The 72,089-nt window shown below is 42.2% G+C and overlaps 2 protein-coding genes across 2 annotated transcripts; both read right to left on the bottom strand.

Annotated features, from left to right (window-relative positions):
* Positions 1-8,972: 8,972 nt before the first annotated feature.
* Positions 8,973-9,602, bottom strand: LOC128715234 (uncharacterized). Its single transcript, XM_053810114.1, has 2 exons — positions 9,189-9,602; positions 8,973-9,125 (listed from the first exon to the last, which is right to left on the bottom strand). The coding sequence occupies exons 1-2, from the start codon at positions 9,600-9,602 to the stop codon at positions 8,973-8,975; spliced, it is 567 nt and encodes a 188-aa protein (XP_053666089.1).
* A 6,579-nt stretch (positions 9,603-16,181) lies between these two features.
* On the bottom strand, positions 16,182-40,975 carry LOC128711596 (serine-rich adhesin for platelets). The gene is made up of 6 exons (XM_053806478.1): positions 40,865-40,975; positions 26,453-28,553; positions 17,555-20,505; positions 17,097-17,492; positions 16,438-16,665; positions 16,182-16,313 (listed from the first exon to the last, which is right to left on the bottom strand). Exons 1-6 carry the CDS (start codon positions 40,973-40,975, stop codon positions 16,182-16,184), a joined length of 5,919 nt encoding a protein of 1,972 aa, XP_053662453.1.
* Between the last annotated feature and the right edge of the window lie 31,114 nt (positions 40,976-72,089).

Here is a 72,089-nt window from a genome sequence, read left to right on the forward strand (position 1 = left end):
ATTATTAGATGCTTAAGCATGCCTACGCTTGTGAGCTTAAAAGATGCATTGGGAATTGTAAAAAAGAAAAATAGTCATTCCAACCTTTGCAACGATCCGTTTAGTACATTCTCTGCAACAAGTTTTCATTTGAACATCCTGCCTGCCAAAGGCAACCCAACCCACACGTAGCTACCAAAGTCCAACTGGCCTACACAATACACAATTTGTTTCCTTTGTCCACCGTCTCATTGTTTTCTCAACAGAGCAAAACAATTGAATCTCGACAATTGCACCATAATTGACCGTTCCACGAACTCATTACCGTGCCCACTGACCCTGCAACGGAAGTTCAAACAAAACCAAAAAAAGTGTCCAACGCAACTCACGCTAAAAATCAATTTCAAATTTCGTCAAACACCTTTGCACTGTGAAATAAAATGCCGGCTGTGGACAATGACAAAAGGCAAATTATGAGACAAACTTTTATGTAAATACGATTAAATTGTTGTCCAACCTTCCAATCGTCTAACCGGCCCGAACCATCCCTGCCCTTTGTAATGTTTGATGCCGTCGTCTATGGGACAGGCACAAACACAGGCACAACACTGACGGGGAAAAAAGTTTCCCGCAGTTCACGTGGTCCTGGTCGGCGTGAAAAATATGCCAAAAAAAAATAACAATAAATTCAACAACGCAACAATATCGTCCACGCAGCATCATTATTCTCGCATCCCTGCAACTCACTATGGGACAGAGATGGCGTAAAGTGTAGCCATTGACTGGTAAAGATTATCATAAAATGCTTGTGTTAGCTCATCATCAAAACCAAATTTACAAAATAAAATGTTGTATGATATTCAAGTATTTTAAGCGTTGTAGCATAAGTTAAACCATCATTCAGCAAAGCTGGAGGCGCCCAGTACTTTACTCAAGCGGGCAACACTGCGTTTTCTAGCTAATGTGGGGAAGCAGCAACTGTTTCCAGAATCCAAAACACAAAGTTGAACTGGATTATTTAAAAGTAAATGTAGAACCCTTCTAATTATTTTTAATTATTTTTCAAAATTGCATTCAAATTCAAATTTTCAAATTCAATTTCAATTCAAATTTCAAATTTTCAAAATAAAAAAAAATGATTATGCGTGAGTATCGTCGATAAGCTTAAACACTTGTGTTTGAGCTGTGAAACGTTTTAATAAAATCAATTTCATTCAATTTTTCGCAAAAGTCCCAGAAATTGAATCCACCTCGAAGCATTGTAGAGTTCAATTCAAAACAAACTCAAAAATTATTCTAACTTTGCCACTTTGTACTCGGAAATACTGTAAAACCTAGTGAAAAACGAAAAAAATCTGAATAATAATTTGGCTTTTAAGTAATGCTATAGGTGATTCAGTAGCAATCTCCTGTAACAAACAAGTCTTAAAATATTTAAAAAAAAGGTATGAAATATTAATAAACAGTATGAGTACAAGTAGTATAATGGTTAAAACATTTGCTTTCCGAATTATAATATTGAATTTAACAAAATGTCATCTACTTGACATAGTTTTTCAATTTTTAAAGTATAAGACCTAGCACAAAATATTTTCAACAAATGAAACAAACAGCAACAACCAGTTGCTTCATTGAGTTACATAAATAAATAATAAAAATTACTGGAATTTTTGGAGGCGCCCAGTACTTGACAGAAACCGATAATACAAGGTTCCCAACTTCAAGTGATAACTTTGGAATCGATTCGAAATTTTCTTGGTCTCCGTTGTGAAGAAGCAGAGGAACGTTTCATAATGTTTCCAATGATCTCGTTTTCCAAATGCACTCAATAGATCTAATTACTAAGCATAAAGATATTTCTAACCTCGATGTTTCTCCCAGAATCTCCCCATAGTGAAGCTGCGGTGCGTCAATATTCGTCATTTTACGTCTTCCAGCTCCGCCCTGTCCACTCCGCCTAGTCAACACGCAGTGTCATGAGTATCATTTGACTTCTTCACGCACTTGTCCCGTCTTCAAATAAATTAAGAGATCTAGTCATCCCCGCCTAAGAACCGCTCAGGGAAAGTGAATCGTCGAAACATGCGACAAAGAAATAAAACGAAGCAAACTAAACGGAAAAGGACCTTAAAAGGCACAACAACCACCTCCCTTGTCGGCAGCAGCAAAAGGACAATAAATTTGTGCAGCATAAATTAGTACGGACGAAAAACCCGTATCTCACCAACAATAGCGGGAGGTGTCCCCATCGTTCGGCTTCTTTATGATGTCACCTTCAGGTGGTTCCTTTATCATGCGGGTGGGGTGCCTGGCCATGATTTCAAAGCTCGCAAATACCGATGGACCCTTATCCGCTTAGGAAAAAAAACCCGACAACAACCGTCGGACATCGGAAGGCAAACGGAGCGACGTTACGACCTCCGCAGTGTGTTGCTGCGTTACTGTTAATTGGAAATTTTATTTATTGGCGCTCAGCTGCGTATAAATTACTAATCCTGCTGACTCCCGGCTGTCCGTGTGCTATCGGTTATACATTCCAGCCTCCAGCGGCTGTGTGGTGTTTCTTAAACAGTTCCCAATTAAAGACAACGCAAGGTTATGTCAGCGGTTCCAAACTTTCCCCAAAATCACCCGCAAGTTATTGAAATACCAAAAATGTACGCAAAGCCACTCGGCCCGAGTCCTCTCGGATTACGCTCCCTAAAGTCCGCTCAAAGTTTGGCAAAGAAACATAAATTTTGGTGGCTTTAGCAAAATTAAAACACTTCACACAACTGCAATCCCCGAACCGAGCGGACACTTTATCTCGCGCGACACCAACCGGAAAAGCTTCACGGTTTGATGCGTAACGCCAGGTCAAAAACAATATACAACTGCCCGGACCCAGAAAGCCGAACATAATTCCCCATCCTTGCTAAGCTTCACTTTTAATGAATAATTTAACAAGAAAATTAACAACGGAAACATCCGGTCAGTACAATCGACACACAACGATGGCAGCATTAAACAGCAATCACGCCCAGGTGGTCGTTGCAAATCCGGGCCCAAACTTTACATTACAATTTAAGTGAGAAAATAGAATTTTCTCTAGCACGAGAGCCTAGCCGTACAAATTTCATTTGAGCTTTGCATAATTGTCTCGTGTCCAGTCGGAGGTTTCCTGTTATGTTTGCTGCTTTCTTGTGCGTGTGTGTGTCTTTTTCTGCGCATCGGTAATACAAATTTCCACGAAGCTTCCAGGAAGTTGAGATGAACTTTCTCCACTCTCATATCTAGGAATTGCAGTGTGCGAAGCAAGTGTCTTGATGGGATTTTCATTCCAGGACTTTTTCTGCGTGGGTTCTGTGTGTATGTGTTCACCCACAGGATGAGTGAGTTGGTAAACGCTTTTTCCATCCCTTTGCCGGAACAATTGTAAAAGCTAAACTGAACTGGGTCAGATCTTCCGGAAGACAAACTTTCAATCTTTCTTAAGTTGACTTCAGTGCTTTGTATGATGTGTTTTTCTTTTCGCTTTTTTTCTCTCTCTCTCTCTCTCTCTTTGCTCATCAACTTCAAGCATCAGTGCTGGTTGTCCTTCTGCTGTATCGTAACGTTATTTTGATTTTTTTGTTCCACGTTTTTTCCTTAAGTCATCTCGCACCAAATCTTTCCCACCGCTTACCGCCCATTCCTTGAGCGAAGCATTTCTTACGGCCTGTGGTTGGAAACCATTATCCCGGAAGTTTAATGTCGAGAGGAAGAGAGAAAGAGTGAGTCTGTGAACCGGGAAACTGCGGCAATCCTTACCGCTAACCGTGGGATCTAACCGATGACACCCCGAAGGCACCACGAGCCAGTGTCAAAGTTTAATCACGATGGCTTTTGCTCGTTTTCGCGATGCTCCCTACACCGTTATTAATGTGGCCGCTTCGCGCGTATGCTGATGCTGCGAGCTGGAATTTGTCAGTATCGCTCACTAAACTTCCCGTTTTCCCGGACAAAGATTATCCTCAGCCCGGTGTCGCGAGTGTCCGTCTCATAATAGTACAGCCACAGGCCCAAAGCATGGCCGGCGGAGGGCAAACTTCTTGTCCGTCGTAACAGTGCAAAACTGCACAAAAGTTTACTTCGTTTCTCTTGTTTGTAGTTCTATTTTTTCCCTACGTCGAGCTGGCTGCAATCTTGTGCGATAAATTTCAACTTTCCTACAGTCGGCTTCTGCAGTGCTCGGATGCTCGGGAAATAAATAGTTTTACATAATCTTATCCTCAACGTTAACGAGGCTTCCTGCACTGCTTTGGGATGCATCCAGATGGATGGAAGCCAGATTTTGGTGCCCGAAACAACACTGCACACAGATGTACGTAAACTTAGACGAGTGGCGCGAATTTTACCCCCGGAACTGTTATTGCCTTCTCGTCACAACCCTCAATACTCTCGATTGACTTCTTGAGTTGGCCATTGAAATTGTATTAATTTGTCAAGCGTTGACTTTCTCACTTCGGTACCACCACGGTCACGCCGCAGAACAAGTTCTTCGATTCCGGTGCTCGGTCAAGAAAAGGTTTACTCAGCCGATCCTCCAACAGTATGGGGCGCATCCTGTAGTGCCGTGTTTGCCGGTTGTCTGTTCTCAGCAATTCCGGTGCTTCCCGGAAATCATCTACGGCAAAAGCACAAAACCGGGAAACGAGCTTAAATTCATTTCGGAAAATGGATGTTGATTAAATTGAACTTGTCAGAAAGAAGTACGGTCGACCCGTGCACGAGGGACACCCTTACCTTGAGGCGGATGGCCATCTGGCTCGTCGGCGTTGTGCGCTGTTGGGCGACGTGAAGCTTGCAGCAATGGGAAGAAAGGGTCACCGCCTAACCTAACCTCATGGCAGAACACAGCAAATCATCAACCGAACACGTGATGATAAACTTCAAAACCGTATCAAAGCCAACCTCCGGACCGGACACCGGTCAAAACTCTTCGAACGGTTCGGGGCGCAAAAAAAAGCCGGGGTTTACCGAGAAAAGTAGCGAGTTGATAAGCTCTGGTTATGGTTTGAGGGAAACAGTCGGAACTGTCCCGAACCACCAGATTGACGACGTGCCAGAATGGGACATACTTTTGCAATTATGCACAGTTAGTTTTCCGAACCGTCAGACCAGTTCAAGGGATCGAGCTTGAGGAACTTTGGAAACGAAACACGGCAAAGTCCACAAGTACACAGCGCAATGCAACAGCACCGCAACAGCTGTGATCTGATGGAACTGCACTTCCATTTTTACACACACACAGACACGTACGAAACCCCTTCTAAACCTATCAAAACTGACTTTTCCAACTGTTTCCTGATTCTGTTTTGTTGCACAAAGCGACTGCCGGATTAGTTTATATTTACGACGTACTCACGAGGATTGGTGTCCACTCCACCGGACCGGAACTCGGAATCGGCAGCTCACCACGTGTTACACGGCGGGACCCAGCAATGGACGCAATTTTTCATCGCCACTGCAAAACGCTTCCGGGCAAAGTTTGCTCACGCCAAAGGTACTTTGTACGCGATGGGATGAAGTTGTTTTGCACACTCGGAGTACACAAACCGGCCAAACATGAAGGTGGGTGAATGGAAACAACCCGTGCAACCATGTGTTGCAGTGCCGGGGTACGCTTCGGCCATGTTTGTTGCAAGCGTTACCCATGTACGACGAGATTTCCGCGCGCACGAGCTTAATTAACGAGCATCATAAGCCAATGTCACCCAGCCATGGGTACACATGTGCGCGAGATGCCAAACTGCTGATACTGCTGCTGATCGTGGGTTCGTGTCAAAATAACGATCAAAAGAAAAACGTTAGCTGCATAAAAAGTAATTTGTTCCATGGTTTACGATTGGTGACGGTATTTTTTTACTTACTTTAAATATAAACTTGTGTTGTGTTTGAGTTTCAGTACGGACACGCTGTGAGAAGGGAAGACGAAGATATTAGAGATAGTAACACAGCAAAATATCTTCCATCAGTTACTTGCAGCGCTTAATACGGCTACCTTCGAACTCATATGGTGTACTCCTTATATCTTTACGAAAGTACTGCTGCGTCAACTATACTACAGTGGTGGATAAAAGATGAAGAGTTTTTTTCTGATTTCTGGTTGATCTATTCACACTTGATCTTGTATTAATTACGGTATGGACAGCTCTTTCTCTCAGAACGAGTAAGTATACTAAAATATCATTGATAATTTCGTTACATACTTCAAAGGCACTGCTGGTGATGGGGATTTTTTCTGCTGCATGATTTCTCTGAATCGCTCAGGACCGAACACAGTCGCCAGTCAATCCTAGGCTTTCTGCTGGAAACCTTAAAGCCATCCTCATATGGGTCTACTACGCCTCGTCTATCCACATGGAAGAACGACGAATTTTGGCTTGCCAAATTCATTGTGCGAAAGTGAGATTATCATACAACTCATAGAGCTCACACTTGTAGCGACTCCTCTAAGGTCCTTGCATGCATACGGAGCCAAAAAGCTTTTCGATCATTTTTGCCAACAATGTGGAAAATTCGATAACCAGTTTTTCCTACTATACAGCTTTTCTCGGGGGCCCCCACACGACGAGGGCCTAGGTGGCCGCCTACTCCGCCCACCGTTAGATCCACCACTGCTTACAGCAGTGGTATATATGTATCATCCTTACTGTACTAGAAAGTACAACGAAGCACAAGACAATGGAACATTTTGCGCCTATAGTTAATCCTATATTTTTTAACGTTGCGCCATGATTACTGCTCATCATCTCGGAACATTCGGATTGTTTTTAGACAATCATTAAATACAGCCAAATATTGCTATTGATCAAACATCGCTAATATCTAAAAATTTATGTTTTTCTCATTTTTTGAGCAACGAATCATGAATTTTATACTGAAGTGTCTTTATTTATTTCCATCCATTTTCATCCAATCATGAATTTTATGTTGAAGTATCATTAAATAAACTATATTTTTTTCCATCACTGTATCCAAGGAAAGCATACACCCAAAAAGTTTACAAACTGACCTTTTTCGTGCTTAAAAAACAAACACTAAACATCCGGTAAAGCATTTGGAGCGTAATTCCAACGCAATGGTTCGACTACCGCAGCACAGTAGGTGTTTTGTTGGCTTACCCGTACCGGACACATCCGCTCCAGTTTTCCATTCCCCACTACCTCAAGTACTCGTACCTCAAGTGTCGTCGTCGATTCCGATGTGCGGTACCGCCTTCCGAGCATACAATTATTGTTGAAATTATTGGCTCTTTAGTATTCATGTACAGTACCGGCCGGGCTTAAAGTACAGGACGACCCGCAGCCAACGGAACAGAAGCCAAGCCAAACCATTAATCCTCTTACCGGTTTACTTGTCCGCTTTTTCTATTCCTTGCTACTGCCCTTGGCTTTTCTTCCTTTTCAAGGAACATTTTACCACTCACCGTAGAAAGGTAAGAAAAAATATATACGAACCTCGCAAAAGGAAGCACCCGTGAAACGGTAATTACAACTGCGACTGGCGATCAAAATGTAACCAGGTAGACGAACCGTCAAAATGTTCCCCACCAAGTATTGGTACATTTTCGTCTGCTGCTGGCAGATGGTAGTGGACATTTCTGCAAGAGGAGCAATAAAAAACCAACAACCCTTCCGTTTTGTACACTGCATTAGTGTGGTCGTGAAGCTTACACTTAAAGCTCGCTCGAGAGTATAATGCTCCTTTGCTTGCGGTGACGTAAGGGAAGGGCAGCGTGAGTGAGGTAATAACTTCCATGTGCCGAACACTTTTAAACTTCACCCGAAAATGGAAGCTGTTTACCGTTCAATCTTGGGCAGATCGTCAAACCTCAAACATCATCCATCCAGCGTGGTAAAGTGGGTTGTCGCAGTAATCGGATAAATTCTTTTATTTCCACGTAAGTACATTCTTGTTCTTTTATCTTTACGGAAAATCCCCTGCCTTCCAGTTGAGGTTTAATGTTTGCGACTGTATTATGTACAGCCAGTGATGAAAGGATATGGACTTATCTTGTACGCTGACATTCGTTATCATTAAGCTGTCAATGGCTGGCGTTCGATAATCTTCACCATATCCCGAGGTCGGTTTAGTTATTTTAATGTCCTTATTGACACCATGGCACGAAAGCTTTTTTCCCCCCGAGGGGCACAACATAAACGATATCATAATCGTTTGCACGATAAAATCTTCTGCAAAACCCCATCGAAGCGCCAACACACATTCACCCCTGCGCAGCGATGAAACCAGCTGGCCGTACTAAAATCAATAGCAGAAAAAAGCGGTAGCCAACACATTTTAATGGCGGTTTCGGGTTTTATCGTACTAACAGCGTGTTATCCGACGATGTGTCCCCCTATCTCACGAAAAGGATATTACGTTAGGCTTCATATTCTCTAATGCGGTCATCCCGACGCACGTATAACGAGGTCAAATTTGGCGCACTTGCAAACATAAATATGCAATACAGATACTCGTTCCAGTGGACAGCGGATAAGTCGATGTGTGATACCTTTTATCGCTCTGCCGGTACGATACGGTACGGCAGCCTATCAATCGTGTCACTGGTTTGGCTGGCCCTGCCGGAGGTCATGTACTGGGCAAATGTATCATCCCAACCGTTTGCGACGTATAGGTAATGTAATAAAATTACTACTGCCTCCCTACGCGGTGACTAATTGCAGGGAACATTAATCAATGCATTCCGAGAGTGCACTTCGGAGTTGACGCGGGCGCAGCCAGCAACTAATCAATAACGTTGTAATTAATGCGCACGCCGGACAATCGTCGCAATTGTTTTCCACCAAAAAGCTTCCGAAGGTGGTGGTAACATGATCTTTAATGGTGGTAAACATGATATATAGTGCATCCTAATGACAAATGCTGCTACTCCGGCACGAGAGAATTCTAATATGGATTAAGATTGTTATGTTTATTGAGTATTGATAGGAAAACGAAAATACTCAGCATTAATCTTCTAATGGTGGTAAGTATGTTGAGTTTATAAACTCAAAGCACGGCTTGTATCGCTGCAAGTACATCTGTCGATGATGAATCCAATCCTTACGCACCGTTTTCCAGTGTGCCTTATGATGTTTCAGCAGACATTTTGGGTCATTTATCTACAATGTGTTTTAATTAGTTTTCAGTGCAACGATACACACCCCTTCATACGGGATACTTACAACAGCCGCAGGTAATGTTGCACTCCCTTTCAATGGCACCGCAGTTGGATACGGCGTTACATTCGTCGCTAGCGGTCGGGGTAACTTCTGGAAGATGCACGAATCATCTCCGAGTGGAACATCATGTTCTTGGTGGGTTTGGCGTGATGTAGATGGTGAAGCAACGGAGCTCATACGAGGCACTGCGGTATCTTTACTGCCTTCAGGGATTGCATGCCGGAACCAAAATCGAAGTTTTTGATAGAACGAAACCTGCTGGTCATGTTCGTCAATGATGATACTTTTCCCAAATAGAACTAACTTCTTTGCTTCTGGTTTGTTTGGTTGTTGCCGCTGATTTTGATCTACCAGGACGCTGTTACACGATCGCTGGATATGGGCCGTTTTCTGTTTTTTACGTGAAGGTCTCGGCATTTTGGAACCGTTTTTCCTTTTCAACGATACACTCCGTAGACAAATTCCAGCTTGCTGGGGAATTCACTGAATTTATTCTATTGGATAGTTTGACAGCTGATGCGGAGAGCATTTATGCAGGTGGATCGGAAACTCAAACACTTGCGTTGCGCCAAGAAACATACTTTTTCCGCAATGCACTCTTTTTCAAAACAAAATTACTAGCATGTTTGCCAAATTCTGGAATTTACACTCAAAATATGTCTGTGATTGCCTATGGATACACTTGGTATATAATATGTTTCATTCTGCATGAAATGATCAAATAATTATTGCATCATTTGAAAAATATATGATGCGTTTTCCTATTCAACAATATTGCAAATTAAACCTGTTTTCAATTTCCATTAAAAAATCAATCCAAACTTCATTTTACATACATTCAATATTCAAAGTAAGCTCCCCGCAGCGCAATCCACAACCATTTCGGCAACAGTTCCACATTTGAGACGCGGAAATAGAATCATTACCGCAAATTCGATTCGGAAAAACACAACCCTTCGTTCATTTTCTTTTCAATTTCATTGTCAGCATGTCATTAGCAGGTTTTGCTTTTCCTTCGTTTCCATGTTATTTTTTCTGTCCTCCCACCAAACGCCCTAAGCCTTCCAAACATCACGAGCGTGAAGGATATTCCCTGTGGTTTTCAAGCTCCAAGTAAAACGGGTTTCCATGCCCAATTTTTTGCACTCAAGCCAGGTAGGCTCTCCGGTTTCTGGGGTTGGGAAGACAAATCGGTCCCAAAATCAGTGCGAAACGCAACGCCGGCGAGGGAAGGCATATCGGGGAACCGTATGTATGTTACTTCGCCGGTAATAAATCAATATAAACGAGCTATTTTTCACTCTAGACTGCCTTTTCCGCAACCCAGACACAATCCGTCAACATTGCCGGCTCGGGCTTAGAAGTCAGTACGGTCGCGTACTGTGTTTTTGTTTGCGACAAAGAAAACCTTGGAAGTTTGTGGTTGATGGGACTCTGCTGTGTTAAAAAGCTTTCCACGCCATCTACTCATCGGAAACTGGCGGTGCACCGAGTCTAGGTCAGTTGTTCGATTTTACTACAAACACTTTGTGTGCTGTGTGAATGGACGGATTTGGGTTTGGATTTTCCCTCCAGATGGCGCACGCCGTCAGCGTGCTGCAGAGGAAATCTGGAATACGCGCAAGCGCCATTTTAGAAACAGTTCATTTTCCCTTCGGCATGAACTTCCGGCAAACGAACGGAATTTGGTGGCTCGGGTTTAAAATTGTCCAACATGAGAAACACGAATTTCTCCTCTCCGATCTTTTCACGACAGTTTTGCGTAACTTTTCATACACGCGAACAGCATCAGTCTTTTGCCGCGCTTCTACGTAGAAGCACGAACGGAAGCTCAGCGGAGTTACTGACAAATATAGAAAGCGTGGACGGAAGCGTTTCGTTCGCGGAGATCAAAGCAAAATGGTATATGGCACCTGTACACAACCTACGGTACTGTTTCCCTGGTAACCCAGTCGCAAAGCATGCTCCGGAAAGCAATACCATCAGGGTATGGTTTTTTTTTTTTGTTGCTCCTTCCAAAGTGCTACGCTCTCTCTGAAGAGCTTTTCGTGCAGAGATGCAAGGAAACGAAAAAAAGCTTCCAGCCTGCGACCGTTATTGGCGACATTTCCACCATTGGAGGGATGTTTTTTTCTTGACTCAAATATAGCTCCACTATTGAAACGGATTTTCTGGACTTTATTGCACTCTTCAAGAGCGTCAGCGTGTCATTTGAACGTGTCGCTGTAGTACCGAGCACGTAGTCACCGTACAACGAAAACAAGAGGCACTAGGAATTTGGAAAAAAGCTCTTGATACAACACGTATGTTTGAGCAACACGTTGACGGTCTGTTGTACTAAAACTAAAAAAGTGTTCTTTAAACTAAAAAAAAAAAACAAACATGGACTACTCTTTCTCTAGAAACAAATTTTCAACCTCGTTGAAAGTGGACAGTGCCTCGGAACCGCTTATAAAAGAAATTACAAACTATGAAATGCTTCTGCAAGCAAATTTGAAACAAGCACACAAAGTTGGAAACTTTCCTGTTCAAACAAGTTGAGCCGACTGCCACAAACACGAAAACCCGAAACGTGATTAATGGGTTATGCAAAAGGAAGATTAGCAAACTGGAATCATTCAATATTGCCGTTTGGGGTTTCTTTCCTTTACTTCACGCTTTCGATAGATGGACGAAAGTCAACTAATACAGCTGATCATCCTTTGTGCGTTTCGTCTATGCTATGAAGAAAAGCAAATCGGTAAGTGGTAAAACTTAAAAGAAAGAATTTGATCTGCAAGCAAATTGGGCTTTGAAGAAATTAATAGTATGATTATTTAGTACAGAATTTAAGCTTCATATGTTAAACGGTCTTTAAAATACGAAATTGATTCGTTTATTCCATTCTTCTTGTAGATGAGATTAAAAAAAAATAATTTCTTTTTTTCCAATTTAATAATTATCTCTAATTACATAAGATCATTAAATGTTAAAATGAAAAAACTCACATTTTAATAACAATATAATATGATTTAAACGCCGTTCTTTGTCATAAACAATGTACAAAAATGTTTTACTTAGAATGTGATTGTGAAGATTTGATCTTCAGTTCCTGTGCCAACCAAATCGACCCATAAGTCGAAGCCTTGTGCTCCATCGCAGCTACGCGTCGTATGTATCAAATTGCTAAAAGGGATTTCAACACCACTCCTCCGGCGAATACTGGCCAACCTGTAGATCTGTTGCAGGAGGGACTTTTTTTGACACCCTATTGTTCTTCCATGCAACAAGATCAATTCCCCAGGCCCAAATGCGACACGGAGCTTTGCGTTAGTTTCAACACAGTGCGGAGAAATAAAATAAGGGTCATTCCGTTTGGTTGCGTTCGAAACAAAAACAGTCCCGGGCGTTTAGACATAGACATTTCCGATGCGTCCTCAGTCTCGTGGTCCAGACCCATCAGAAATACAAACATTTGCATTAGTTTCGCCCCATAAAACACACCGTCGAGGTGTTTTGTTTTGTGTTTTTTTTTTGTTCCGGAACCCGCTTTTGCTTGCTACTCCGAATGTTGGTTTTGGCTTATTTTTCAAACTACCGTTTTTCGTACATGCGTATTGTGTGTTCGATTGGTGCTGCGAGCCATTTCCGGCTGGTTCAGGATGAAAGAAAATATTGAACAGCAGCAAAACCCCATTTCAGCATTCCTGGAAAGCTTTTCTAAAACACACGAACCTGTTGAAAAACGTGTCATGGAGCGTTTATTGTTTGCGAGATAAAAATATTTCCACCTGGGAACATTCAAGGCTTTTTTCTCGGAACACGATACTAATGATAAAGAGAAAGGGTGATATTTGATTGAAGCCAAATGTTTGATATTTGAATCCGTCCAAGTTTATGAGAAATGTTCCATTTTCTGGAAATTAAACAATGTTGAATTCGTATTTAGTCTTTTATGTTTAATAACGAAATCAGCTCGACAACGAACGTTCAACGATAGTATTGAAGTTATAGGGTGTTCCACATCAAATTACATAAAAATCAAATAAAAAATTAACCATCAGTAGAATTCCCTTAAAATTTTGAGTAGTATTAGACTGCATAGACTAGAAATAAAGTGTATTGTTTTCAATTTTTTAAAGATTGATATCAATTTTCTGAGATTTACAACAAAAAAATGGCATCACAAAAACAAACAAAGCCATAACAAGATTTTTTGTAAACACGTGGAAAATCACCTCAGCGCCAGATACTGACGATGCCTCATTGTATCGTCATGGTTCCGGGGCTATTTTGTTTCACCGCCAGGGAAAAATGTCATGTTCAGGTGAAAGTAAGATAGCAGAATCGTTCAAAGTTTGCCAAGAAATATATGATTTGGCAAGCGATCTGCTCATATACTCAAACGTTCGTTAGTTCTGCCTCTGTTCAGATGCGTCTGTTTTCTCTTAGAAGCAACACGAGGGCCCTACGATCTTCTGGCCTGCTATAATCATTTTTTATCCTAGAGTACTCAAACACTTGACCACTACAAACAACTACAACTATGACCTAACTAGGTCAATCTAGAAGGTTAAATCTTATGCAGACATGAAGACAATGGCTTATATTTTATTGTCTGGAAGTTTGAAAAGGATCGGATCACTAGATAATTTCTCCACTAAACATCGTTTCTCTGTGAAGCAATTTGATGTGGGACACCCTTTTGAATTATGCGTGATGATGAACGAAAATGTTATTCAACATTGAACACAGTATTCCGGAAAGGAATTCTAAGAAGAGAAGATACACAACATTTCTTTTCCGGTTGCAGGTTTCATTAATAGAAAGAAATCAAAATAATTAATCAAAATCGAACCAACGTGCAGAATCGCAAAACAGAACCATACGATGGTAACGATGATTTCATATGCAATGTATGCATCGCATATTAATAAACAATATTAAATTTGAAATTTATTCTTGGAAAGAAAACGAATCCGTCCTCAGCACAGTACCTTTCGCGGCGAAAAATTAGCATGGCCACGTAAGCTCACCGCACAAAACCATTTACTTCATCATCCGAAAGAACTCCTCTCGTATTTACAATGCAAAAGCTCTCCACCGAAGACTTCTTCTCGATCCCCGTTCGGGCAGACCAGCACAGGCAAGGGATGATTTTGTAATCTTTTCACTATTCATCTAACCCTCGCCGAACATCCATCCATCTCAGCATGGTTCGCTCGAGTCAAAAGGTAATACCCTCCCACGATGCCCGAATGGCGCACACCCACACCCACTCACGGCACAATACTTACATTCACTGGAACGCATCCCCGGATAACAGAAAAGGGGAACGTTGGCACAGACAACACGTTGGCTAATTGTTATTCTACGGTGCACGTGCCAAACTCCCGGGTCCCAAAACCCCCGATCCTTATGGCGCTGGGCTGACGGAGTACGAATTTGAATACAAACCAACCATCTCACTCCGGTACGGTACCGCTAGTTCACTCTAGGATGCCTGCTCGTCTAGGATAATGTACGATCCACGGTGGTCATCATGTCGGGGGAGTTGATGGCAAAAAGGTGGGATCAGCATGAAGCGGGTGGGTTAGACAAATGAAAAAATCATAAGCCATCAAACCGTCCGAGCCGGAATGGGCATGAATATGAATGATGTCCTACGTGGGTATCAGATCCATGAGGAGGGTCAGCTTCGCACCAGTACAAACACAAAACCACTTCCACTTTTTTTTAAAGATCTCTTTATTTATTTGTTTGCAGTTTTTCTATCGCGACTTGCAATTTTTCTGTGTGCTCCAACAAAGCAACTAACTCTAGCTCGCCAAACAAAATGGAACGAAACGCCGTCGGTTTTCGTCACCGTACTGCACACTTCCGATACTTTGCTCTTCTTTACAGCGTTCTATCGCTATTAATTTCTCGAGTTCTGCCAGTGTTGTTAAATGTAAGCTCGTCGCATTACTTTCTTCGTTTCTACCGTGTTCTTTCGTTTATCGTTTCGTTTGTATTTCTTTTTTATCTTCTAAAGGGGTTATCTTTCTGTTTTGTTTTTGTTTCGCGACTCGTTTGTTTGTTTTTCTTTCCATTTTTTTCTTTTATTTATCGTAAGGGCGGCGAAGCATTCATCAAGCGGGTGATCTATTTGCCCTTTCCACTCGCAACATGCTACCTTTCACACTAAGCAAGATAAATTAGTTATTTGCATATTTCGTTCACATTGTGTTTATTCCCTTTATTCCCCTGTTCATTTCTAGCTGCTTGTGTTGTTTTACTGTTTACAAACTGCCTATATATTTGTTTCGTTTACTTAATGTTTATGCTAGTGCGTTTTGTGTGTTTTGCCTTCTGCTACTTACAATCGTTCTACAGTGCATCATCATCTACTTTATGTTCTAGCAAGACGAGGAATGAATGAAACAAAACAAAAACAAAAAAACACAAACAGACTTGCTGTATTTATATAAAAGTAAAACCATTCAAGCTTTGTAAACGATAGGGTAGAGGAACGTTTCCCCAAAAACCACTTCCGCTCGTACTGCGAAGGATAAGCTCCTGCAGTAGGAAGATAAATGGAAACCGAAAGAAGGTAAAATGGAAGTGTACCACAAGTCAAGACGCGACAAGTTGGGTGACGCTTGTTTAGAGAAAATAGAGCACTTGTTTGCAAACGTTAATCGAATAAATAGCTCGTCGATCGGACGGGGGACAAACAATTCTACGTACGTCGCGAACCGTTTGTCGGCGATGGTTTTTGCCGCTTGCTGGCCCAAAATGTCTGTACAAATTCCTTTCTACCATTCTACCAAAAAAAAAAAAAACATTCACACGCTGTCGCACTATCTTGCCCTCGCATACATAACACAAATCGCGCAATTACATACTCACACATACACGAACACTCACACACACACACATACATAAACAGATCCTAGTATTGGGGTTGGCACGGGTTAGTGGGTGGGAGGCGGGTTTGTAGCCGGGAAGTCGGAGAGGAGTCATCGTTTCCGCTTCTTACGTTCGTGTCATCATGCCATTAATCATGATGTTGGCGAGCGCATTTCGACGCTTACGCCAGGTGCCCATACCCTGCGAATGGTACTGCAGCTGGGCGTACCACTGCTTCGTTTTCGTACCGTCCTCAGCCTGTTTCCGGAAAGCGGGTTGGAAGAGAGAAAGAGAATGAGAAAAATAGTTTCAGTATGTGACACCAGCTTCGTGCAGCGATATTGATTGATGCGACCAGCGGCCCGCGGAACCCACTGCATACCTTGAATATGAAGGACTCCTTCGAGAGGATCTCCTGCACCTCGAAATAGTCCTCCCAGTCGTGCTCGGAGCAGACGATGCACCGGTCAAGGAACAGTGGCTCACGTAACAGCGTATATCGGCCACCCTTTTCGCGCACCAGCAGCAACGATGCCTCGCGAATGCCCGTGTGCCGGGGAAAGCTGAGCGTTTCCGACAGGGCCCGGTCCGCCTTGTAGCTGGTCGTGGGCTGTAAAAGAAATGGATGTAAATTCGCGTAAGGGATACGAGCAGTGAAGGGAACGCAAACATCTCAAGGACCGAAATGGTCCTTTTTATGCATTTCATCATGATTTGTGGCCAACCACTTTTGGGACAACCGTGAAGTGAGAATGAAAATTTAAGATTCCTGGGTTGTGGCACCTGCTCTGCATGACATGGCGACAAATCTTCGTTAGGGACAACCTTAATTTTAAGGAGCTCGGAAAAAATGCTAAACCTTTTCGTTTTCAGACAAGCTATAATTATTCATTACCTAAACCGTTTTTAAGGAGTTGATTGTGGTGATTAACCTCAATTTTGAATGTTCAAGCCATCTTCAAAAAAAATCAGTAGCAGTTCAACTAAACTTTTTCAAACAAACGGTAACCATTATTGATTAATTGTTCAACATCTTCCTACCTTGCCATTAGTGACCAGAAGGGCATTGATTGAGGTCAGCTTGATCGTGCGGCTCTTCTTCCAGTTACCATCGTTCGGCTGCGTAAAGAGCAACCGGCCCTCAATAGCGAACCGGACCTCTTCGTGATTCCACTCCAGCACGTCCACTGCCATCTTGCGCAGCTTGATGTTAATCATGTCCAGCTCGCAGGACAACCGACGACCCGGACTGGAGGAGGAGATGCGTCGCCACAGCTTCGTCGGCACATCTTTCGCCTCCCGGTTCATGTGGTTCAGATGCAGTTCAATCTTTTCCTGCGATTGTTTCAGCAGCTCTTTACCCTCCAGATGAGCCGGAGTTACCTTGTAGAGGCGGGCCAACAGCAACGGATACTTGGTGACGCGTTGCACCGGGACCTGAAAACAAATACAGCACGTAAAACATTCGTCCGATCACACACACTATCTTCAAAGCTCACCATAAGGAACGAGTTGAGATTCATTCGCCGCAGTACGGCATTTTCCATCTGGGAGACGCGCAGGAATATTCGCAACAGCTCTTTCTCCTTCTCGAGGTTTGCTAGCAGCAAGCTGGCCGCTCCCTGCCGCACGCAGTAGCTCTCGAATGCGTGCAGCATCGGGGCTGCCTCCAGGAAGATCTTGCCGATGTTTACCGTCAGCAGGTCATCGTCGCCCTGCTCGTTGGCAATGTCGAGCGCATCGCGCATCCGCTCGGCCAAGAACTGATTGTTCTCCAGCAGTTCTTCCACGTTCAAAAAGATTGCAGAGAGCTGATCCTGGTTGAGCAGCCCGGCCACCAGCATCGGCTGGTAGAACTCCTCGAGAATGATCTGCAGATCCCGTCCGTACTTTTCCTCCGTTTCGACGATCTCGGTGATGATCTCCTTCCGTTCGGCACGCTTCTTGCCACACTTGCGACACACGAGCGGTGCGTACATGACACCGGACTCGGTCACTTGCGTCTCAACCGGACCGTCACAGTCTTCGCACAGATGAATCGGTGTGATCTTGGTGAGCAGCGAGGCGGAGGCTGGATTTTGCCACCGACTGCGGGACGTTTTGCTCGTCTCCGATCCAACGCCCGAGTCGTTGCGTTCGATCTCGGCGGACGCTTTACTGCTTCGCCCATTGCTGATCGTAGCTGCCGAGAGGGACGTATCCTCACTGGAATCACTAATGCCCGAAAGGTGACTCAGCCGGCTGCTGATGTCCGATATCTGCCGCTGATGGTGGCGCAGCTCGGTGATGGGTTCGGATTCTTCCTCCTCCAGAATGATATCACCAGCGTTCCCGAACTGGAACCCATACGTACCATCCTCCTGCACAATGCCACGCTCTTTCGCGTCGACCAGATACGACAGGATGTCGTACTTTGAGGCACCTTCGAAGATGGACCGTGCGTTACGTTGCTTCTCCAGATCCACATCATCGATCGGTGGTGCTGTCAGGGGCAAGGGTGGCGGTATATCATTGATCTCCTCGTAGATCGGATCACCATTCAACCGGATCGACTCATAGTGGTGATCGTCATCATCGTTCGTAGTGTTGATCTCGATCTCCGACAGGGTCGCATCCACCAGCATCTGGTAAAACTTGCTGCGGGACGAGTTCGCGTCGTCATCCACCGTCAGATCACTGCTGCAGCTTTGATAGCAATCACTCAAATCACCCAGCTGATCGAACTCCATCAACTCATACGCAGCTGCCGAACCGTAACTGTTGCCCGAGCTAACACTACTCCGCTTGCTTCCGTTCTGCATCTCCGGCAATTTCACCGACGAAGGTAAGTTCAGCGTCGTACCGGCGGAGATGGTGCTAGTGGCCAGCTTGCTGCGCTCCTCCTGTATCTTTAGCAGCGATTGTTCGATCATCTTCGACACGTCGTCTTCGTCTTTGGTACCGCTCATGTCCAGTCCGTTGCGTGATTCCTTCAAACGGAGCAGAGAGTTTTCGATCAGTTTTGCGATCAGATCGTAATCCAATCCTTCGGACAGCTGGCTAAGGGAGGGATCCTCCAGCAGCTTGGCGATAAAGCTGTTGCGGCAAACCTTCGCTTGCAAGCTTCCGGATGCCGGTTCCGAGCTTGGTTTTATAGAACGCCGCAGTACAACCGGTGTCGGTGTGAGCTCCACCAAGCATTGTTTGACTACCACCTGCTGCTGTTGTTCCTCGTGATCTTCATGAACTTTCGGTGGATCTTTGGAGTCATTGCTTTCACTAGGAACTTGTGCGATCGGTGTGACATTCTCGAGAGTTGTGGTTGACTGCAAAGAGGGATTGCCATCTGCAGCTAAGGGAACCACCGTCCTGCTCTGCTCGCTAAAGTCCAGATTGATCAAGGTACGACCATTGCTACCAGTGACACTACTTCCCCCGATAGGAATGATGGACGTTCCGGTCGTGACAGTCGTGACATCTTCACCTCTCCCCATCGAAACTATCGTTCCATTCGTAACCTGGTCACGGGGCTTCTCATTGTTCTTCCCCGTCATCTCATCCACCTTTGCAGAGCTGTCTAATTTAAGTGATTCCGAACGACTCGACGATTTGCTTCCCCGACTTTCCAAAGTAGACGTCGGTGAACTCACGCTAATGGTGATCGTATTGGATGCCGTCTGGCGTATCTCGTTCGCCGGTGAGGACAGCATGCTCCCATCGTTTACCACCACCGAGGACTGATAGATCGGCGTATCACTAGCGCCATCGACGTTCACTGTCGAGTAGCAATCGTCACCCGTTATCATGATGGACGTTTTCTTCTGGTAATGCTCCTCTTCCGGCTCGGGATCATGGCGGATCTCGAGCCGATGGATGGCTGCGCTCGACGAAATCGGTGACGACGACGATGACGAGCTGGCCAGCACCTGCACAACCGTGCGGGAAGAGGTCGAGGTAGAGCTGCTCCGATCGCTACTCGAACGCCTGACGCCCGCCATCAGGCCGAAGCAAAAATCCTCGTACACGTTGCTGGTGTTGCATGCGGTGTGAGTGCGTACTCCGTTTGCGAGTGGCGGTGAAACGCTCGCTGGTGATGTGGGTGTTTTGCCACCGCCGGCGGTGGATAGTGGCGGTGGTGGAGGTGGTGGCTGTCTCGGTCGTGTTTTACCACCCTGCCCTACAGCCATTAGCAATGAGGCAACGGAACCGATGGAAGATTCCGACGACGAGGACGACGACGTTGAGGAAGCGGTTTCATCTTCAAACGCGGTACGGGAATCAGCTCTCAGTGGTCTCACACGCAACGCCATCGTATCGTTGAACTGATCATCTCGTGCTCCGGTTCCGTTTGATACGCGCCCGTCATACCCATTCGTCTTGGTGGGTGATGATCGGTCACTAAAGCTTCGCCGAACGGGACCGGATCGTCGTTGGAACACGGTAGCAACCGCGCTCGGTTTCTCGGTACGTTCTGAAACGACAGAAAAGGAAACCATTAGACACCAGGCATTATTTCAATTTTAACTCTACCCGAGTCCTTTTGCCCCCACGTAAACAGCTTCCTGATACGGTTCCAATCGAACGTCGCACTCGGTATGGTAAAATCAGTAACATTAATTAGACCACACCAATATCGACACAGCTCTGCATCCCGTGTACGTTCCGGGTCAGCACCGATTGCTGCAAACTACTTCTGGCGACCGATGTTTGCTGCTGATTTGTACCCCGCCCGGACTTATTGGAGCGAAACGACATTTACTGCACCGGCACCCTAACATGGCTGCAGGATATTGTGATTGACCTCCCAGGCACACAGGTAGGGTTGTGCGGTGGCCGTGTCACATAACCGTCCCTGCTCGCTTTGCACATTTTGCGGAAGCACGAGAACGTATTCCAATATCCGGTTCGCAAATGGTGAGTTATTTGTGTACGGTTTTTGCCTACTACTACTGCTACTGCTGGCTTGGCCATACCCGCGGTGAACAAATTTGATGAATGAATAATGAGCACGTGCTGTGCGATTGGGTTCGATTGCGACAGTAATGAGCAGGTCGCAGGTGTTGCTGGTGCTGTGCACGAAAAACCATTGCTGAAATACGGCGGGGGTTTTATTTTGCGTGCACTACCAAACTTTACCACTGCTTTGCCGCCAGGTTTTGGTATGGAAAAGGGACGTGTTGTGGGATTGTTGTGTGATAAATTTTGCAAGCAGATGGAAGGCTAATGGCTGCTCACATTAAACACTCGCAGTGTATTGAGCAACTTTAATGTTTATATTTTCGAAACGAATTCCATGTTTTTTTTTTTTGTTCATGTTAATACTTTTCTTATTCATGTTTAACATGTTGCATTATTGGAGTTCTTTTATTTGCTTGCTTTGCTGTATTTGTTTATTAGGTTTAATTCATGTTTTCAATTACAATTCTTAATGTGATGGTAGTTTATTTATTCTTGTTTGCATTTTTTATCGGTTTTATATGTTTAAATTTCTTAATTTAAGTTTTTATTTTTTTGCACAAAATGCTTTAAAATATAATAATTTCTAATTTGAGGCAAACGGCGCAATAAAAAAATATTATACTATTCAAGTGTGAAAAGGATTAAACAAAAGGTAGTATTTAATACTAACGTCATAACTTGTCAATAATAATCAGTTCTACCATCAATAAAGATGTGCTTGAAATCTGCCGACATCTTACGCTGCTTCTGTTCCGTTAGCATTTCCTCAAACATATCGCAAAGCACAAACGCCTGTACAGATTTGCATTGTGATAAAGTGTAAATCGTGCCCTGGTTTTCCACCTCAGTTGGTCGCGCTATTTTCATTGCAAGATTGTTCCACCTGTCACGGATTGTGTGTCGCGGCAAAACCCCCAGCTGCGGCAAAAACTTTTTCCTCTCTCTCTCTGCTCGCCTGTTTCCACCAAAAGAGCCTGCCGAGTGAAGCTGTGAAAACAATCCGTCGAGCGTAAGCAATGATGAAAAGCACGAGCCAAGCTTTTCCGGCTTGCAACGACCATGAGGTGCACCTTCGCGTGGGTACGGCCCGGCCCGGTATCACGTGCATGTGCTGGCTTCCGTTGTCCTTTTGTGACAGCGCGAATAGTAATCGGGACCACCGTTCACTAAGGTCGTTCCGAAGACAAACGTTTGTTTGTCGAATTTCTTATCGGTATCTTCTCGCTACACTGCCGGGAGTTCAAAAGCGGCAGGGATCTTCGCATTCGTTACCGCTCGTTGTGAGATTATCTCCGCAAGGAATCGTCCCTGTTGGGTGTGCTTCCGTGTGTACCGCAGGCAACTTCGACGTTTGTATCGTCTTTGGGTTCGTTGCATGTGTGTTGCGTTGCTCCCTAAGGGGGACGAATCGTAATCAAAGCTCATATGTAAATACTCGCACCGAGCAGCACTTCCGATCACTCCAATCCTGTACGGGGTTCGCATAAATCAGAACCCCTTTACGATAGTTCCCGTATACACCCTCCGGAACTTCTCTCCTGACCTCACCCCGCCAACAAAGACAACATACGGGACAACGGGGGTGATGTTTTATCGTAAGTTGTTTCATAGTTGCAGGGGATTTGCTCGAGACCCAAATCGCACCAATTCGATCTATCGAACACATTTGGCATTACACAATCGTTTCAGGCGGAAAAACGGATCCCAAGAAACGAGCGTACACAACGTACGCTCCATGTACGTTTCGCTTTCGCTTCGTGTAACTTTTCCAACTACAATGTCACACAAGATAACCGGGTGCGGAACGCCATGTAGGTGGAAGTGAGCGGAAACGGGCACAGCAACACGGGGACGGAAACGTTCGGATCTGTCCCAATCATGTTATTTTATTTCCTTTGCCTTCCGTGATTTATGCGAATGCTTCAAAAACCTGGCAAAAATCTCGTTTTACCAAACCCCCGTCCCGGCGCCGGCAAGCAACGTACTCCCCTGGGCTTTGCCATCAGGTGAGGATCGTTGGCGTTGGGAAATTCAAGACAGGATGGGATGTAAAATATTTGCCATAATTTCACTTTTCCCAAGTTTCACATCGGAAAGCCTGCTCGGTGTTGTTGTGAAAAAGTGAGAACTGGCAACAAAAAAAAATCTGGATCTAAAAATCCCGGGACACTCTTTACCCGGCATCAAACAACCAACCGACGGCAAGGGATTCTTGAAGCAGCCCGGGTTTGTTCCGTCGGCGTATGTTGCGGTGCAAATAATTTCAACAAATTTTTCATCCCTCTCTTCCGAGCTCGTTTCGGCGACTCCTATCCCTACAGGGTGGTGTGATAGGCAAATTTTCCAATCTTTTTTCCCCCAAACCACTAAACTCCCGCGTGGAACAATCCCACGATTGGACGAGTCGAGACCGATACTGAGGAAAGCAGATTTTCCCCATCCTGTGCGGTGTCCCGCCCGTCGAGGTTAAGGTTCGTTCCGGAAGATTTTACTTCGGAATGATTTCTGACCTCTTTCAGTGCCGTCCAAAGGGAGGTTTTGCCTTTTTTGAATGGCTTTCCGTTTGGACACTGGTTGGTGTGCCGGCCCGAAAAGGTCAAGGATTTATCGTAACAAGGATCAATGGCTTATCGGGCTGGTGCTGTCAGTTGTGCTTTTGTTTCTGGGGTGTAGCGTAGCTGCTTCCGGGGGATTTTTGTTTCGGGCCCTGTGGAAAACCATTTTGGGTTTATGTTTTTAAGGTGAAGTCGGAGAAAAAGATTACCGCTTCTTTTTTTCTTCGCGTTTCAATTGTTTTCTTTTCCTTTTTCGGAATAACAACAAATAGCATATGAGCAATTGTATAATCCGAGAAAAATATTCGGCAAGAAATCAAGCTTACGATACATGTGTTTCAGTTGGAATCGGAACACAACATAAGATATGTTAGAAAATGTGGTTTGTCCAAAGAGACCCCTCGAATGAATTGTGGAATGTGAATAAAAACAGAGTTAGAAACAATGCCACATGTGCATTCTTATTGAAAGTGACTAGCTCAGAAGTCAAACGTTTAGTGATAGCTACCTCAGTTATCGAGAGTTATCTTGTAGTGTCAAAAACATAATTAAATTTAGAAATGGCTGCGTGTGTTGAAATCTTAATTGGAAGAATTTTTCCAAACAATTATTATTCAAATTTCATGCACATAATTCCCCGTAGTTAAGTATTCAATTTCATGCCCGAAAAAAAAAAAACACTCACCCAAACACGCCACGGCATGGGTTTTCGTTTTCGCGAAACGATCCGGATCGCTTAAGCACATGCACACCATCGACCAAAAATCGATCGAGTGCATCGATTTGGCACGGAATGTACCAAAACCACTGCAGCGATTAATCGCACCATCTTGTACAAGCGCTTTCGGGGCGATATGCCTGTGGCCATCGTCCCTGCTACCTGCACGTCATGTACCACACACTCTTTCTACCGCACACCTGTGCCATAACAAACGCTTCCCGGTGTGCCGAATAATGGGAACGCCCGAAGCGGATCCATGTCGGCGCTGGATTAGCATAAACTCTAATTCTATATAATTAGCGGCCATCAAGTTCAGCGGACTATAACATCAATCGTTCGGGTGAGGTCAGTTTCCCCGAGTCCAACAGCCGTTGGTGGTCCCGGTGGGCCCGGACTCATTTTGTCGCGTTGAAGAACCGCACCGTTTGCGAGCGCATTCCATCGACCGACCGACCCACGCCACACATCCCGCGCTCAAACAATGCAAATATTTTGCCTACAGAACATGTGCGCGAAAAATGACAAGCATAATGGGACGGCATTTATTTTATGTCGAATCAATTTTGAACCAGTGCGCTGGTAAAGTCGTGCTGGCGCTGGTCGTGAACGGCACAACCGCGGCCGATGGACATCCTTGGCCATCGGACCGGGAACCACCAGTAGTCGAGCAGGAATTAATGAATTTGTGAACCGAACGTTCCGATTCGACGGACTTTCACTGGTACACTGGGACAAAGCCAAAATTCTCCATCCGGATGGAACCGGTACGGGTGTTGGTGGATGATGCTGGTCGTTAATGTTACGGTGTTCGGGAAACACCGATAGACATGACGCTTTTCTACGCCGTTTGCTTAGAAATGAATTAGTTTAAACACGAGGGAAGCTTTTGAATATATAAAAGCTTTTCAGTATTCAATGGGCGACCATTGCTATAATTATCTGCATGTATTGCATCAATTTTAGAATATTATGCATTAGAAGAGTTCGTTACAAGAGAAGAGAGGTGTTGAATAGCTACGAATTTAACATTTGCTGGAATAACAAAACAAACTTCCAGACATTTTTTTTCAATTAAAAAGATGTATGCTATCAGCAATGCAACGGTATTAATCTATCAAAATTAAGGCTCTTTACGATATATCACTATCTACTAAGGCTTAGAAATAGGAAATAAGAGAAATTAGAAGAAAAAGAAAATTAGAAGAGAAATGCTTTGAAAGTCAAGGTTGAATGTTATGAGGAGAACATCGTAATTATATAACATATTCTCAACTCTTATGGAGGTGACAAACCCAATCAAAACCAATACAATTCGAAATCCGGTATCCAACACATCTCTCATTAAAAACAGTGCGAATAAAAGCATCAGCATCGACAACAACCGGGAAAAGTCGATTGAAATACAAAATTCTGACATTCAGCACTACTCCAACAGACACTAATTACCAATCATTCAATCAACCTCAGAACCAAACCGACATTGATGCTACGAAAGAGAACAAGCATCCACCTCCACACTTAAAACGGTCATAGGTGTAAATTATCCAATTAGTCATAGTTCTGCCGGCATACGGAAAGAACCCACTCTCGGGTTTCCTGACGGTTAGCTCATTCGATCTCTTTGGCCTAAATTTCATATCACGGCAAGAATATTGAATCCCGTAGCCTCGAAGGAATGGGGCAGGTTCAACAACCAAACCATGCGTGTGTTTGCTATCGTTAGAATTAATCGATAAGCTGGCTCCCTAGCTGACGGGATTGGAAACTTCCTGGAATGAGTGAGCACCGAATGACTGAAGCTGTTGGTAAATATTTGCACCATGAAAGCGGAAATGCTTTGCATGGACATTTTCCTAATGTTACACATTCAGATAGCAGGATAATCTGATCAATACAAAGAGAACCCAGAATTTCTAGGATAGGAGGAACACACAAGAGGTTCCAGGTTGTGTACCACTTATCGGAATACTGACATTAAGTTGCTCATCACATTTCAGCTTTATAGTTCAGACAGACAAATTGGAGCGGGTTGAATAAACTAATTCCGGTGCTGATTATTGCCAACTGCAAGGAATCACTGCTCAAGCATCTTGAAGTCAAAGAAATTGTAACCTCCTCCGATCCTTCTTGAAACAAATAAAACAAACGCACGACATAAATAGTTAATTGTCAAGTAAACTTACCCTCATTAGTGCCGTTTGAAGCCTTCGCCGCGTTGGGAACCGGTGGTGGCAGTAGGATCATTTTAGCAGGTTCTTCAGTTCCTTCCTGCGATGATGCTCCATTTGATAGTGTTGACTCCCGTTTTCCAGATATCTGCCCCTCAGTAGCATTAGTGGACGAGGCATACGACTCAGTTCGCTTCTCCTCCTTTGCTCCTCCTCCTCCTCCGTTCGTCGTTTCCATAGACGATTCTAACGTTTTCGTTACTTCGGTGAACAGCATCTGGGCGAACAGTCGATCATCATCGTGAATGATTTCGTTCTCAACCAGAAAATGAACCTTCTTGCGCCCGTTAGCCGATGTCGTTGATTGTGCAGAGTCTGGTGAACTGTCCGCACTCATGGTAGAGATTGCCACCACGGGAAACGGTGTTGGAAGATAAAACTGTGAGCCCGAGTTCCTCTTGTCCGTAAGATTCCTTGCGCTGATGGTACCATTCTTGCCGAATGTGGTACCTTCCTCCGTGACGCTACCGTTGGTGGTGAGCTTCGCGAGACGTTGCACCAGCGTGTGGTTGAGCCGGATAGTATCATACCCCGGTGCACTCGTGTCCTTCTCCGCCGTCACTGACGGTGTCCCCGCTGGCATTGAGGACGGTCGCTTGAGGATCGATTTTATTGCACTTTGCGCCACCGCCGGATCAGCTGAGATCGGTGACGACGGGAGGGATCGACTGTCATCTTCTTTGGTTACCTCCTGCTTTTTCGATCGTGGTGGCCTTTCGGGTGTACCGGACGGGGACTGCACGGTGCCGTTAGCTTCCATCTCCACCGCCGGTATCTCAACCGGATCGTACACAAACTCGTCGACATCGTCGTACACGGGCGCACCGGACATGCTGGTGCCCGAGTCATCGAACAGCTTAATTCTTTGGCCATTGATTGCCGCGATACTGTTCGCCGGCGGGTTGTACCGATTGGCGTACAGCGTGTCGAGGATGTTCTCGTACTTTTGCGAGTGTAGATCAAACTCGTCCCCGTCGGGTGAGAATTCACTCAGCATGCCCCCGCCCGAACCTCCCCCGATACCACTCAACGAGATCAGATCATACGGATTGACGTCACACCGGAGGATGGATTTGCGATTCTGAGCGTTGTTGGATGCGGGAGGTCCCTCCTCTAGCAGTTCTGCATCACGTTCCGGTTCTCCAACCCAACAATCCTGGAACGAATCTATCTTGCCGTCTTTGCGTCCACCGACGCGCGACCCATTCTTGCTCAGTGACGGTGACGGCGATCTTGCCGCAGATCCTCGCTTTCCTCCCGAGGTGCTCCCACTGCGACCCCGTGAGGGACTTGTACTTTTTGTACGACCCCTTAGCTTTTCCTTTAGACTACTTTTGACCGACTTCGAACCTCCTCCACCAGTGCCGGTCTCAGTCGGTTGCGTTAATCTCGACCGACGCATAAAGTCATACGGATCCGGGTTCCCATTGCCGAGAATCGTTGGACGTGACTTTTTGCCATAGGTCGAAGCTAGCTTCACAGTCCCAGCACTGGTCCGGATCGGTGGTGGTGCGAGATAGGTGGCGCCGGATGTGAGACGTACCGTGCCACCGATCGGTGCTAGAGGTAGCCGAGATCCTTTACACTTTTTGCATACACTCGCCTTTTTAATTTCCCGCTTCGTCCCGGTTAGGTACTCCGGGCAGCAACAGATCAGTACGGCCACTTCCGGCGGTGGTGGAGGCGGACAGTACAGCGCTGGAAGATGGGGATGATGAGGATGATGCGGAGACATTGCCAACGGTGGTGGCATGCCCCGCATCGTCCCATACACCCACGTTTCCGCGTACTTCATCGTGGCCAGCTGATGCACATTGGAGTGCGTGGAGGTGTTTGTGCCGTTCGCGTGCGTTACCGCGGAAAGCGATGCCGGACCGTTGGTGTTGAAGTCTAACGATGGGTCATAGCCACGGGTACCGAATGGTACCAGGGCAGAACCAGCGTTTACAGCACCGTTTAGCGAACCGTTCTGCTTGTCTTCGGTGGCGGGCGAAGCTTTGCTCAGCTTAAGACGTTGGCCCCATGTTTTCTTGCCTTTGTCGGTGGGTTTCGGAACCTGCGAAATAGCAAGAAGAGTAATCGTTGCGTGTTAATATTCTTTATTGTTAATATAAGCATGAAAAATATTTCAGAAGCTCATAATAAACACTTAAAAAATAGATCTTCATAAGTATTTCTCTAGGAAATGCTTGAAACCCCTGAAGATATTAGTAATATTAAATTGTATATTTTTAATAATTCAAAATACATAACTCACTTTCAGGTAGGAATTATTACTCCACATTAATATATGTCATATTCTGATATTTTTTTCTATGAATTTAGTCAAATATATCATAACTAATAGGAATGTGAAAATTACCTACTTTTTACGCATGAAATGTTATCCAATATGTTCACTCTCTGTACGATTTTCAAATGTTTTTAATCGTATAGCTAAAAAGCACTTGCAAACGCATCTTCTGCTCGATGTCTAGTAGCAACACAAGCAACAAATAAAAACAAAAAATCTCCAAAAAACCGATTCAATGCATGTGCAAATTTCTCAATTTCCATCCCGTCTGCCCGAAAGCGAAATCAAATTCCTACTAGCTGCAATCGACGCTTGCCCACGTCACGCCAGGATTTCTTCACTTATCAGCAAGGGATTTTCTTCAACCCACACAATCGAATACGACTACACGCCTTCGCACATTCAATTTGCCAGGGGGCTCTTTATTCTTTTCACCACAAGAAATGCGCTTCCGGTCACGTACAGCCCGTGCCCGGCTTTCGGCCAAAATCGGCACTGATCCGACGAGCGTGAAAAGTCTTTCCACCGCCCGGAAAATGGGACCGGAGACTATGGGGATAGCCGGATTCGCTGTACCTAATGCCAATCCGTTCCGTCAGCAGATGGGTGGGAAAAAAGAGGCTGGAAGGTGAGATTTGTTTGTTCCACGGGTTTTCTAAAGTCTGAAACTTGAATGGTGCAAGTGTCGAAAGCTTCACACAGCACTTCCTGTGGTGGACGGTGATAATTTTTGGTTTGCAAGGAAAACCACGCTGATGTCGGTGCGTCAACGGCACACACATTCAATCCGCGCGTGTGTTTGTAAGTTCATTTGATTTTGTTAGCCACAACCTCAAAAAGTCAGCGTTCCTAAGTCTGTTGGATCGGGTTTTAGGATCAAATCGCACACCCTCGGTTCAAAAGTGACTCCAATGGGCACGTACTATACTATCCACGCGGTTATGACCCACGACGACGAAAGACGATTTTTGTGGTTTTTCCCACTCTACTTCCTGCAATACTCATCCGCATCCTTCCTTTAGCACCTTCTTTTGGGACCTTCATCAGGAAACTCTCGGCAAAAAAAAACACCCAACGTGTGACTTGCGGGCAATGGAAATTTGCATCGATTCTTCGGTGAACATTGAGTCACCCGTGAAGAACATGCCAACCCTCCCCTCCGTCACCACATCAAACTTTACGAACTGAATCTCGTCGTAAAATGCGGTTCGAAAACTCCTCCGATATAGATCCGTTCCGTTTTCCAGCCCGATCGGTACCGTGCAAGCAGAGGGAGTAACCGTCTTTGCATTAAATTGCTTCAGTAAATGAACGCGACACGATGCTCCTGCTGCTGCTGTCGTTCTAGCCAAAACTGATAGCGATTTCACGTAAAACAAAGCAATTTGCGTAAGTTATCAACGTTATGCTTTGGTTGCTAGGGGCAACGGACGATCATTTCAACGCCACCCACCCAGGTGGCACAGATTTCGTCCTTCCAATTTTGGGCCCTTGCTCAGGGGGAAGTAAATCTAAATAGTATCGATTTCAACACCACCACTTCCGCGAAAAGTGTCATGTTTGATTTTCTCATTTCACCTTCCCACTGCTCCTGTTCCACCTGCGAAAGCCACGTGGACAGTTTTCAATTTTTCGCCCAAAGGAATATATGCGCACCCAACACCCAGCACGGCGGGCGCGAAGTCGAAACGAAATGGAATTTCCGATTTACGACTGGCGCTTTCGTGTGTTTCGCGTTTGCTGGCCGTGTGTGCGTGTATGCGCTGGTACTGCGGATTATGGCGATAATCTTGGTGGAGCTTTATGAGAGTATTTACACATGATTTTACGACCCGGTCCCCGGTTCACCCCTAAACCCTGCCACACGTTTCTGCGGCAGATTGGGGATGTTCTTTAGTCTCGTTCTTAGCCGTCGGAGTTTCACTGTTGTCGCGGATCAGTTTCGCGGGTACGAGACACACACACACACAGACAAAAATCAACTGGGAATTATGGGCTGTAGATTGAACCCGGCCCGAAAGGAGCGCCCTGATGACATTTCGCTACATTTATTGCATTTAATGCCAACCGCAAGATGGGCGCGAGACACGGTTTGGCTTTTGCGTAGAGTTGTGAATGGGTTTGTGGTTTTTGGTGCGTTGTGAGGGTATATTGTGGGTAGCTTATGAAATCAACCGCTTGCTTGTACTTTGTGCCGAAAGAGTTGATGCGAGTTGAGTACTTATTCAGTTTTACATTAGCTTGTTCGGTTTTTTGGTAACAACTGCTAAAAGATGATTTGTTCTTATTAGTTTATTTATTTGATAAAGTCTTATGTATCCTTCTGCTAGTTCTGCTAGATCATATTATTAAAGAAACAACACAAGTTTGTTGAAAATTTGAAGAAAAATCTACTTTTTCTGAGTTTGAAATAATCGATCCTTCATGTTTTCTTAATTGCAAATTGTTCGGAGTATTTAGGTTGTTGCTAGTTGTCCAAAAATGTTCAAATAAAAAATCCGATTAAAATAAACCTTTTTGCCCCGATTTCCGCGTATACATATCCTGCTACAAGGTGTATTGTTTCCGGCGCCAAAACCCATCCGGATTAATCTCCCGTAGCAAGGTCTGACTATCCGTGGTAACGAGGTAACGCTACGTGGTAAACTAAATCTAATAAGCCACAAATGGCAGACATGAGCTCGTTAAGCCTAGGAAAAGAATAATAATAGCCTTCTGGCTTCAGCGCCCTCTACCGGACTCGCACGTATGATGACATCCAGGGTTCGTCAAATAACTTTGGCAGGTATCCTAGTGTTTTACTATTAGTATGGACGAATGGATGGCTATGATGGATTGGCAGACGATGGTACTCGACCGTGAGCGGTATAGAGAACTACTGCAGAAGGCCAAGACCACGAAGTGAATTAATAATAAAATTAAAATTGAATGTTCTTAACATATTTAACATGCGATATATTATCATGAAATTTTAATGAAATCGTTTGTAAAAATACAAATTTATAAAATTTATCTACCCAGTCATTTTACTACTATCATTAGAAAATTTTGTGAAATTTCTTTCACTTAATTATTCAGCTGTGCATAATTAAGGTTAACACTTACAATGGTTTTTGTCCACAGCTAATGGTGGATAGTTAAGTTACAAAATTGTATTACAAAAAGAAGTTTAATCCGTTTCCCTCCTTCTCTTTGGTGCCTTCTTTTATTAGCCAAAAAGATGCAATTGAGTAAAATCAACTCTAAAACTCACACCAGCTCACGTAATAGCCGTGGATACCAAGCATTAAAAAAAACAGACTACAAAAGTCGCACAAGTGCAGGTGGTGGAAATCGCATGCGATCGAAATACCAATAAACGAGTTCGAATGAAACTCAACCTGGCGCACACGCAAAAACCCAAAACCCACTTGGTTCCGCTTATTTGCACCGGAAGCACTCATAAGTTCCGGCCGTTTGGTTCCAGTTAACCTTTTCCGCTTGGTCCGATTTGGCTTCTGGTTTTTGTTTTCTTTCTCTTTTCCTCTCTCTTTCCTTCTATGTATCATCTTACTGTTGTCTCTCAAGTAGCTAAAAAAAATATAACACACACACACACTTACCAAACATAAACGGTTCGTTTCGGATGCTGTAAGATCGGTTGCGGCGGTGTGTGATCCCATTTCCATATGGATTGGTTCAATTTCACCTTCAGCGCGGACGAAGGAGTTATGTTACGGCGTATGAATTCAATCTACCGCGGCGAACCATGACCAGCAGCGGGAGGATATTCTGAGCCCGAGTACATCCCAACGCCACACGAACACAGAATCCACAAGGTGAAAAGCAGGTCGATCGAGGAGTCAAATCGATGTGTACGTGTGGGTGGGAGGACGCAGAACATGGAATCGCATGGGTAAAGGAGTATTGAGATTTGTTGAACCGAGACGATGCAATGAGAAATTATTACGATTGACGCTGGCGTTTTGTGATGATAATATTTGAAACTTGAAGCATAAAAGTTAGGCATGCGAACGGGACGAGCATTATTAAATGGTGGATGCAATGCAGCTGCTATCTTTTCCAAACTTATTTCCGAAGTTCCTTTGGAAACAAAAATAATTCCATGAAAGTTGAATTGACTTAAAATATTGGCATAAAATAATATTTGATAAGAAAAACAGTCCATTAATGTGATAAAAATATCAAAAAAAAAACAACTGACTTACTCGAAATTGGCAGTTTGAATTGAAAGTATCATTAATAAACAATGATGAATTGAAGCTTGTGATTTCATTTGTGTAAAGAAAAATAATAATAAATTGGTCAGTAACTTCTCGATCAATATATATTATTAATTAAAAATTTCACTAACATAATCATGCTTACATTCAGTATCATTCCAGATCCTGTTTTATTTTCCTATTTGCTTCTTCATTGGTTCTTCAATAAAACTGTTACATTGATAGTTTCCACAACTGGTGCAACAAGGATCACCGTCTATGCAAATTGATGCAACACATCCTCAACACATCCAGCGCAAACAAGACCACACAAATTACGCCCTAACGGTGGTGTTGTACGGATCATGTTAAGTTTATTTTAATCACCCTCGTGGATAGGGCAAGGATAACAGACATGGCGAAACCGAAACGTCGCATAACTGCTCAGTGGATGCGAAGAAACGGTAAGATGGGCTAAACTTTTCACCGGAGAAAAGTTAATCAAATTAAAATTGCAACAGCCAAGGTGCAGAAATATGTTTCACACCGCTGGTGGAATAGTTTAGCGAAAACTCGGGGATGCAATGGCAGCAAATGAACATGGCCCAGGCTGTATGTTTCGCACAGGAACGACACACCGCTCATACCCACTGAATATGAGCAAAAGTTGAATTTCATTAAATGTAAATTTCTGCTGCGGATGTGGTGATCTTTTTTTTCGTTTTGTCATTTTACGCCACGCTAATGTACGGGCGTGTATGGTTGTGTACTGCTTTTTAATTCCTTTTTCGCCTGATAACGCTTTAAATAAAGTTATGCAGAAAGGATGTCGTGCAACGCCGTTTTGCAAGTGTTTGGTGAGAGGAAGCAAGATATTTTCTTTCGTGCAAGAAAAATAAAAGCAAATGAAAATGTTGCTTTGATGAACTGAAACGGTAAAGCAGAAAGAACGAACGCTGTTTTGTAGCGAAGAAATTAAGAAAAAAAGCTCGACTCTGAACTCTTTCATAAATATGTATTGAAACTTTAGACATGTGGATTAGCTCGGCTAGGGCTATGTTGCTGCTTTATTTTTAATTTTAATTAAATAACAAGCTGGCGATGCAAGGTGTTCTTTGTGGAGTTTGCTTTAGAAAAGCCATATGTTGTATACACGACTGTAGCTTTTAATGTTTGTTTTGTTGCCTTCTTGATTGACTTCCACAACTCGAGCATAAATAGAATAGCATGATTAGCAGCATGAAAAGTGTATGTATTGAATGAATTGAATTAATTCAGATCCTAATCTAAATTTTGTGAAGTGAACAATATTTTTGCTGGAGAATAAATATCAGTTAAAAGCGAAAAAGTCAAACATTGTTTTCAGAAACACGTCTTTGAACATTCAACAAAATCATTCTCGCATGCAGGATTACTTTTGGTTTTGGATAACCTCGAAATGTATTGGTCTATTTATATGTGATTGTTCGTGTTGGCAGCCTTTCTTGAGAATTAGAGTAACAAGACAATGCCACAAACATAATCGTTTAACACAATGATACCATGAGCAGCAGTTTATTCACGTGTATACATTTGTTTGTTATACTTTCTTTTATCTACAAACATTATATGATCATATCGAGCAATTGTGCTGGGTGCTCCCTTTAAAGACCTGATTGTAAAGCAATTGGAAACCAGTAATTTAATATAAAATGAATTATTTTTCGTTTAAATGGATATCCGCATTTAAACTTATTCTTTCAGAGTTGAAAAATTCAAAAGAATTTTAACCGATATTGAAAATTTTAATAAAGAGTGATGCAAACGATTGAAGAATTTCATATTCGCTGATCAAACGATCAATTTTATTTTTAATAATATATGCCATGCCCAGAAGTCACTTTAAATGGAACGTAAACCCTGCCATCGCAATTGAAAGATGAGTTTGAATAATGCAAGAATTGAAAGGCACTTCTGGATTGCCAACCATCGGAAAAAGCTCCGGTTCCGAAGCGATAAAAAGTGAAATTGAAAGTAACAAAACGGCCAAACATACACGAGATGTTCGCCAATCAAATTTACGATAACCGTATTAACCTTTTCATTAGCCGTCTCTTACGCATAAAGTACCGTACCCGAGGCGCCTTCCAATCGTCCGGATCGTCACTTTTCGAAAATTACATAAGTGTCGCAAATAAAAACGGCACCGGCCCGAGCGTACAATCGAGTCACAGCGGTTTTGGAAGAGAGTGGCACAAAAAAACAAGGAAACCAATAAGCAAATGAATGCCGTGACATTCAAAATGACATCAACTGGGAAGTGGAACAGGCACGCGCGTTCCCAATGCATGCTGTCCTTCGTCACTAGCCGGAAATCGAACGCATCCCGGAAGCATCAGAAGGATCGGGATTTAAAAAAAATGTACCACGACGGCACCCGCACTTTTAACGAATCACATTCAAACAAAACCAATCATTCCACCGTTCCACATATGCAGACGCCAACGGTCGCCATAAAATGGGGATGCTTCGGAAGATGGGCGTTAAATATTTTCCGAAAATAATAAAATAAAATCGCGCAAAGATTCATTTGAATTTTGAATGCCTGTGTTTTTGTGCCTCGTTGCTCATTTTTCGTCCCCCTTCGTGCTGATTTCTGACAGACGCACACATTTTTCGCACCGTTTCGTCGCGGGATGGAAGATGGAAATAAATTTACATATTTATCACCGCATCCCAAGTCGTCCACTTTTGCAGATGGAAGTATATTGCCCAAAATTTAGTACGAGGTTCGTGTTTTCGTGTGTGTGTGTGTGCTTTTTATTGCCTTTGCGCTTCTTCCGATATCGTTCCGGTTACGTTACGGTCCGATTGGGCATTGTTATGAGCTTTCGAGGATCGAATCTTATGCTCACGGATGCATAATTGCGTCCCCGCGTCCCTTTTTCACGAACGGTAAGATTGAAACCCCATTATGATGTTACGAAATCACCCAGCTTTTGCACGCTTTTTAAGCGATTCGGTGACATTTCCGCTGCGATAACTAATTCCCAGACGAAACACAAAAACTATTAGCTACTCAAACAAGTCAAATGTTACATAATCGAGGAAAGTAACCTTATGCTGGAAAAGGTGTTATGTTCACCTTAAAGGTGGACACAAATTCTTCTCAATAAGGACTAATGGTGCAGCAGCGCTGGCAGCAGCCCCAACGTAAATCATAAATCTTCATCGTTTTCTGATGAATGCGTACGATTGGAGGCATTCCCGAAATTAACTTCACCTTAATCGGTCCAGAACGAAACGCAGCGCACGACCCGCGGCCCCAAAGTCACGTACGGTCACGATCGGGCGTAGATTTTCTCCCATTACCCGGCTACCGGTCACGTCATGACTTCGCTTTATCAATTAGGCCACCTCAATTAGGGTGTCCGTTTCACTTTTCCGCTAATTATCGACCAGTGTGCCATTAGTAGCGTCCCAATAATACACTCTCGCCCGTTCGCTCATGCTCAATCAATGCGCCCAAATAAACGTCACTGAGTAGAAGCTGCAATCCTCCCCGAATGTATGCAATCAGCTCGTAAATTAACGTCCAACTTGACGATCGAACGGACCGGATGTTGGTAATGCTTGTTTCGTCAAGAAGATGAGTTCTTTCGCAATTCTGTCTGACCTCTCCCAGGGGCGAGCCCTTTGGGTAAAAGGAAATGGTGTCGTTTTGAGTGCCGATGAGTGCTTAAAGATTACACGTTCGAAGGAGTTTGTCGACTCGTCTTGCTGCCCTTTGTGGTAGACGGACCGGAAAAGTATCATCGATCGATCCCATCGCTCGATCGAGTACGGGTGCGTAAGAATCGAAACCTTCGTAACCGGTTTTGATTGGTTTGGTTAAGGAAAAATATAACCCATTTCAGGCAACGAATTACCTGCCTCGTTTCACCACCGAGCATGGTTTATCTTTTTTTGCGTTGAAAATAGTAATCATTAAAAGCAAAATCTGCTGTAAGCGCAATCTTGACTGATCTTACATTGATGGTTTCAAGATGAATTCCCAACGTCAACTGAGTCTGGTATCAAGTAACTGTTCTGTGTATATCATACAATTTAGCAAATGATTTAGTGTTGTATTTGAGATGGCTTTTTAACAAATAGTTCTAACTAATGCTATCATTACTGAATAAAAGTTATTCCTCGAAATGGAAATGTTCTTTGTAGAAAAGCTTTATAACAGCTATCCTGTTTATAGTTACCGATAACATTGCTTTTTCCAGCCCATTATTGGGATTTCACTACGAATTTCAACATATGCGAACCATCATTTGGCAGAATGCCATACAAATTTCCCTACTCCCCGATAAGACTGATACGATCCATCATTTCCGTTCGTTCTTTGTGTTCCCACTCGTCAAAACTTTTTCCGTAACTACCACAGCCGTAGCGCGATATTAACTTCCATACGGTCTATAGAATGTGACACTCTTCCGGCGGCACAAATTCTCTTCTCCTATGGGATTTTTTCTCCTTTTCTGACTAAAATCAGAACATACTACTGGGGCCGGCATACCAGCCAGGTATGGTCACAAAAGCAAAGCAAAAAAAAAAACCTCGCCTCGTGAACTAATTCCACCCGGTATCGCTTATCGGATCGTTCCAAAAACCGAGAACGGAATATGTGTGGCCCTTCGTACCAACCATGCGAGTAAAAGATGGTAGCATAACCCTATCGGGAGTTCCTACGTAACTCGATGACACGTTCCGGTACGGCGAAAATGTGAAACAATTCCAGTTGGATCATCGACGGTATTGTGGGAGGTACGTGGCTGGCTGAATGGCCGGAAGGCACGCCTTGCAATTCCCACGCGATTCAATGCCCGCTGTTCTTTTCGATTTATTTTGCCAGTTCGGGGGTTTTTTTTCGTGTTTTTCATGCTCCGGAAACCAGATTTTCCTACCCTAGGTCCCTTGGTAGATAGAAAAATCCGGTGTCCTTGAAAGGATTGAACGGTGGAACGTGTTTGCGTAAAAATATAAGAGAAAGGTAGTTCTGGAAGCATCATTTTTTCTACTGCACCACAATAAGGATATGACAGGGTGATCCAAAACACAAAGAATTTCCAATAAAACCGGAAACGAAACTGAAGTCTGGGAAGGATAAGTACGGCATGGTGTGCACTTTATTATTGCCCAGCCTAAGGTAAACGTATGACAATCGTTATCGGAAGGTTATACTTTTGTTTCACGGTTTGTTCTGCTGAAAACTGCACTCCGATAAACGACCGGTAAAAATAGGCCACAAAGAATTAGGAGCGAAAACACCTTCCAGGAATGGGATTCACATAAACTTTGGCGTGTGGAAATGTTACGCAAGTTGCGATTTTTTTTTAAACCCTCTTTGATCTGTCAAGTTCGATATCTACTCGATTACGTGGATGGAAAGCTTTCAGTTTCACGACAAAAGCGCGAATGACAAAAGTTTCTTATGATTTGAGCTGTGAATGACGAAAATCATATTCTGATTAGTTTTATTCGTGTATACCTCAATAATGTTGTCTTAATAGCAAACAAAAATCGATTTGTTTAAGTTTATTGCATTACTGTATCCCAAATCTTAGAAACCAATCATATTGGATACAGAAAGTTAGAATTAATTTGATCATGACTCAACGCTGGGATTACACATTCATAATTCGTTAACATTACCTAAACATATCTGATGTTATTTGTTTTAGTCAAATATGGAACATTTCCGTCAGCCTTAAAAACAAGGTATTACAATATAGGTATTACAAGGATAAGGTATTACAATAGAAGTGAGAAAATGGGGCGGCCATAATGGTAGCGGAGCCGGACTTCACACGAACGGACCGAACCAAAATCCCATCCGGACCAATCCCCCGTAGCAAGGAATGGCTATCCGGCTACGTGGTAAAATAAGTCGAAACGGCCAGGCCGTTCTAACGAAAAAAAAAGAAGTGAGAAATTCATCAACATTTAACACGTCTAATTTTACGTGGAATCAATTAAAGAGCTTTACTGATAATCTCGATCTAGGGAGCTCTCTGGCATAGTATATTGAAGCTGGAAAAAAATATATGAGACATAGAAGAATCCATCTATCAAACATTCTACGCAATGTTAATTTCCTTCATTATTTTCCCTTCGATCTTTGTACATAGATTCCAAGAAGTTTAGAACCATTGGATATGCTTGAATATGCTGTTAGAACGGACAAGCCAAGGTAAAGGCTTATTTCAACACCTAGCTGGATAGTTAGTCCTAGCTACGGGGGAATAGTCCGGAAGAGATGCTGCCTCAGTCCTGTTGTTCGAAATTCGGCGATGTTACCAATACACCACTGAACCACGCCAAATTATAGATTTTTGAACGAAACTATCTTTTGAATAAAACTAACTTTGAACAAACGAATCTCATCAAGTAGAATTCGTTTGTCATGTAATAAGGGATCTAATCACATTAATGTTTAAGCTTAGATAAAAATGTTTTTGTTTTATTAAAAATTAAATAATTCCAGCTTCCGTAGTGCGACACATTACTTACTTACTTACTTATCAGCAGATACAACTACTTCGCGGTCCTGGCGTGGAGGCCTCTAAACCGCTCACGGTTGAGTGCCGGCCTCGTACAATTCTTTATCAAGACCTTTCTGGTGGACGTATCAATGCTATCACTTCATCTCAATTTGGGCATATCACGACTCATCTGTCCGTGTGGACGACCTAAACAGACTTTACGGGTTGGCTCGCCCGGTGTCATTTTCATAACATGACTAGCCCAGCGAAGTCCAGCGAGTCTAATTCATTGTACGATAGTGCGTTCGTGGTATAGCTCATAGAGTTCATCGTTGTAACGTTCATCATTTGTTTTAGAAGTTTCCATCCTCGAGTCGCCCTTTCTAGGGCTAGGTTAAAAATTAGACAAGCTAGCCCATCTCAATACGCCATTTTCTTTTCGGATTTTTTGTGTTCCCATCAAATCAGCCTAAAAGTTACACGACACACACACAATTGCATAAACCGACCATCATCATTTCGGCTTACTCGTAATGCCGCGGAATTTCTTCAAACCACGGCTCAATGTTGTGTACAATTGACCATAAATGAGCATCAAAATGTTAAATCAACCGTTTTTACCGTCCTGCAGCAAGGCATAATTTTTATAACCTTTCCCGCTTCTATGCCGGGACAAATGACCGGGAGAGTGCACATTGCTGATTCACCTTTACGGCTCCCAGTACACAATCGTTGTTAGGGTTGGTTGGTGGTAGAAAAAATGCTCATTTCGCTCACTTTGCTTGCATGATTATGGTTTGTTTGTTTTCTCGTTTGATACTGCTTTTTTTTGTCTGTTTTGTTTCTTCCTCTTTTTGTCACCTCTTTACTCTCTGTTTTTGCATCTCAGTTATGTGCCGTTCGTGTCAACTCTCTTTGATAGGTGTGAGCATAAACTTTTTTTACACACCATTCATTCGAGCATACACCGACATTTGCATTTGCTTAATGAGTAGTGTATGTGTGTGGTGGAGATGGGGGGAGGATTATTGTACTGTTTTTACTTTTCTTGAGTCATTTGAATTTTATTTCGTGCATGTTTAATAGCACCCAGTTTTTGCTCATTATTGTTCATACTGTGGTGGTGGACAGACAGTTTGATAGCAGCATGAGTTTCCCTTTTTATTTCGTGTTTAAAAAGCTTTTTTACCTTTATGGTTGCATGTTGCTTTTTTCTAGCAGTAACCAGTTGAGCCTAAACCTAGGCAATCAATTCGCTAGTTAAGAACACTTAACAACATAACGAAAAATAGGTTTATTCGTGTCGCAACTAAGCTATAAAGTAACATTTCTCCGTGAGATAAAATGTCTGTTTACTTACCCGGTGGTGAGTAGCATTGGCCGGTGGATAGAAGTTGATTGGATCTACATTGACGGCTGCTGGCTGATCGGTAGGATAGCGCCTCATTGGTAGATGGCTAACTTTCGCCATCTGACGGAATCATTCTGTGGAAGAGCAAACGGATGGCTTTTGAAAATAGCACACGGGCAAAATTATCAGAACGAATAGCTGGTACTATGAAATCCCATCAAATTGCTCATAAAATCCCGTCCAAATGTTCTCCTTCCGGCATTCCAGCCGTGTCACTTTTTATCACCCACTTCCGGCTGGCGCGACAGGTCGACAGGTTCGGTGGAATCCCGAGCACATCCTAATGCACACGTTTGCCAAATCTATTTATGAGCTTTTAATTTACTTCCGAGCAAAGAGAAGGAAGGATATAACGACGACTACACGATACGGACCCGTACAGGTGTGTGTGGCTGTGTGTCGTAAATCCTCTTGACGACGGCTTGGTGCGTTAGTGCTCAGTGTGAAGAACAAGATGATCTTGATGATAAGAGCCGTAACATCCTCGAGGGAAACGCACACATCCACACGGCCCTAGTTGAAGAGTTAGGAAAAGTTTCCTTTTTAGCTTTTAATGAATTTATTATTAAGCTGGCAAATGAAGTGGAAAGTGGCTGCCGCAGAGGTGAAGCGCCGAAGGTTGACATGGTGAAATGGGTTTTGTTTTATGGTCCTACGAGCACATAAACATGAACACATTCGTGATGCTAAATTCTATCCACAAATTAAAACCACGTAAAATATGTGTAATCAACAACAGTATCGTTTTCTTTAAAATAAATAATATATTATAAAATGTTTATCAGTTTATTCGATTATGAAAACATTTGATTATTTTTACACTAATAGTAAAAGTATTAAATACACTTTATACTTCATGGTATCTTCTTATTTGTACACCTTATTTTTCAATAGATCTACTAACGATTTTAGTTTTGCTTTAAATTATGTAACTTAATTTAATCATCCAAAATAGTTAATTACGGTGTAGATAAATAAGGAAAAGAGTGTTAAAAACGTGAAACTTTATCGTCCATTTTGGATAATTTTGATTTGAACGTATAATGAAACCTTCTCAAAGTTGTTTATAATGCTACTGAAATCAAAATACGAATTTAAATAGAAAAATATTGTACTCAAAAATGGTTGATCTGTACTCAAAATGGTTGATCAACTTTCACTATTTTTTATTGGCATTTGCATAACTCGCCATTCCCATTTGAATAATGTTGCTTTTATCTTCCATTTATGTCTTACGTTTTACATGTCTTTTCAAGCGAGACATCACGAATTGGATTTGATACCGGTGCTATCGTGTGACGTTGATATCATTAAACCACCTGGCGTCCCCTCTAAACTACCATGGGGAACTTAAATGATTCATTAACTTAAAAAATCAACTTAAAAACGTACACCTCTATTTCCCGTCAGTATTGAAGAACTCAAATCAATTCTCAGAACTGGACTTTTCTGACGAAATATAACATCATTCTCCCCTTTCTACAATTCTGACCTAATTTTAGCTAGATTGCAGAGGAAAAATTCTATCTCAAAATGGTCATGGTTCAGATAGCAAACGAACCTTCGTCTGTTGGCATCAAAAGCATACAAACGTCAACAAATCATGATAAACACGTTACTGCTTTCTAATTATCGATGATGATTTATTTATCGCAACGAACCATTAAATTGATTATGCGCCATCGACAAGCGACCCGGCATTATGCTCGGGTCCGGCGTACCGATGAGGATGAGGATGGTCAGCGCCGTCGTCCACCACCGTTGACAAATGACAGCCTGTCCGTTCGTCTTATGGGTGTTAATTTCTGTATCTCAGATAATGGCGCAGCCATCCCAGAGACGGAGAACGTTACGAATGGGACAAGTTCCCGAGCTTGAAGCAGTGATGCAGGCGGGATCGTACCAGTGGCGTGTGACAGTGGCATCCGTTGGTAAGCTCGAAGATGATGACGGTGTTTGATATTGATTCAATAACTTCATGTCCGCAAAGGGACGGTCGAGCAAAACCCTAACCGTGCGACGAGACACGGTCGTGCGAAATACTTCATGAGATTACTGCTGTTCTAGAGGCTAGAATCATACGAGGATTCGTACACACTATCCGAGACGATTGAGTGGCACCGATTAGGGTGAGTCATTACATTCGGATTAAATTAATTAAATTTCTATCCATAATTTACTGACTGCATGCATGAACGATGCGGTTAACCGTCGCGATAAAGATGCATTATGTTGTGGAAGTCATCGATGATAGAGCTGCAGTTAATGATTTATTACATCTGTTTAGGTTACGGCCATGTGTGCTGATTGCTTGAAGCAATTGCAGCGCATGATTAGGTTGAAATGCATGTTTGAAGAATAAATAGAACAAAAAAAAATACTTCACCACAAGACCTTCTGTGCAGCGTGTGTGCATTATGCAGCTGTTACGTAATACAATGTGTGCAAACTCTTTCCTTCCGTTGACGTTCTTCTCACGGATTTACTCTAGTCATGTCCGACCCGTAAATATATAAAATAAATACTCTTCAGCGAGCACTGCAGTCACGGAACAGCATAGCTGGTGAAATATTATCGTTGGAATTGGAATGTTAAACATCGCCCATATTATACGGTGAACATTACCATTACCTGCATTTGTAAAACTCCTTGCGCTGGTAACCATTTGTCTTCTATTGTTGCATTCGATCCAACACGTAAAGAAAGCGACGCTTTCTGAGAAAGTTTTATCCCTTGCTTCACCGCACTCCATATTGCCCAGAATTCAAACCATAGGAAACTTCTCCCATCTCAAGCAAAAGAGAAATGATAGCAAAAGACGGAAGACGGTCTACATGCATTTTTTATTGCCCTGCCACATGGCACTATTGGCTGGTAAGGCACTTTATGGCTTTATTTGAACATTAATGAGCCTCCGTTTCATATGAACTTCTAGAGTAGAAAGCTCCACCATCGCTTTGGGCTGGATCGGAACAATGCCGCACGGAGCTTACCGTTGACGGTTGGAAGATGGTCTGGCCATGGCAGGATAGGCTAATGATTTGCAATTTGAGGGTAATTTTGAATGTTTCCTCGGGACAAATACTATAACGAGAAGTGCCTTTTTCACGTGCAGCTCGCACTGCAGACGCCAAAGTTGTAAGTTGAATTCTCATTGAGAATAAAATTGACAAAAAAAGCTCCCTTGCACGGGTAGACGAATGGAGCTGGAGTTGAATACGGAAATGTTTGAGCTTGAGTATGATGTAGGAAGATTAAATTTCATAATTGGCAAACACACACCACCCGGTGCTAGCTTCGGTAGGAGAAGGTTTTCACGTTTGATGAGCTTTACAGAACGTTCTTTCCCGACGAGCGAAGATAATCGCCCAAGCTTGGTAAAAAGAAGTACGTCAACAATGTGTTTATCTTTAGTTAACATCTTTTGTTTAACAGATATTCCAGAACAAATAAAAAAATTTACACTAAAATTCAATTCCTATAGTTTTTGATTGCATTTGAATGTCTCTTTGATAAAACAATAGATACCCATGCAATGTCGACTTAATAAACAATTATAACATCAACAAACATTTTTTCCAAAGAATCCATTAGCAATATTTTTGAAAGCTGTGCAACAATTGGTTGAGATTTATGTTTAACAAAATTTCTCTCGCTCCTAGCACTCAGCGTGCGTGCATTTTAGACGTGTGAAACCTCATGCAACACCAAACATGCTTGCCCTCCGTCTGCTCATCAACCCAAAAATGGTTTTATTAACCAAACCTTTATTTATGCCACTTGTACGCACGGTCGCCATAAAGCCGATACGCACACAGGTGTGTCGAAAGCAACCACATTGGATACGAGCCATGTACTGTGTACCGGCCACTCGCCGTCCATGTATAGTTGAATGTTGGACACTTTCCTACAATAATCCGTAGCATTAATCCACGGGAACGATTCGGTTGTGGTTCCCGTAAACGCGCGAAAAATAACCATTCCAACCCCAATGCGATAATGGTTGGCCGGTATTTTCCTTTTTTTTCTGATTTTTGATGCAATCGTGGGATTAGTCAGCTTAAGGTGGTTGTGCCGTGGTTTAACAAAGAGAGCCACTCCAGCGATTAAAAAGCGTTGCAAGGAGGTTATACGCAATGATTACTCTATAAAGCGGACGATCTAGCATAGATTAACGGACATTTTTGCAATTCAGTTTTTAAGTAGTGTTGGATAAAAATAGAAAATAAACGTGTAAACTTCAATGTTTTCCTATGAGAGGTTTTGTAAACATAATTTGGCTCACTGTTTGTAATAATTTTGAAGAATTTTTCAACGAATCGTATATTAAAAAAACCAAAATAAAAGTTAAAATAAATAAAAAAAAACAACTAATTCAATGAATACAACTATTTTTTATAGAAAAAAATTAACCTTTTTCTCACCTTTTATATCTTTTAACAAAGCAGCTACCGCATTCTTTCTTTTTCCATACCTCTGTCACAATTGATAGAACGACGCAATAGGTAAATGGCTTTCATTGGACATAAATGTCGATAAAGCTGTAATAGCCCTACAATATCCTGTAATATCCCAGCCATCAGATAGAGCATCTTTTGTTCATTCATTTCAAATGCCTGATCATAATTCTTTTGTTTTTCAATTTAAAGTTTCAAAGTTTCGTTCTTTTTCATTAAATAAAGTGGAAAAAAAACTTTTTATCACTTTAAATAATTAATCACGAAAATAATGATTTAAAAATAAGCAAAAATTGCTGCATAAGAACAAACTTCAAAATAGAAAAAAAAAAACATCACACAAATTTCAATGGAACCTTATAAATGCCCACAAGTATAGAAAAATGCTGCACAGCATAATAGATTCCACTCCTTACCTTGAAGAAGATCAAACAACGGAAGAAACAACATACAATTTTTAACACCAACACATGCAGTAATACTTTACAACGCGCTCAAACTATTTCCCCAGCATGTGGGTAATGTAATTGAGTTTTGCACCATACAACCTACCTATTTAAAGGTAATGGTCCCGGGTTTCGGATCCTTTCCCTTCCATTGAACAGAATCAGTAACATGGCGCACACTGGAACGTTACACAAAATCGAACGAATCCTTACCAACGGTGGGTGTTGATGGTTGATGCGTCTTTTTCATCATCATCGGATACGAAGCTCGCGGTACGTGAATAGTGTTTCAATTTTACCGAGGTGCAAAACATATCTTACACACACGCCCTCGAGCGTCTGCCAGACCATTGACGGTAGAATACTACAAAAGGAGCATAACAACCGTGTTCAACAGTCGATATTCGCGTTAAGCATGGGTTCGGTTAAGAATCCACCGTTCGCACCCACCAGGGAAAAGAACATGCAACAATCGTTTCCATTTCCTACCAGCTTTTTATGGCAAATAAAAAAAAAACCATGAAAAAAACACATCAGGTACGCATATGGAATGTTCTGATCTTATGTTGGCGATCTACGTGGGCCACATGGATGAAAGCGTTGCTGCGAAGCTGCCATCCAAACGGTGAAACATATTGAACGGAAGCTGCATCAGGGGAATGAACAGTGTGGTGCTTTTCTTCGTTGCTTCGGCGAGACAGCCATGAATCGTTGCATCTTTGCCAGTCCGCATAGTTTATGGGACCACACGATCTATTACACGATAGCAACAACGAAGATGCATTATGCACGGGAACTAATTTAGTGGCGTTCGGTGTTGGAAAGATGGCCCCAGGAGGGAAGATTCAGCAGGTAGCAGGTGGACCGAGTGAGTAGTGAAACATTTCCAGCGCATGTACAGACGAAGGTGTGAAATAAGTAACCTTACTTAACATGAAGTAGATGAGAGTGTGTTTGTCGAACACAATCGATTGAAGTGGTTATGTTTGTGGTAAGAATATTTGCGCCCAAGTAAAGCGCCAACTTATGGAATATTGATCATTAATATCAAACATAGTCATATTTAAAGCGAATCAAAATAATATATATAAAGTAGAAAATATAAAGCGAAGTAAATTGGAATTATTATTTATTTCGCACCATAAATAATAACTGCTAGATTTTTACAAAAAATATGATTTGGTTAATGTCAGTTCTTAGTTAGTTGATATTAAGTACTACATTATTTGAACATCGTTTAAAGCTATGAAGCGATCAAATACCTGACTATTATAACTCCTGTTGCTTCATTGCCGTGACAATCTTCTCTTCTAATTCCTCTTACATAATGACATGTCTCGCATCGCATCGGATACAATCGGTCCCGGCCAGCTCTCGTAAGACATTCAAATGAAATGGAAATTCGCTCATCGTTTCATAAACTTTCGGCATCACTTTCACTGTCGCCTGACGGCCGGACCATCGACCGGATCGGCATCGCCCCAAAAGTCAACCCCAGCGTTAGCACAACCTTCGAACGAGAAGGAACTCGATCGAGATGCACGAATAATAAAATATCACAGTAGAAAGAAACAGAGCTACATTCACGTTTCATTCCTCTTGCTACAAGCAATTTGATTGCAGAAATCGCCAAAAACGGAAAACCGACGGAAGGAGGTGCGTGGAGTTCCCAGGCGAGAAGCAGTGCCTAAGCGTGTGGAATACAGTCTTCCCGTGACGGGAGGACTTACAAATATGCACGGTTCCTCTGCCGGCGAAACGTCACCACCAAAAAAACCGGTTCCCACCTACCGTCCTGGAACCCGTGGTACCACACGGCTAACCACTTTGGTGAGAAACTTTCTCGATTTTGATAACACCCGCGACGAAAGTGAGAGTTTTCACCTGTACCTGCAGCACGGCACCAAAACCCTTTCCATTCCCTTTTGCGGTCCGCTGCGAGCACCGCGTTTTGGCTGGCGTCAATGATCGAATGGCGATGCTTATCCAGCATCCAGTTAAGATGCAACCGAACATGTCGTCGTTTTGTCTGTACGAAGCGGTCAGCAAGCGAACGAATTGAGAAGAGCGGCTTGAGGCACAGGGTTCTCTGACCGGGTGCGATGTAATGCACTCCGTCCATCACGAGTTTGATCACCTAACATAAAGCAAACGCGTCACAATGTGAACGCATTCCTTCTATCATCCAACAGCAGCCGGCGAAATGGCTTCATCAGCGCAATGTGTATTCCTCCGAAAAACTCAATCCCAAATCTGAACATCCCGTTGAGGTTGTTATCGTTTCGCGATTTCTGTGGGAATAAAAGAATCTGATGGAATTGGCAAAAAGTGTTAACCTGCTCCGTTAAAAATCCTGACCAAACAGACGGAATTGGAAAACTTTCTTCATTTCCAATGCAAAAACGAGCTTTCGGTGCTGACGTCCAATTCAAAAGGATCCTTGGGAATCACTTTCAGCAAGCGAGTATTCACTACTTCTTTGCTACTATTTTGTCGTCCATCAATGGTCTGATAGGATTAAGCATGGATAGTGAATAGAGAATTTGGGACAACGTTCAACCCAAACAAGGTAATTGATCAGTGAGAAAGACCGCTTTGTTTGAATCATGAATCCTCTAGGGAGTCTTTATTTAGGATCGGGCATTGGCTGGGTTTCTACCTCGCGACAAGTAAACGTTTTATCTAAGCAAACGTACTGCTTATTAGCTGTATAACGTGGTACTTAAAGATGCCATACTTATTATACTGCTTTTACATGAAAAAATGCTAAGTTAAGAAGGTTCATCATATTAAATTTCAAATTTTGAAGAGCTTTTATTATGATAACTCCGGCAAATGTCCAAAATTTAATCATGAAATTTTATAGGGACTGGAATTTTATACATGAAAATCGTTTAAAACGGATCCGAATACTCGAAATTACTTCGGAATTAATTTGTTCAAACCAAAGAAGAAAAAATAACCAGATTGTGCCTGTTTTCCATTCCCATACCATATTCCATTCGGGCTTAATGCTACCTTCACGGCTTGATGCACGGTCCCAGTTGATTTCTTTAGTCCTCTCTTCCCGTTTTGCCAGCTCACCCTAATCTAGTCCGCTAATCATCGATTAATCAGCCTAATTCAACCGGATGGACGGAACTCTCCTTGCACTGTCATGTTTTATGACCCGACGATTCAACAAATTTGTACGCTTCGTTACAAGGGTCGGCATTTTTTTGCTCCGACTTTTCCTTTCATCAGTGCTCAGAATTTTGTTTTGACACGACTTTTAAGAAGGTTCGTGCTGCTTTCTTTCCTTTTGAGGCACTTTTTTTTTAGTCAAACAGAGATTCGGTTCGCATACTATTGAGACCGGACAGTTCCAAGTGGAGGGATGAAAACAAATCTTTTCATCGTTATGCACAATCGCTTTTCTTGAAAAAAGGCATGGAACGGTCCATCCATGGGTAAAACATCTTTATCGCCATGCGCACCAGTAAGGCATGCAAAAAACAACGAATAGAAAATTGGACGAAAATCCACTGCAATCGACTGTGAAGGATTTCGTTCGAACGGAACCGAAGGAAAGAAAAGTGCTCTCGGGTTCCGCTGGAAAACTCCCTGAAAATGTGTAGCAAAGTTTAGCTATTAAAGGATGCCCGGAGGAGTTGAGCAATTTGTTCGAGTCCGGTGCGTCTCCTACCCGTCGCAGGCGTATTGGTCCAAACACGGATAGTAACGAGTTCGCCCGAAGAACTGTAACGAGACCACTTCATTATTACGCACTTTGGTTGTTTTTATTTCATCTTCTTTCGTTCGCTTTCGAATGGTATTGCACGGGAATAGATGGGTTAGAACTCTGGCCAATTCCTTGAACCACTAATTGGGCGTTATCATTTGGCTGTTGGTGGATTGTTTATGTTTTGTTTAACCTGGAACAAGTTAAGAATATCACATGAATGGGAAAAGTGGAGTCCGACAGTTGAAAAATAAACTTATTGGTATAAAGAAAGTATAAAAGCTTAACCCAAAATATAGCTTGCGAGTTAGTAAATCTCCTACATCAATATTTTTTAGCTACCGTCCACAAGGGAAATTTTCTGGACTTTATAGAGGTCTAAATGGCGTTGATGTGTCCACCAGAAAGACAAGGAAGATATACTGCCAGGATTATACAATGAGCGATTAATACCACTCCTAAAGGTTCAAAGTACGAAGCAAATGATGAGGAATAGAAGCAAACAAAAATATCATCAGGCAATACCTCAAGAGTGACAATGGTTATAGACCAAATAAAAATATTAAGAAGAATCGCCTCGATTTCGCATAAGTTTAACTAAAGCCTATTGCATTCTACTCTGCATAATATTATCTAACATAGACACCTATCCTGGAGAATATGTCTTAAATATTGTACCGATTGGTTGTCACTTTAACACTAATCGTCTTGACTACCGGCACACGGTATAGATGAGATTCGATCCTCAATATTCATGTTTCATGTTTCATGTTGTAATATAAAATAAGATATTGGATAATATACTGTGCAATGTTTACTAAAAGAGCTTTTTACATAACAGATTTCCGCAATAAAAAGACCTTTATAAATTTCAAACCTAACAAACTAGGAGCTGTGAGCTCTCGATGATATCACCGATGGAAGAAGCATCCCGTGGTGTCCAATTGTTTTATATTTTCAGATATTCTAATTATAAATATATCAGGAAGTCTAGAATAGCAGTCGACAAACCAAAACTAAAAGCATTATATCACCAGGGCCGAAATTGGCACGTTGACTGAATTTGTTATTGAGATGCACTTACGTATCAATTTAAACATTACATTCACTTCAACGAAATTGAAATTCATTTTAATTAATGAATCTCGCTACCATCGTTTTCCACCCTTTTGGCTTCACTACATTTTTTTTTTGTAAGCGAGATGTTCAATAAAGCGATAACTTTTCATAAATTAAACACGCGTATGAATACGAAACCATTCGCCGCGAATCAAAATTACAACTCACACGTGCTGTCACTTACAATGTCATAAAAGAGGGATAGCTTTTGCAATGACCCCAATATGTTGCCAACGCAAACAGCTCGCTTCCCGGGCTGTTTTTCGTCGCGAATTACAGCAGCAAGATCACCACGGACAGGCGCTGCATGTATGCAAAGGCGGTCAAACTTTTGCATAAATACTGCACTCTATATTCCATGCATCATTTGCATACATGCTGGACCGCGACGATATCGGCAGGACGGGCGACCGGGAAAATGGATCAACGCCACATTGCGCAATGTAGGCCGTGGCCGTTCGCTCCAGAAAGCGATACGCACGCCGGTACGTAAACGTTGACATTTGGCCCTTCGGCGGTGCACTGAATGCATTTTCGGCAGAGCTCCAGCATAATGGCCAGTTGACCTGGTGCGGCATTTGCTCGCCAAATGACACTTTATTACACCACAAGACAGATCATTAATTTTGGCGTTCGATGGTTCGATTTTCGCGCACAGAAACTCACCGGCTGTCGTTGTTTGTTGATGTTTTCGTAATGAAGCAGGCGAGAAAAAGCTCTGCAAGATAACGAAAAAAAGGATGCGAACATCGATGCGTAAACGGTCATCTGAACTCTGGGAAGGTTCTGTAATTTTTGGTTTGTGCTCCGTTCGACCTACTGGTGCACAAAGTTAAATGGCCAGTTGGGTCAGGTTCCGTCAAGTTGTTTGAAGTTGCATGTGACCATTTAAATGAGTAATTTTAAGGCAACATAATGAGGGTGCACCGGGAGCATGTCCCTCTTTAAATGATGTTTCAGGTGGTCCAGTTCGGCTAGAGTATATACAAACAAACAAACACTGCTTATGGAGAAGCAAATAGAGTACCAAGTCCTAGTGCCTAGTCACCATATTTTTCAAAACTCACTCACCACAATCAGTGTGAAAATTGTTCAACACACTGAGAAGCGAACCACGATCGGTGTTTTTCATTGTTATGCAAATTCAATCACTACATTCCCCGTCCTGTGCGACGCGACAGCTTCTTTATCGCAACATAATATTTTCGTAAAATACATTCCAGTTCTAACCCACCGGGTGTGCCGGCTGTTTAGAAAAGGAGTGGCGCAAGGAATGGAACGGAATGTTGCGACGGATTGCGGTCCACCACTGCGGATGCATCGAATGATGCGGAACAATCGGAACTGCTGACGGTCGCAAGCGTTTGCGATTGAACTATATTGATGCAGTGCTGTTTGGTGGGTAGCGCACGCATGGTAGTGGTGAGTGATTTTGCATTGTTTCTACTTCATCACAAAATGAGCATATCGTGTTTTTAGTTGAGGAGTTTTTTTTTCTAATTTCGGGTCAATAACTCATATAGTATGTGTTACGTGTCTACCGGTTCTGGTTGGAAGTGTGTTTAAGCTTGCATTTGAAATAGTTAATCCGTCGCTGTGTTCCGTTTAGCTTCATTTTAATGCAAGCTTTTGAAATACCATCAACAATTGAAGTTTTCGAAGCCTTCTTCAGCAGAATTTATTTAAAAAATAATTTAAAAATAAAATTATAATAAAAATCAATTTATTTAATTTTTGTTCATTTTCGATGAACGGTCATATAAATGACTTTCGCACAGATTTTACTAAAATATGAATATTCTTAAAGCTACGGTTGTAAATTGAACGTTTCCAATTCTATTGTTTATATTGAATTACGTAACGTGTAGAGCTCGATTTCATTTTATTGTAACGCTTTAGCTCACATTATTTCTCACTCTACTCACTATCACTCACTCACTGTATTTCACCAAGTATTGTTAACAGTAAAGGATGTTGTATTGACACCATCACAGAATGTGAATTTTTGAAATTATTTAATAATTTTTTAAAAATAATTATCACTATTTCCCATCGGAAATATTAAAATGTAAATAAATATCTTCAAATATTTTATACATTTGCTCTCACCAGCAATGTCGCAACAAGACCTTAGTTAGTTGAATACGATTTTTCAAAAAAAGATTTTGCAATAAGTTAATTCGAATAGCTTATAAATTTTTCAAATAATATAAGTTTTTTCTTTGACACTTCAGTGGCTACAATAAGTTAAATAGGATACTAACGTCAACGTTCGTTGCGAGTTGGTGGAATTTTGAACTGTTCTTGTGTATCCATCTATCTAACCGTAAACATATATATTTATGCAACTTGTGTATAGGAATTAAGCGATATTAATTATGTATTGAGAACTACACAGATATTAAAACCAAAACGATTTATTCTGGTAAAAGAAAGTTCAATATACCATACACCTACCGTTAATTATCATTCATCTACCAGTCATAAAATCCATGATTAATGAAACCTTCAAAATAAACACTTCATTGTGAAAAACAATAGAAAACCCTTCGTGTCTGAAAATTACAGAAAATTACACCTCCAAAAATCCAGACATTCACCAAAGAAAACAAAACTACCTTCAAACGAAAGCATCGACTATTTGTTTTTGGAGAACCCCATTGTTGTGCCCGGCACCCTAACGCTTCGCCTCACAGTGGGCGAACCTTTCATCGCAATCAACGCAAGGTCAACGAAACCTTCACCCGGGCCGGACTAATTGGCTTCAATCTTTGCTTGCACCGATGTATCGCAGAGAAAAAAAAAACACATAATACATAATGCAATCAAAAGACCCGCAGTTCGCACTTTCGCACCGGTCTGACACCAAACAGAGCACGCGTTCGTTGACAAACATTCCCTTTTTGGCGGGTACCCGGGACACTCCCGGTGTTTCTATACCTCCCCAAAAATGGTCAAATAGAAAACGACATGAAAGCGAAACTTTCGCGCCCAACCAGCCTATTTGGGCTCGCGAGATGGGACGAAGATGAATGAACTACGACTGTGGCGTAGACTTCCCTCCCGCTGGAGGCTGCACGAAGGGGTCCACTGTACTCTCACTATCGCCGACGATGGAAACGGTACGTGTGTGTGTCTTTGCTGCTTCCCAAACACACCCTTGAACAGGTGCCTTGGACTTGGCGAACTCGGAACCCGTTTTTACGAACGCACTAACCTTGCACATGAACAGGAGTAGCCTGTTGGTCCGAACTTCAACGAAATCTCTGCACCGTGAAACTACACGCGCCGCACCGTGACAGATTGGCCCGACGGACATCCAAACCAAGGGTGTGCAGGAGGGACAAGACAACCTGGTCAAAAAGGTTAATGGACTCCTTCCTGGCCTGCGGGCAAGATTGACGAGATTCGGTCGCGTTTCGTGTCCCATTCGGTTGACCACGGCTACCAAAGCTTATAGCTGCAGTTCCGTATGTAAAATCCATCCTGGCTGACCATTCGTTTGCGGTTTTCTTGGGAAAAGGTTTTGCCGAAACGAACAGATGCACGTGATGTTTCCGCTGCTTTCCACCTGGTTGTTTTTTTTTTATTGTAATGTTGTGAACCTCACCAGGTGGCCCCTGAGTTTGGGGGAAGCGATTGAACTATTCGGGAACCGCACCCGGTCCGATCCTGCCTGGCGGGTATTACATACACGGGACATAACGATCACACGACGCGAGCCCTGCTTGGGGTGGCAGCTTCCGTGACGTGTTTTTAGGGGTGCTTAATTTTAGAAAGCAACTATCCCCAACCCCTTTCAGCACGTTCAGTAGATGTTGATAAAGCATAAAAATAACCAACGCAACACTTTTCTCTCTCCCCCGGGGTGTGTCGTTGGTTGATCGACAACAAGACGATCTGGTATGGTATATGTACACACTTGACCTTCATCAACGTCATCCGTGCCATCGTCAACACGATCGTCAAACAAATTTAAATGGTTTCAAACACACAAATAAATGACTAACAGACGAGCGTCAGTTAGGGATGGGTTTCACTGGAGCTTCCGTTTTGGGTGGCTGTTTCACTGTTATGACTTCCCTCTCGAGGCGCATTTTCACCCAAAAAATATTAGACATCTTTAAGTGCTGCCTTAAGGCAACGACTGCTTAGGATTGCTGTTTATTTAGCTTTGGTGCTTTCACCGGTTTGAAAAAAGTCAAACATGCTACTGTTTTAAAAATGTGATTGTATGGCTTATTGGTGTTTATTGTTATAAACAATAAAGATCTCATTGCTTTCTTATTGAGATTTTTAAAAAATATTATGATTTTAATTTTTGAAAAGGCCACACGCAACATTATTCCCTTTAATGACCCTTATATCCGATCATCCCTGAAAACATAACAATAAAATCGTTTTGCCCATGTTTGGATTTGCTGAAGATTACAAGCAACCAGTCAACACTGCCACAGAAAGTGAAATTCCAGGCCATCAACTGGTTTTATCAACGTGCTTGACACTAAACCTTGTTGATAAATTGGACAAAAAGCATTAAGGATGCACAACCGCGATCGAACCACAAGCATATATTCCCAACATCGTATCGAAACGATAACACGCTGCTCCGGAATGCTTTGAAAACATTAATAAAAAAAACAAGTAAAAGCCAACTTGTTCATCGGGTTTCAAATGCATCGCGTTACGAAACTTGGAGAAGCGCCATTCCCGACACGATGGCCGACTGTACCGTTAATGTCAACGAAAATGCAGAACAACAACCGTTGCATAAATGTTTGCGAATTTTGGCTTGCACAATAACGCATAATAATATGCGTCTGGCATAATTATAGACCAACAGTCGGCGAAGAGGTATTCCTTTTCGCGCATGCATCATTTGCATATCAAACCGAATCGTTCGTGGAGGTTTTAACAAGAAGGTTAACTGTTTTTTTTGTTTACTTACGAGTTGATAAGAACTGTTTGGATGGGATTTTATCTGAGACCCATGATGGAAGATTATACGATCGTCAGTTGAAAAAGATTACCTGAAATGGAATAAAAAAAGATTTTTTAAAAAGATTTTACAGATATTGGTTCAGCTTAGAGAGTTGACATGATTTTTTGAAAGGGTAACAGCCTTAAAATATTTTTCTCATCATTTGCACGCCAAATATGCGCAAAATATACAAGAGTGTATAATAATTATCATATAAAATAATAATTATTACTTCCATGGGATGTTCTTAAAGAGCAATCAAGAAAACTAATAATTGTGCATCCGTCGTTTCGTCATAAAGGAAAATAAACACCGATATCCATTTAATATTGAAAATGTTAATAAATAATATTAAAGGAAATTTAAATCGATTTCAAAATGGCAAAAGTTTGTCGTTAAATCATGTTAAACGATTGATGTGAAAAGCGATTTGTATGCAAAATAAAACCTTTGCCGTAGTATAAAAAGAAGCAATTTTCAAAATAAAAACTGTCATCAAGTACTGAAAATTGTTCACCGGAATAATATTCGTGAACTTCTGAATAAAATATGAAACCAATTGTTGTTGAAGCCGTTCTAAGGCTAAATCGGTGATTTATTGATTACTTGTTATTTGCTTGTATACCTGGTAAACATTTTCCAACGCAATTGACTTGCTAGATGAAAAGTTCAACTTGTGTCTTTGAAATTCTGATTGATTTGGGGTATAGCAGTACAAACATTGCACCAATCTTAATAGGAAACAGAAGGATTTGGTTTAAATAGCAAGGAATTGTCTATACCGCTATGTGACATAAATAACTCTAGTCATGCAGACGTGCTTAAATACTCGAGAAGACGGTTATGACTATTAGTTATTAAATTATTTGATTCTCCATTGAATGGAACTATGTTTCGATCATTGACTATTCAAAAGGTTGAACGACTTGAAAATTATTGAATTCAATTTTGGGGTCAAATAATCAAAATATCTGACAAAAATGGATCCTACGACCAAGCCTTATCATTGTCATCCAAACCGAACAACCATTGCAAGAAAATAATGGTCAAATGTTCACGTTGTGTGTTAGGTGGCACTAGCTTGGTGAGGTATATGATAAGTTTATTTCAGATAAATTCGGAGATTCAGACAGTAATATATATTTTAGTTGCGGAATGTTAATTTTTTACAGTATACAGAAAAACAAATAAATGTCAAAACGACCGTCTAAATGTCCATTAGGCACTCATTTGTCTAAAACAGAACACTACACAAATAACGTACATCGAATATCACAACGGTGTTTTCACTACATGCCATGGCCAGTTTCGAGCACTAATCTTTCATCCAAGCATCATCTCATTACCGTGCGAAGGTGCAAACACGCCACACACACCTTGCTGGCAGCGTAATTATATGCTTTTATGGTGAATTTAATAATTCATACCCGCGGCAGGATAAACCATCGGAACCGGAACAGCCATTCGAAAACGGATTATCTGTGCCTTAAACGGCACTTGGCATTTCGTAAGGTGCAACACCGTACGCCACGTTTGTTCGGTTAGAAACCACTCCAAAAAACCACCGCCATCCATTCGTCATTCCCGATCGGTGTGCCGTTTCATAATATCGTGTCGCTGGCGGTGCAGTAAAGTGGTTTCTCTGCGTATTTTGCGAATTTATAAGCAACGTTGAAACCGGCACGAGATGCCATGCACATGGCCATACCGAACGTACAGTGTACCGTGCGCCGTTTGTTATCACACCGGTTTTCCACCAGAAGGCATTCATTATTATTGTCGAACATAACACACCGGGCCCACATGTGCACATTCTCACCTTTTGCCTAGAACGCAAGGTACTTCTTATCCGTTTTTTTTTATTCGAAGCCACCGGAGAACACCCGGTCCCGGTTTATCGTTGGGTGTGATGGTACAGTTTTCAACGGGTATGGTAATCATGTTTCTAGCACCATTCTCTTCCGACGCAACCATTTCCCGACTAGCAATGGATATTTGTTTATGCGAATGCACAGTTCCGATTACATGGCGTATTTTCGAAATATTGTAGGCAAATCGTAAATGTACTCTTTGCACCACATAGTGGAATATCATGCTGTACGTTCAGCTAGAAATGAAATGCAGAAATTGACCGCGTATATAATTTATTCGTATGGAAAACAAATTACATTGTACGGAGATGGCTAAACTCATGGAAAATTTATTCCAGAAAAAGATGAATGTACATTTACAACTGTATCGGATACGAATCAAATACAGCAACTTCCTGTTTGATATCTACTGTTTACCTTTTTTACCAACTATGCCAACGGTGCCAATGGCACAGGGAATATAGCTTGTTCCTATTTCATCAAATTAATATAACTTTAAATTAATATGTGATTGTAGTGTTAATTAAAATAACATTCATGTAAACCCAATACAAAATACCAGAATATCAGACACTTTTAAAGCTAAAAACCAACTTCATCATTTCTGTTTCGAAAGGCAAGGCATACGAGTGCCTCTACGGGGAATTTGATCTAAAACAAATATCCAGAAATGATGTGCGCCATGTGACTGCTACAAATGTTGATTTATTCCTTCTCACGACACACGACACATTTTCACCGCCGAAAACTGTGCTGATGCAAACTGGGCTGGCAAATTTATTACAATATCAGAATGCCATCCATCCTGATCGCTCAAAGTTATTTTTGATTTCCTGTTTTGTATTTCCATCCCGTGCTTTTTCCCTTTCTCTCTCTATCTCTCCCTTACTTCATTAACGAGTGACTCCTCGAGTATAGCGCTACAGAAGAGCCAATGTAGCCAATCGGAGCAAACATATAACCATACGCCGGTCCAGTGGTTGATTTGTGATGGATAAAAAATCATAACCAATAAATTATTTCCATGGCAAACATGGAAATCATCAATAAACGAGCGTAAAACGGTCAAACAAAGAGCTGCATGGTACCGGTTCGCGCTGCAAAGCAAAGCACACGAACAAATGTTGCCCGGGGTTTGGTCAACTAGTCGCGTACACTACTACCCGTCAGAAAGGTCACAAAAGCTCCCACTGCACTCTTCTTTTTTTCCCGCCCCTTAAGCCACCCACCAGGGTGATGTATGATTTATTCACCCACGCCGAATGAAAGAAAGCGTAAGAACATGACAGCAAACTGGAATCCGGTTGAAAAGCCAAACACGGGTTCAGAGCAAGCTGGAAAAAGAATTGCACATCAGCGGGGGAAAAAAACAACCCCCGAAAAGAATAATGGAAAATTGCATCCGGGTGCAGTTTAAGCCCGGCGCACATATAGTATTTGTGTTTGGGAATTATGATGACATGGGAGGAAAAATGCTTGCTTCATCCTACCGGAAAATATGCACATGCACTCGTTAAAAATCTACGCGCCTGTTGACCCGTTTGGTTGGTAACGGAGCGATTGGTGGAATAATTACAGCTGCGTGCCGTTCGTTCGCATCGTAGCTTGTTTGCAGTTACCCTATTCTTTTCCATGCATATGCACTGGGCGTACAATGTAAATATGCCTTGGAAAGTAAATTGACGGAGTCAATTTGACGTATATTTCGGGTTAAAGTCTGTTGCTGTATCTTTTATTTGCTGTAGCGCTTTTTGTAGTTGTTTTCAAAATGAAAAAATGGTTATCAATGTATGTTCAAATGACGCTGAACTACTTCAATTATTTATTTTATGAAGCAGCTCGTAATGTCAAAAATACAAGAGACCTCAAAGCTAAAATGCTACAAAAGCTAACACTGACATTGACAAGTTACTATGAAATGATTGTTAAAACACCCTACTTTAAATTTAATGATTTAGATTCAATAAACAATATTAAATTAAATGATCTAATAAATCAAAAAACGTAAACCAATCGTTGTTTAAAAAATATCAAACTTTACTCAATAATATTATAATAAAAATGCATCAATAACGGGTCTATATACCAAAAAACATAAACAGAATAAGGAAAAATTAAAACCATAGAAAAATAACGACATCACAGGCAAATTGAAACCAGACTGAAAAACATCACAAAAAAGCGGTACAAATTCAGATATTAGATCAGATCACAAATATTCGATATTAAATCGAGTAAAGCTAAATTGATTCAATAAATCGACTTCGATTCGTTACAAAACTATGCAGTTAATGGTTATATGGAATGAAAAAGAAAGTTACATTGATAAATGAAAATTATGTCATGCAAAGTTATACTTAAGGTCATTTGTTAATCGAAGATATTAACAAAAAAAAGTGAACGATTTATGTAAAAATCATTAAGAATTATTTTCCGGAATCAAATTGTGATTAAAAATGATATTCAATATGCTATAATACGGCGTTAGAAAAACCCATCCGATAATAAAATAACCAAACCAAACAAATCAAACGCTCCCTGTAGTTAGCATGCATACAACGTTGCACATAAGCGACAAAGCATGTACAATGTAGTGTATTTGCCGTTTTTTTTTTTATTGTAGACAGGTCTACCCATTCCCTGACACCAAACTAGGGCACTGTGACAATGCATCGTATCGAAAAGTCGCGGCAGTGTACACACTAGACAACAATAAACGAAAACAGTTGAAAACACAACAAAAAAAACTCCCTTTCCCAAACAGATGCAGAACATAGCCATTATCAGCGAACCACAAACGTGGTAACCACGTGATGGTATGTGCTTCGGAAAACAATTTGCTACTAGCTTGTCACCCTTGCTCGGTCACCAATGGGGCGGGTTAGGCTGGGATGGGGGCATTACTTTAAGCGTACATGGGGAGTAAAATGAAAGCAGGGAAAGAAAAAGAGGTTTGTTTACATAAAAACCATGCCAAACGGTGCGCAACCCCGGGGACGGAACGAACGGTAAGGGATAAAGCCGATGGTGGCATAATCATTTTTCCACCCAACGCCACCACGAATCTGCATCACAATGCAGTGTCCATGCAGCGGGAATCTCGTGTCGCGAACGTCCCGAGACGCGGCTTGCAATAATTATTATGCAAACGTGCGAGCATGATCGAGTGCAAACCTGCATCATCGACACGGATTGGGAATCGTTCAAGAGACGGGCGGGATGGAAGCCGCGCAGCGAAACGAAGGACGAATGCAAAATCATCGCATCGAAGCGTTTGTAGGCAGCGGACGGTGCTGATTGAAAAATAATATCAAAATGTCACTTGAAGTTGTGCAATCGGTTGTGCGGCCGATTGCTTCTTGTCCTTCTTATCTGTTTTCTCCCACCTTGCGCAGTAAACGAGAAAAAGTGCACTTGCAACTCTCCACCCTCCCACAGGTTCCTCTAACAACTCTCTCCTGCCACCGACTGTGGGCCGTTTGATGGTTTGATAATGTTTCACTCCTCTTTTCGATCGATTGATTCGGTGGGAAAGTATAGCGAAAATGAAAAACATCATTCCCAGCACCACAGTTTGACCTCAATCTGGATATGAAACAACTGTTTTGCAAAAACCGACCACCACCGTCCACGAAATCGATGAAAAGTCAGTTCCAATGTGACGCTCGAAAGCTTTGCAGCATGCATGGGAGACCGCTTTGATACGCTTTGGTTTATTTAAATTCCCCATCATCTTTTGACACATTTTCACTCCCATCTTAACATCAACCCCGCAAAAACGGTCGTTCCACGATTACGTTCCACTGTCATCGATACTCTAACAGAGCACACAATACAGAAGCGCGCTTTTTGGAAGGCATGCGAAAACAAAATCAGGAGAAATTCGAAAAAAAAATCCATACAGGTCTACCAAATATCTAGTAAAGATGGAAAACTTCATTCTCTGGTGTTTGGGCAACAATAGAAAAACGATCGTCAATTTGGTTGTGCTTTAAATTCTCAAGAAATCATTATTCGTTGAAGATATCTAGAGATGTGTTAATGCTCTTTTAGTCATGAAGATATATGTTCAATACATGTACATCATTATATCAGCATTAATGATTCAATATCAAATGTTAAAGAAGAGGATTAAAGTCATTCGATACGTCATTATAGATTCAAACTGGATAGAAGAACGGTTGCAAATATAAAATTGTGGGTTGATTTTGGATTTCGGGACGACTCAGTGATTCCCTGGGAGGCGCCGGTCTTCACACGAACGGACCGGACTAAAATCCCATCCGGACCAATCTTCCGTGCGCTGGACTGACTATCACAAATTACAGAAATTTAAAAAAAGCCAGAAAAGGCAGGCCTAGGCCTCTTGAGTTATCTTGTTGTACCGATATAGAAGATTAAGGATTAATGTTATGACATTAATTATTTTATGTTTTCATACCAAGAACTCACAATTCAGTCTCAGAACTCAACCAAGAATTCAGCAATCCAGTTTCAAATCACCTGTATCTATTATATTACGAGTAACTACTGGCCATGTGTTCATTTCTGTAATCCTAAATCTTATTTTACCTGCCATTGTTCATCATAGATGATTGTAATTATTTTAGTTAATGTAATGAATCCGTATTAGCTCAAATTAATTTCAGATTAAATAGAAAATATTGCTTAAAAATATTCGAATCAACTTCACTTCACTCAACACTACACCCCTTGAAAACCCAAAGTAATTTTGCAAATCGTGCCTTTAACGCCCCAAACCGTTGGATGTCCATTAGGTATTACGGCGATAAACAATCATTTGTTTTGTTATTGTACGCTCTTGTCATCAAACCTTTCAAAAGACGAAAATGAACAAACCGACAAACTCTCTTCTGCCGGTGTGAATGGATACTTCATCGTCGTATGCGCAATTCTCTTCTAATCTGTGAGCGAACTAATTCAGTGCTTTCCCATTTTTCCTAATCAATTTTTTACGTTTAGTTTAATGAGGTTTGTACTATTAATAGAACTTTTTCATTAATTTCAATTCATACTTACTCGTTTATTTAATGAGTATCATTTATAATTAAAAAGTTATCTGTACATTCGATACCATTTTTATGAATTAAATTATTATATTATAGACACTGTTAAGAATAATTCACAAATATTTTCAATAATGGCTCCATTGTCAAAAGAAATAAAACCTAACTGATCGAAAAATTAAACTGTCTTTATCAACAAATGCTTCAATCGAGTCATATCTCGTTCAATGCATCTAACCTTATCAATGACAGCAGACTCACAGTGTCAATAAAGTGTGAAGCTATCAAATCTCAACACTTTACTTCAGCAGCCGCCATCGTTGAACCTGCTCCCAAGTATAGATTTTTTTTCACTCCACTCAACTGTTCTGGCACTGCTCCAATTTCAATATTTGCACACATCGCACCGCTGTGAAGAAGAGCACCGACGACATCATGTTGCTCAAGAAATAAGGGGAAAAAACACCCTCACTCCTTCATCCAACCAAATCATTCAAACGGGACGATCAAAACCGTTCCACACCAAGCAAATCGTTACCAATTCATCTACACTGCTTATACTGGAAGGTACGACGGAAAAACAGCCCAGCGAGTGTCATAAATCATGACGACGAAAAGGCGATTAGAAACTCGGCAGCTATATTCAGATGGCAAAAGATCCGGTATGGGTCAACCAGCAGCAGAAAGAAAAAATCTCCATCTTCCACTAATATCTACTGCTGCGCTGCGTTTACAAAGCGTACATTCGAATGAAGGAAAAAAAAGTCCCCAAACGGACTATGAAAGCTCTCAACGAGAATTTATATCCTTCTGCTGCGGAGTAGGTTTTTTTTCTCTCGTCGTGCATTGTGGGTTCTACTCCTATCGCTGAGTTTTATTTCGAGGCCTACTTGAATGACACACTGAATGACGTACAGGAAACGAATGGCCGATTGTCATTCAAGTACGTTCATGAGGTGAAGGCACGATCGGGACTTTAGCCTGCAAAAGCACCCAATACAGGACACAAAAAATAACCACCCCCGTTCGACCGTAAAGCTGGGCCTGAAACTTTCGTCAGCCCTGACAAATCACTTCCGGAGCAAAAGGAAAAGTTTTCCATCCCCGGGAAAGATTTTCAATTCGTTCTGTTTCGTGTACTTTGCCTTGCGAAATGTCCCACTTTTTTTTTCTTGCCGATACTCTCTCTATTTGTACATGTGCTCTCGTTCCTGTTGCGGCGTTGCTTATAGATGTCTTGTTTCCTTCTTTTTCATCGGCGAGCCAAAAAGAACTGCTAAACCTGTCAGATACTGTAGCTGACAGCCGGAAGCGAATGTTTCCGTTTTCCACTCTCTCACTCACACCAGCGTTTGGCGTGCTGTGTACATATCACACACTTTCGAACGATAAGAATTTTCCATTTCCCTAAACAGGAGCGAGACGTATTTTAAGGATTTCTTTCCCCGGGCATTAATTAGACACTTGAAACAAGCGAAACATCGTACTGGTTCTCATCCCATCCCCCATGTACTTGCCTGTTTCCTGCAAGATCTTTGGTTTGGTTTGCCCTGCGGGATATAAATTTCCCCGATACGTGACACGGAAACAAATGCAAATAACAACAAGCCAACCCTGACGGCGACGTACCCCTTGGAGAAGTAGCCATCGATAAACGGCACAATCTACATGCGTCTACATCCATTTCGAACGCTTGCCTCAATGTGCCAAGGGAGTGTGGGTTGTGTTTATACGTTTGACTTTTCGACAGTTTTTCTCTGGAGGGGTGAGAAATGTTTGCAAATCATTGGAATGTTTAGATAAAATTGAAGAAATTTCTCGTGAATCCACTCCACTTCCTAGCACTGAAATCAATATGTTGAAGGTTATGGCTACCCATGTACATGTTTACCCGCAAACTGTTGACACACATTTTCCTACTAACCGTTTCATTATGCTGTTGCTCTTGATTTTACAATCAAATACCAACTTTCGGTACGGTTTATTCAACTCATTTCCCCAAATCATAAATTGTACCAATGCATTATTCAGGAAAAACAATCTTACAACACAGATTGGCAAAAACACCGAACCAAACTCATCCACCGTACGTCACACGGTGGCACTTTGTCTAAAGAGATGGTTCTTTAAAAAATCATAAACGTCAAACAAACCATTCGAAAGCCTATAAATCGCAATCCACAACATGCGTCCAATAAATGTTACAACCAAACACCCACACATACGCACCAACCTTTTACCGAAAACGATGATACGAGCAAATCAGACTCTGAACATGTCAACATTGCTATCGGTAGTGGGAACGTTGGTACTACGCATCTTGAATTAATTTACAACCATCAATGTCACTTGACACGTTCAACGTCGACCGGGTTGGTTTCCGGTGAAGCTTGTGATTTGTTGGTGAGCCTACGCGCGTCCCAGGAAACACTACTGCCATCTGCCAAACTCTTGAGCGCATTTTAACAAACCCGAATTCTACGCTTCACACATTCTCAAGTTGCCCCGGAACAAAGCTTTTCCTCCGGGTATTACAGTTTACGGTGTTTCACACATCAACGTTGATGGTTGTGAGCGATTTTTCCGGCATGATGGTTTTGCTGTGACAATATGTTCCGTTGCAGCGTAGGTGTGATGGAAAACAACAGCTTATAACATTAAGTTGAAAAGATTTCAGTTCTAAAAATAATCTTAACATAAATCGTATTGTGGTAGTTACGATCGACAATGTTTTAGATTTGGAAAATATTGAGACACAAAGAACCGTTAAGCTTTTTACGTAATGGACCGATATTTGAACCACAATCCGTTCTTTGAATAATAATGGCTTTGTACTAAAACAAATCGACATATTTCGAAGGATTTTTTTTTGTATTCATTTAAACTTTAAAATTGAATTTGTCATAATCAAATATTTCAGTTAAGATCCATAAGGTAATTAAATAATAAATAGATAATAAACAAAGCAACGAAAACCTTGAATAGGGTTGCTTAATAAAAATCATATTAAGATTAAAATTTTACAAACACAAAAAAACATAAATATTAACAAAATATTTCATGTATAAATAATCCAAGTTTAGCTATTTGTTAACATTCCTGCAAACACTTGCAAACGAAAATTGTAATCAAAGAAAAGCTTGAAGCAAAACGACACTTGTAATCAAAATTTAATCACTGTCATACTAGAAAATAAATTAAAGGATACATTTTTAAAAATCTAAATTGTTTACTCAACTAACGAAACGTACTATTAACTGCGGTTCTAATATTTTTAAATTACAGTGATAAACATTTTTCGTATGCTTATCCCATAAAGCACTTCATTTCCATATTGCCCAAATGAACCGGGAAATGTCCTTACTCAAAATACCGTACAGGGATCGTCCAATCGTCTAACCAAAAGGAACACATACACAAAAAAAACATTGCGAACCAAAACTACACACACTTGAACACTGGGAACAAACACAATCTCGACGCACGTGAAGCATTTAATTAGAAAAACGAACCGTAGAAATTATAACCCTGCTGTGCCCATTTACGCTCCAACTGCTCCCCAAGCGTGGGTTGGTTTTGTAGGGGACGGGAGCGGGGTACTATAATTTAATTGTTGCCAAACTCGTGTCCCATTCTGTAGCACCGGCCACCCAACCCACCTGGTCAAACACATGATGAGACGACATGTTCGGGTGCGAATCGGAAACGTTGGTGGAAAACCAACCCCCATTCAATGCTGGACCGGTGCCAGATGTGTGCATTTCCACGCAGCTTTTGGCCGTTGGGACAGTTAGTTGCGGAATTTTCAAATTAGGGAGTTTCCCCGGTGAGCTGGCCACAATATTTCTGGCGGTGCGATGGTCAGGACGAATGTGCGAATGCGTAATTGTTTTGTTCAACAAGCAAAAGGGGAAAAAGCTCATTGTCATTCAACCAACGTATTGGTGATGGTGGTTCTTAACGAGGACAATAATATAATTATCGGAATAATATTTATTATGTTTGCATTAAAATTATTACTTGTTGTCATTTTCATCTTTCTTAATCTGCCGGAGCTTCCTGTGAACTGAACTGATGAAGTAAATAATTTCGTTATGTTTTAACGTTTATGTTATAATCAGTCTCGCTCAAAAGAAACCATTGAAGCGAGTAAAGTGAGTCTTACGAAAAACAAACTTTCCACTCGTGTTTCATCGAGCCACCGAAAATAACTAACCGGGCCATCTATTTTCCTCTGCCCGATTTCCGGTCCGGTGGAAATGCGTTGACGTAAGTGAACGCTGTCATAGTTTCCCTCGGTGTGTAGCACCCTCATCAGCTTCGGCACCATTGGTTTTGTGGTGCGATGAAGCAATTTGACCAATTCCGAGAGACCAGTACCGCACTTGAAATAACGCTTCACTAAAACAAGAAAAAATGCCAAGTGTCCAAAGTATCTCCCACCCTGAAGCTGCAACGAAGCTTACCGAGCTGTGAAATGAGATTTGTCTCCGGACAAACCCGGTGCCCGCATAACCACCCTCCCAAAATACCAACGACAAAAAACGCACAACAGCTGCAGTAGTTCGTTCGATCAGCAGACTCTGTTCCGTGTGCTCCGTACGCACAGTGTGTGCGAATTAAATAAATTCTTAGCCCTCCGACTCTTTTAGCCGCTTACTCACCTTTCTCTATGACTGCTGAATGTGGCGGATCTTGGAACGAACGGTAGCAGTTCCGTAGCTGCAGCGATGACACCTCACGCTGGGGGGGAGAAAAGAAACGAGCAAACGAAATGGTTTAGTGTGTGTAATCACGCACACGTATGGTAGGACTGATTTTGAGTAGGAATTCGACCAAAACGTATGGTGATTTCGGTGCGTGTAAGAAATCTTTTACAAACATTAAATAAAGAGCCGGCAGCAAGCTGCGAGCTGTTTGTTTTAAACCACGGAAACGATGTGTTGTGAAGCCGATTGGCATTGTGTTGCACGATAAAATCCTTGCCGTGGGTAATGCACGAACTTGGGTTTCGAATGGAAGCATTTAGGTCATTCTAAATGGCGAATAAAGGCGGTGCAGTCGTAAAGCGAATATGCGTGATTGGTGTCTATGGATCGTAAAAGATCGTGCTTTTAAGCCTTCCGTGTATGGTAGTGGATGACGCATTCAAGCTTAATCCCGTTGATCGTATAGAGTGTGGAGTTATGGATATGAATTTCATAGTGTGCACACTATTTAAGTACGAATGCAAAAAATATATTTTATGTCCAGTTAGATTAAAGATGCATTAAAATTGCATACATTCAGGCTAATAAAACTTATCGCAACATCGACGAAAATTGTGAAAACTACTGAGTGGTTAGCAAAGATGGAAACATCTGCGACGTTTTAAATCTGTGCTTTCAAGGACACCATGGCCGGGTGGATACAAACCTTCCTAATGGTAGTGCCAATATTTTCACCATCTGTTACCCACCCGTAACCGTTTATGGTCACATTTGATATTGATGATGTTGTCACTGATACAACGATGGTGATCGAGCAAAGTTATTTGGAGTTATTTAAAATCCGACCTCCCACTGCAGCCTCACAGCGGGCGCTCCATCGCCACCGACAGCGTACCAATGTCGTTATTTCCTCGCCAGCACTTTCGATCCCCTGCAAGAGACAAAACACTCCCATGGAGCCCTAAAATTACTCACGACCCATGAACGTTTCAAGGGAGTGCCGCACACTATGGGAAAGAGCAACAGAGGCGAAACAAAAAAAAATACAAACAAACGCAACTAACCCGAACACTTCACGGAATGTCTCACCGAACCGTATGGCGGCAGTGGCAAGTCATCGAGTTAGGAAGAAAATTAAGTGCATGGCACCACCAGCATCACCCGCGGAAACCAGTCCCCGCATGAAACTGGTTTACGGCTAGCTGGGAAAGAAGTAGAAAAAAGTGCAACAAACCATGGATAAAAATCACCGATCGCTGGAGGACATCAGCAACAACACCGAGGTGTGTCACTGTCGCCGCCACCGATCGTAGCCAGGGCTTAAAATAGGGCACCGGTTCGAGTTCACGAGCGCTGGAGCGCTCAGCAGAAGGAATTGCTACATTGCTTACTACAACGCACACTGCCCGGGCCAACTCTCTTGGGTCCTGTGGGCGTTACTAACCACGCGCTTCCAGGGGTCGAAGGACGACGAAAGTAATGCAAGTAATGAAAACACTCGAGTCCCTACCAGCAGCGGCAAACCACACCGATGATGCTGGGCAAATCGAGCCAAGTTTTCAGCGTTACATAAAGGTGGAGAAGCAGAAGGGCGAACAACAACAAAAAAAAACAGCTTATATGTAGTGCAATTGATCGAGACCTATTTTCGACGCTCGCTTGTAGCTAATGTCATTAAGCTGATTAAATTGTCGCTTCGATGGGCGGTGCACGTTGGCAATGCCTTGGAGGAACCTCGAGGAAATTGCTTACATCGCTTGCTGCATCCAAAATGTAGGTTGTAGTTGTTGTACTCCTATTAACAGCAAATTGTTTGTGCACTATTCGCCATAAAATGCTGCTTTAAACCAGCTTATTTAAACATACCACAACTTAAACGTTGCACGCATTAAACATGATTTATTTCTTAAATGGTAACAAATGTGCAATGAATTGCATACATTTGGGCAACAAATTTAATAGCTCACCGTAATGCAGCGCAATATTCTTAACATCATGAATAATAATAAATTAGACCTCGCGATAGAGGTTTCTCTTCTGAATCGTTGCATACATTTAGGCTTAAGTATGCTCGCTAGTATTACAATACAAAAAAAACAACTCTCACACGCTAAGTAAACATGAACATAAAAGCCACCCGTTACATGAAAATGATTCCTTCCGGCAGCATCAGGCGCAACTTCGCACCGGGGACACTCTCCGTCAGCAGTGTCGAGGTGACGGACGCTTTCGTAATAATTGTCGACCTCATAGCACCATAACGACGACACCATAACGCCAACGTATGGCGCTTAAAGAACACGAATTAACAACAAAATCGTTTCTCCCGACCCGCTGGGATGGGGATGTATGGGGAGGAATAAGTATTGAAAAAAAAATGTTTAAAAAAAACACACACACCGGTAAAGACATCCACCATCTTTCTGCCAATGGGTCAGAGCCAATAAAAAGAGAACACTGCGAAAAGGTTGACATTCTGCGTCCCAACAGCCACGCATGGGTTGGCGTTGACAGGCAGCGATGATGATGATGATGGTGTTGATAATGTTGATGTCGTTGATGTTAGTCTGTCTGTTTCTAAAATGACACATAATGATGCTGGGTATTGAATAACCATAAATCACCCACGGTGGTACATTTGAACTGCCTTGATCTGCCGTCGGTCCGTCGGTCGTGGTGACGATGGCTGATCTGTACCGCCATACGGACGGAATCGCAGTTGATTGACGGGTAAACCATTCAGTGGGTCTTGGGCACAGTGGGCACAAAAGTGACCCAAAAGAGCGCTTAAGAGCGCTGGGTAAGGGACGGGTGGGCAAATTTGTGCAACTTATTCCATCAGCGCAATCGCAGTAAAGGTGAAGGATCAAATGACACCCGCACGCCGTACGTTTCATGCAATGCATTTTCTTATGGCAGCGTGCTTGATAATAGAAAACGGTGTATATCTTTGATGTTTCAGCTAAAACTGGAAAAGCATTCCATTTCAATAATTGAGAACAAACATTTGGCAGGCATTCCCCGACGGCACATTGTAATGGTAAAATTAAAATACGAATGTCGAAGAAATTGTGTGCCAAAATACGAAGCAATCCTTTCGAGAACGTACTTCAATGTGCATGCCTCTTTTTTTCGAATCCCGCATCAAATCATCATACCCGCTGCCGCTTAGTAGAACAAAAAGCTACAATTTCAAACGAACCCACCTTGAACAGGCACGTTCGCATCTTCTTGACTTCGTCCTTCATCCAGAACTTCGAATGATAAAGTGTAACAGCCTCCAGCATCTAGAGCACGCTTCATCGCATCCCATCCCATCCGTGATGGAAACCGTGGAACAGAGAATTCAATTAATTAAATTCCTTCGCTTTTCCGTTTCACAAACCGCAAAAGAAAAACACTTCCAAAAGTCACAACACGCGATGGGTTCGGTTTTCGTAGGAAGCAGGGCGTATACGTGTGTGTGTGTGTATGTGTATGGAAAAGCTCAGCAACCATGGTAACGAAACAAGAAACATCAAACATTCGACAATTTGTCTCGCAAAACCGGCTAAAGAAAAGCAACCCGTGACCGAAGGGAAGAGCAGTGCAGAACTTTAATTGTGCGCTTCGGGTTCGAGAAGCAACATTTTATTTCGTCTGGCTTTTAGTATCCTCTCTTTTTTTTATTTTGAGGGTGAAGATGGTCTTTGATTCAATGCTTCCCGTGCTACCCGGTTTCGGAGAATCGATAAAAATTACACGTGCCCCAAAGCTGGCACCCGATCGATCGTGTTGCTCAAACCGTTTGGAATAAACAATTTCGATCATTTAATCGCCTTTTTGCCGCATTATGCTTGTTATCGTTCTAAATTCCTTAAAATAGCTTGTTTTCGTGATGAAAACGCCCCGCAGCAACCGAAAAGCCAAGCCGAGGTAGCGTCGACAACGCGTCAGCAACAAAATAGCAAAGCATCAAACTGACGCCCGCAGCGAGACGCGCTTCCGATGTAAACTTTATCGACATCCACACCGCACCGGCGGAAACGTGTACCGAGTGCTGTGTAGCCCGTGCTTGAATGCTTCTCATTCCAAACCACATTTCGCTGCCGTAATCCATTGGGTTTAACTACAGCCAACGCTTCAAAAAAACAGCCGCCCAGACAAGTCGTCCCTCAGCAGATTTTGACACCCGTGAAACGATCCACATCTTTGCGCGTATCGATTCGGGGAATAGAAAGAAAAGAATGAATGGATCTTTAAAAATAGCACATAACGTAGAAGTGGGTGAAATGTGGATGTCCTTTGACTAGACGGGACATTGCCTGGATGTGGCTAATTCGCCTAGTTTTAGCATCCTGTATTATAAAATGAATTTTTGTACTTCAAAACATATACTTAATGTACTGATGTTTGACGTGTACAGACACATTAAGAGACGTTCCAAATTTATACTTGCAATAAATTAGCTACTCCGAGGAAGTTCACCCTCAAAATGCATCCTCTTCCGTACTGCTGCATTCTAGCCGTTGCGGAAGCGATAGCATACTGTGTATGACCGTATGACAGCTGTCAAACATGAACATAAACTACATACTTCTGGCGCAACAAGTACACTTCGTGAATGCATCGGATGTCATTTATCAACGTTACACACGCAGTGAATTATTGCAACCATCAAATCAATATCCTTATTGTGTTCGATTGCTCCTTACAAGTGCTGTAAATTTACGCTCTATTGCCGGAGCGCCGAGGTTCTTCCGAATATTTTATAGCAACATTCATCGACTGTCTCATGCTTCTCTGCAAGTCGAAGTGTAATTAAAATATATTATTTATAACCAAATTGTGCTGTGTACATTAA

Source organism: Anopheles marshallii, chromosome 3 (genome assembly GCF_943734725.1).
Source record: "Anopheles marshallii chromosome 3, idAnoMarsDA_429_01, whole genome shotgun sequence".
Lineage (NCBI taxonomy): Eukaryota > Metazoa > Arthropoda > Insecta > Diptera > Culicidae > Anopheles > Anopheles marshallii.

Bases quoted from the DNA above. Each gene is read 5' to 3' on its own strand.
- LOC128715234 (XM_053810114.1), bottom strand. From the start codon at position 9,602: ATGCCGAGACCTTCACGTAAAAAACAGAAAACGGCCCATATCCAGCGA. The intron at 9,126-9,188 runs GTAAGTATCCCG...AACACATTGTAG, and splicing joins CAACATTACCTGCGGCTGTT to ATAAATGACCCAAAATGTCT.
- LOC128711596 (XM_053806478.1), bottom strand. From the start codon at position 40,975: ATGGCGAAAGTTAGCCATCTACCAATGAGGCGCTATCCTACCGATCAG. The intron at 20,506-26,452 runs GTAAGTTTACTT...CTGTCGTTTCAG, and splicing joins TTCAAACGGCACTAATGAGG to AACGTACCGAGAAACCGAGC. The intron at 16,314-16,437 runs GTATGCAGTGGG...TTCCGGAAACAG, and splicing joins AGGAGTCCTTCATATTCAAG to GCTGAGGACGGTACGAAAAC.